This window comes from Pistacia vera, unplaced genomic scaffold (assembly GCF_008641045.1).
Source record: "Pistacia vera cultivar Batoury unplaced genomic scaffold, PisVer_v2 Contig763, whole genome shotgun sequence".
Classification (NCBI taxonomy): domain Eukaryota; kingdom Viridiplantae; phylum Streptophyta; class Magnoliopsida; order Sapindales; family Anacardiaceae; genus Pistacia; species Pistacia vera.
The window spans coordinates 137,411-209,499 of NW_022196627.1; the positions used below are offsets into that span (position 1 = coordinate 137,411).

The window sequence follows — 72,089 nt, forward strand, 5'->3', positions numbered from 1 at the left end:
ATTTGATGGCTGTGATTTAACTTGGACTAATAGACAAAAACAGCAGCGTCTTTGCTTGATGTAAACGACGTCACAGGCTTCACTTATTTAACACAGTTTAATGTGTTTCATATTTTCCACCACCGCCAACCTTGTTCATTTCTAAAGATTCGTGATGTGTCCCAATAAAGGAAAATTGGTACAAGGAAACATATAGAAAAGTCATCAGGTTTCAGCCATCAACTTTGTTTTTTATTCAAAATTTCAAGGTAGCTAGGCTATATTCTTTCCTCAATGGTCTAACCATGTGCGCCCTGATACTTTCATAGGACCCATCATTGACTTAGGTCAGACCTCACCAATTCAGCACCATCTTGATCCTTCCTCCCAACTATTGCTTTTCACGCAGATAATAAAATAAATACATAAGAATGTTTGAAAATGATTTTGCAGATTCACATATCTCAAAAGGGTGTATAAAATTCATGAATTAATTACAATACTAATGAGTAATGACATTTTGTCTTCTTCTCAACAGGTGCTCAACGATGAGAGCTTTGCGATTCTAGTCCTAATGGCACTCTTCACCACCTTCATTACAACACCAACAGTAATGGCCATCTACAAACCTGCGCGCCGCACCTCCGCTCTTACTCACCGCAAATTACGTGATTTATCCAACGCCAGTGACTCAAACTCTAAGGACGAGCTCAGAGTCCTGGCTTGCTTTCACGGCCCCGGAAATGTATCCTCGCTCATTAGCCTTGTTGAGGCAACCAGAAGCACCAAGAAACAGCTTAAACTCTTCATCATGCACCTTGTTGAGCTCACTGAACGCTCTTCTTCAATCATCATGGTCCAACGAGCCCGGAAGAATGGCTTTCCGTTCATCAATCGTTTCCGCCGCGGCGAGTGGCATGACAGAGTTGCCGGGGCGTTTCAGGCCTACGGTCAACTGGGCCGAGTTTCTGTTAGGCCCACAACAGCCATCTCCCCTTTGGCCACAATGCATGAAGATATCTGCCACGTGGCCGAGGATAAGAGGGTGACAATGATTATATTGCCTTTCCATAAACAATGGAGAGGAGAAGGTGACGAGTCAATGGAGAATTTGGGCCACGGTTGGCGAGGAGTTAATCAAAGGGTGCTAAAGCACGCTCCTTGTTCCGTGGGATTGCTTGTGGACCGTGGATTCAGTAGTGGGTCCCAAACTCCGGGGCATAATTCTACAGTCGGTCAAAAGATTTGCATCATATTTTTTGGTGGGCCCGATGATCGTGAGGCTCTAGAGTTAGGTGGCATGATGGCTGAACACTCGGCAGTTAAAGTGACCGTTGTTAGGTTCATTGAGAAAGATGGTTTGCAAAGTGACGGCGTCGTATTAAGGCGCGCGCCAACCAGGTGTAGCGAACAGAATTACAGCTTCTCTACCGCCAAAATGAACTGAGAAAAAGAAAAGGCAAGCTCCCTCCTCTAAAATATTTTCACCGTAACTATACAAAAGGATAAATTTTAGACATCTCTCCTATTTATTTAAATGAATAGTCTTAAAGTTTACTCTAAATAATCAAGTTTCATGCCTGTTCGGGGTCTTACTATGTATTCTTACTTTTGTTTTGGAACAAATGCAGGAGCTAGATGAAATTGCTGTGGGTGAATTTATGAGTAAGTGGGATGGGGTGGCAGATTGCGTTGACAAGGTGACTAGTAACATTGTTGAGGGAGTATTAACAATAGGACGGAGCGGTGAATTCGATCTTATAGTTGTTGGGAAAGGCAGATTTCCATCGAGTATGGTGGCGAAACTAGCGGACCGCCAAGCGGAGCTTGCGGAGTTGGGGCCTATTGGAGACATTTTGGCGTCATCAGGGCAAGGCGTTTTTTCTTCTGTGCTTGTGGTTCAACAGCATGATAAGGCACATGCTGAAGAGATGCCGGTGACAAAGATAGGTCACTCTGACTATGTGAAATTCAAGGGTGATGAGTTGTCAGGTGCAGCAGAGATTTCAAAGGCTGTGTGATTGGTTATTACTGGTACATGTAAATTGTGTGATTGGTTATTACTGGTACATGTAAATTGTATATGTGTGTATTTGTACCAGTGTATGTTTCCGAAATTTCAGAGTGGTGGACCGTTGTATCTCCAGAAGAAAATATAATAAGAAGTTGAATAGATCATGTATATTGGACCTTCAAGAGGCCATTTTTATCAGGTAGTGGATTATAAAATGATTCAGTTTTATTATGTGGATATAGGGTCAATGAATCAAAGGGGGGGGGGGAAAAAAAAAGGGCCAGACCAACTAATTCAATGCTCATATGCTCATAAACAAATGTCACGAAATGCAAATCAATTAAAGAAATGTTTAAGGAAATAAATCACTAATGCTAAGTTTACAACTCAATCTCACAACCCTCGACATAACAGTTCGTAATTGATTAGTTTGCAATTGTACAGGCAAGCGCTTGCTTACTATAGGTCCTGCATGTATAATTGCGAACTGACCAATTACGAGCTATCACGTCAATGATTGTGAGATTGAGTTGTGAATCTAGTATTACTCGTAACAAATTTACATAATCACATATTTCATACTCATTGTTTCATCTGCTTTTTCATAAAAGACCAAAAACCCCCTTAAAAACATTAAATATATAATTGATGATAATATTGTAACCTAGAAAAATCATAGGATTAAAGATAAAATAAAGTGGCATGACAAAATAAAACAAGGGTCTGATTAAGGACTGTATAAAATGTGGACTAAGATTGGGCTAGTAGTGTTGGTTTATCGCCCATGCCCCAAAACAAAATGAAAGTGGGACAAGATTTGTTTTTTCATGAGACGGTGATGCAAAACAAAATATGAATGTGGCCAATCCCTGCTGTCTCATCATGCAAGTTTCAACTTCCAAATTTAAGTGGCAATATAAATGAAGTGCCATTGCATAAGCCATAAAGTGATGCATTCCTTTCCTTGTTTCAAGTAGGGTTTGTTTTTGTACAGGAGTGTTCAGACTAGCTTACACATATCTCAACTAATCTCTCAGGACCCTAGAATTATTGGCAGGAAAAAAACTCCAATGGTCACCTCTATTAGTAACCGTGGAGACTCAAACTCGAAAAACCATGTTAGATTCTCTTATTATTATTTTATCTTTAAGGGGACTCGAACTTAAGAGACCATATTAGATCCTCCTCTTGGGAAATCATGTTAAATCATTTTTTTATCTTTTATCATCAAAAAAAGAAAATCAAGATCTTCTTTTATTCTTTTACCACTTGACCACCTAACTGTGATTGTTTGTTTCAAGTTTGTTGACAGAACAAATTGGGATTTAAAAAAGTAGGATATATATATATTAAACGGATAATCAAGAAATTTAGCCTAAAAAATAGACATGCATATAAAAAAGTGAAATACGCATCAACAAAAAGATTGAAATCCCCCTAAACTTAGGGGAGCATATATTCGAGAAAACATATCTATAAAGAGGCATTTAATGCTGAATCAAATAACAAAGCTGCAATTATTCTATCATCATGATTAAGACAAATCATTATCGAATATTTAATTTCCACAATCTCAGTTTTAAAAGTGCCTTTTCATTTATCGATATCGCATGCAAGGAATCTATAAACATGATTAGATTTATCTGTAAAAGCCACCTTATCATGAAGAAGCATATACTAAGTGGTTGGAGGCTTTCCGAATTTCTAAAATTGTTTTTATAAATTCTTTTTGACTAACATCATATCAAACTGATTCAGTCCATTAAAAATACTGTCCATTAATATAAGGACAGGTCATATATAAATTAAACAAATAGTTGCATAGTTTTGGGAGTCACTGTAGAATCATATGATCCTAGGCATCAATTTTCTGTTTGTTATTGGACATTTGAATATATATTTGATACCTTGCGTGAATCTACTTGCCGCTTCTTCTATGGTGGCAATTAAAGTTGCCAAATTTTTAAATTTATATAAGATTTGAGTAAAAATAATTAATTCATGTGTACATATGTAACTGGTGGAGCGAGCACTAACCCAGTGCCCTCATTGAAATTTTAAAAATCCACAAGGTTTTATAAATTTGCAATTATACCCTAATCAAATTCTATAATTTCTAAATGTTAATCTAATATTCTAACACAAAATAAGATAAATGGAATACCTAGGTTATAAATAAATAATGCTCATATTATACAAATATAATTAAATACGTTATATGTAAAATAAAATAAAATTATAAAAATCATTTTTTTTTTAAATGACATCGCAATTGTAGTATATATGAGTATTTAAGTTATTTTAGGATATCAAATTAAAATAACCGTGTTTGACCGTTAAGTCATGAGTGTCTTTTAATTATGAATTTAAAAAAAAAAAAGTGTTCTTTAATAGTCAATTTCTTAAAATAGTGTCTTCTAATTATACTTTTTTTTTTTTTTTTTAAAGTATGGATAATAATATCCCTTTAGTAAATCAGCATCTTATTTACATACTAAAGTGTATTTGGTTCTAGAAATACTAAATTATTGAGAATGTTATATTAATGGGAAGATAAGTTACTTGAAAATTATTGAAAATGTTATATTAAATGTGTTTGGTTAGATTTAATAAATTAGTAAGTATGTTATATAGATTACTAAATTATTCTTCTTTTTAAATAGTAATAATATTATTATTATTTGGATTATTTTTTTAACCCTTTACATTTTAAGATTTTGTTAAAACACACTAACCACAATAAAAAAGTTTAAATTTTAACAAAAACACTCCTATCCACCACCCAAGCCTTGCATATAATATGTTTCCCGTCCATTATCAGTTAGCCCATTACTAAACAAACGAAATTGATAATGGAAAACATATCATATGCAGGGGTTGATAATGGGCAGATTTGCTGCATATTATATTAATAAGGATTATTTTAACGAAATTGATAATGGGAAACATGTAAATATATGGAGCCCTCCACTTTAGCTGCATCGATGTGCTTCCCCTCCATTATGAGTTAAAATAGTTAAAATTATCCTTATCAATTAGCTGCCCATTATCTTGTCATTATAATATGTTTCCCATTATGAATTTCGTTTGTCTTTGGCAGGGAAGTTGAAGAGCTAGGGGTTCTTCCCGTTTAGGTGTAATTCTTTTTTCATTATAAAATTACTTTTTATATATATAAAAAAAAATCCATATATAAAGTATGTTATTGTCTAATTTGACCGATTCTAGGGGTCCTTTATTTCAAAATCTGTCGGTAATTCAAGAAGGGCGATTATCCGACATCTTGCTTGAGATTTCATTTCACCTCACACCCCAAAGATATGAACGATTAGTTGACCTCCCTCCACATTTGAAGAATTATCTATATCTCCACTCATTGGCCTTGATTAATAAATTTCTTCCTTATGGTTTATTTGATTTAATCCTATGAGATTGATTAATATCAAATCCATCCTCTTTATTCCAAAAGTATCAAAAACAGCCCTATCCTTAGAGATATGTTAGAGTTCCATTCAATTTTAAAATTAAAAGTCTATTTTATTTCTCCTATGTTATTGTTTCTATAATACAATAAAATGGTAGAATAACTTCCACATCATTTGTTATTTATTTTAATTATTTTTGAAGGAAAATATTTAACTTTACCATAGTTCATTTTTTTAATTTAATTTATTTTTATTTTTAGTTAAATGCTGTTTAAATGTGTTATACAAATGTGCAACTTTCCTTAGGAAAATACAATTATAAGTTAAAGGTTGGTTTTATGGATTTGGATATATATTGAGTGAAGGATTTAAGAAATTTGTTAAGTGATAGAAGGGTAAAATAGACTTTTAATTTAATATTGGATGAAGCCATAACAAATCATTGATAACAAGGGTGTTTTTAATACTTTTAAAACAAAGTGGATGAGCAATGTGCATGAATCTTCTAGGGGGTAAATGGAGACCAGACAAAAGATATCGGATATCCAATCAATTAAGGCCATTGAGGATAGGTATTGGTCCTATCAGGCAATTCTGAAAATGTGAAGGGAAGTAATTTTTCACACCTTTGGGACATGACCCGGATGAATAATTTGATCGATCTTTGTTGACCTTTCGCAATGAAAGGTTTCATCCGAGTTAAATTGATATTTTGTTGCATGGATGAATAATTTCATTTCATGATGATCAAAATAGTGTGGATTATATTATCAGAACTCTTTTTTTTTTTTTTTTTGGTAGAAAAGGCTACCCAGAGATGGATGATATCTTTGAATACATTTATTATTACTACAAAGTTATCAGCCACTATTTAAATTTTTAATTATAAAAATTTAATTGAAAAAATAAATGTTGTTTTAGTCGTTTTACAAAAATTACATATATAATCTATTAAAAACAAAACCATTTAAAAAAATAAATTTAATCCAAAACATTTTAACTAGGCATGGGTAATTCTTTCCCAAATAAAGACTAAAATAAATTCAATCATGTTCTGCTTATAATTGAGTCATGCAACTGGATAAAAATTATATAAAATTTATGTAAAATGATTATTCTATCATTTGTTTTTTTATTTGATTATATGACTCAATTGTAAGTATAATATTAATTAAATAAATTTGGGTGCTTTGTGAGGCATGATTATTTCAGAATTATTTGAAGTTGAATCAAATAAGTCAGGAGTAATACTACACATACATCATTTTCATACAACATTTCCCATACAACATTATGTGGTAAGATATGATTGGCTAATTTAAAGTTAAAGTTAAACTTTCACTCAATCACATCTTACCAGATAATGTTATATAACAAATATTGTATGAGAATGATATATGTATAGTATTATTTATAAGTCAGATAGTGGCCACAAAAGACAAAAAAAAAAGAGACCACTACCGTAATGGCAATCGGCAACACCACTAACCTCCGCTCTATAAAACCCTGCTTCTAGCTTATATCAAAATCCAAACAACCAGCTGCTTACGAATACAAATATTCACTTGAATATTTGATTCAACATTAACAAATAATTCAACCATGGCGCCCCTCAACGTAACCACCATCAGAACCTCATCAGATGGCGCCTGGCAAGGCGATAATCCTCTCAACTACGCATTCCCTTTACTTATTATTCAAACTATCTTAGTCCTTCTCATCAGCCGCTTCCTCGCTTTCCTCATTAAACCCCTGCGTCAACCCAAAGTCATTGCTGAAATTCTTGTACGTTTTGAATGTTTTATTTATTTATTTTTTCATCATTTTCTTTTTTCATGATTCGGAATTTTTTTTTTTCCAGGGTGGGATTTTGCTCGGACCATCTGCTCTGGGACGAAACAAAGAATTCTTGCACTTATTTTTCCCATCATGGAGCACTCCTATACTCGAATCAGTAGCGAGCGTTGGTCTTCTCTTTTTCCTTTTCCTCGTCGGCCTTGAAACTTGATTTAACTACAATTCGTAGAACGGCAGAAATGCTTTCAAGATAGCGCTAGCCGGAATTACACTCCCCTTCTCTTCGGAGCTGGAGTCTCCTTATTCTCAAAAAAAGCCGTCTATGCAGGAAAAAATGTGGGCTACGGCCAATTCCTCTTGTTCATAGGCGTGTCTCTTTCCATTACAGTTTTCCCGTACTGGCTCGCATTCTAGCAGACCTCAAACTCCTAACAACCGAAGTGGGTCAGACGCCATGGCCGCTGCAGCCTTCAATGACGTCGCTGCATGGATCCTGTTAGCCCTGGCTGTAGCCCTCGCGGGTAATGGGCCGGGTCATGATGCCAATCAAAGCTCGTTAATATCCATATGGGTTCTCATTTCAGGCATTGCCTTCGTTGCTTTCATGCTTATTGTCGTCAGTCCCTAATGAAACTGGGTTGGCCGCCAGTGCTCATCCGAAAACGACGTCGGCGATGAAGTTTATGTATGTTTAACCTTAGCCGGCGTTATGTTATCAGGATTTCTCACTGACCTCATCGGAATTATGCCATTTTTGGTGCTTTTGTGTTGTTTAACGATTCCAAAAGGAGGTGTATTTGCGGTAAGGTTGAGACGAAGATAGGATTTTGTGTCGGATTGTTGCTGCCGCTTTACTTGCGTCAAGTGGGTTAAAAACCGATGTGGCGAAGATACGAGGTGCGGAGGCGTGGGGGCTTTTGGTGTTGGTGATATCAACAGCTTGTGCGGGAAAGATATGGGAACTTTTGTGATGGCGATGATGTGTATGATTCCCGTTAGAGAATCCTTAGCGCTTGGTGCTGATGCACAAAGGAGTTAGTGGAGCTGATTGTTCTTAACATTGGCAGGGAAAAAAAGGTGAGCTAAATGATAACCTCTTTCATCATTTTTATTATCAATAAATACCATTTTATAATATAAATACAATTACTTCTTTTGTATAAAAATGTAAGAATATATTTCACCTTTCACATTTAAATTGGATTTTTTGTTTAGTTCTTAAATTTACAATATTTAAATTTGAAATTTGAAAATGTAATTAATTTTCAAACTATCATATTGGTAATTTACATGCACGAATAAGAAGATTTTGATTTAATAAATTAAAAAAATGCATTTTTTATGTATTAATATCATAAAAATTTCATTATTAATATGGTATATTAATACACATTTTTTTATTTTATTTATAAAAGAATATTTAGGTTTACAATTCAATACCACAACTTTTTATAACTCCCGATATGGTAGCTCGTCATTAATCACTCATAAAATAAGTCTATCTGTTTGTATGGGTTTTACCTATCAATTATAAACTAATCAATCACGAATTACTACGTCGTCGTGGGAGAATATTAAAGAAGTTGTCCACTAACATTATTGTTACAAAAATTCATTCAGACTTTCATTGGCAGCTTGTTAACATCAGCAACTATTCATCAAAAACAAATATTCCCCAATTGGCTTTTTATAGTGGTGCAATAAATTGTTCTTCAGTGTCCTGTCAACTTTATGACCACTATAAAATTATGATTCCCACGCCGCATTGTTTAGTATAGCGTAACAGATTGATCAAAATATTTTAACTGGGTTAATTAAAGAAATGATTTGTTTGATGAGTTAAATTTTTTTTGAAGCAATGTGTTATGGTGTTGATCAGGTTCTTAATGATGAGGTGTTCGCAATTTTGGTGCTCATGGCACTCGTACTACTCTCATGACAACTCCAACAGTTTTGGCGATTACAAACCCCTCCGCAGTGTTACTACTCAAACTCGACGACAATTGGAGCGAAAATCAGCGAATGGCGAGAAACCAGAAGACGAATTCGGATCTTGGCTTGCATACACGGTCCTGAAAGCGTTCCTTCACTCATCAATGTTATAGAGTTAATGAGGAACACCAAGATATCCCGTCTCAAACTCTACATCATGCACCTTGTTGAGCTCACTGACCGCTCGTCGTCGATTGTTATGGTCCAGAAAGCTCGAAAGAACGGCGTTCCTTTCATTAATAAAGTCCGTGGGGCATGTCAAATAATCAAATAGTCACTGCATTGAAACATTAAGCAGCAGGGAAGAGCCATTATTCGCCATTCGACAGCCATTTCATCGTTGTCTTCAATGAATGAGGACTTTTCCATGTTGCGGAGGACAAGAGGGTGACGATGATCATCGTCCTTCCACAAACAGTGGAGAGGAGGAGACGGCGCAAGGCGATGGATAGCGTTTTACCTAGTTGGAGAGAGGTCAACCGGAAGGTTTACAGAATGCACCTTGCTCGGTGGCAGTGCTCGTCGACCGTGGATTTAGTTACGAGTCTAAGACGGTGGGAGACTCAACCGCTTCCATGCCGAAAAGGGTATGCATTGCATTCGTCGGGGGCCCGATGATCGGAAATCTTTGGAACTAGGCGGCAGAATGGCAGAAACAAGCAACATTTAAGCTGACTCTAGTAAGGTTCATTGACAGCGACAATGGCTTATCAAGCAGCGAGATTAACTACGAGGGGAAAAGGTAAAATTTTCCAACATGAGTCAATGATTTTAAACAGTGATTATCTAGTGTGCTGAAATGCTATGAGCAGGAACCGGATGATGTCGCACTGGAGGGATTCAGAGGAAGTTGAACGAGTCAGTGAGACAAGAGAAGATGATGAGCAACATCAAACAGGAACTGCTAACGATTGGGCAAAGTAGGGATTACGACCTTGTATTAGTTGGGAAAGGAAGGTTCCCATCAAATATGGAGGCAAAAATTGCCGATAATCAGGCCGAGAACGTGGAGCTGGGACCGATTGGAAACATTTTGGCTTCATCACACTATTGCATTTTATCATCCGTTCTTGTGATCCAATGCCACCACAATGCTGAAGGAAATGAAACTAATGTCTCTAAAACGGTTTCTGACAAGATAATTCATGCAAGGAATATAGCTGAAGGATCCCGTGTGTGAGGATGATTAGGAAATTAATGTGCACGTGCCTTTATAGCTCCACTATTCAGATGTACAAGTATGTTTGGTGGGGAACCTGAAGTTCAGTTCTTAGAGATCAGCTACTTCAAGCTTAACTGTTAATTTGGACTTCCCTATATGTATATAAATAAGGTCTTCGGATCTTATTTACTTTTTGAGCTGTTTGGTTGCGGGTTATTCACTATTACTGGGTTAATATCATCTTATATTATTTATATTACTATGTTTGGTTAATAAGTAATATAAGATTCTGATAATTTTCTAAAACCAATAGTAATCACTGTTAATTATACAGGTGGTAATCTGAATACCACAATTTTCTTAGATATTTTGAGATTACTGAGTAATCTTATTTTTGTTACAATTGTATCCCTAACTATTACAACTTTTGGACAAAAATGCTCTTGTTTTGAAAACAATTTACAAAAATATTCATAGACTATTTTATTCTTATAAACAAAACTTTTGGACAAGAATGTCCTTATATTGAAAACAATTTACAAGAATACCAGACTTGGCCACTATCGCCCTCCGTCGGCCACCACCACTACTCGCCGATGGACGCCTTCGGAACGATGAACTATCAATTAGATCTGGCCGTCCATGCGTCGATCTGGCCGTTGTTAACGAGCAAATCTTTGGCCGTTGTTAATGACCAAATTTGTTGATCTATCTGGCCATTAACAACAGTTAGATCGGCACATGACTACCGACTGGTGGTGGTGGGATGTTTTATTAATTTTTAAACTTTTATTGTGAGGGTGTTTTAGCTAAATTCTCAAATGTAGGGGTTAAAATTAATCTAAATACTATTAAAAAATAAGGGCAATTTAGTAATTTATATAACATACCTAAGGGTGTGCAAAAAAAAAAATCATTAACCGAACCCAATTTTTTGGGTACTTGGTTCGGGTATCAGGTATATATTTTAAGAGAACCGGGTACCTGATACCCAGTATTATTAAAAAAATAAAAAACTCGTTTTTTTTAAACCTCATTTTCCTTTAACTCTTTTTTGTAAGTTAACGGATCCATTACGCAGCGGAATTTAAAAAAAAATTATTCAAGATCCCCTAACCTTTAACCCATGATCATTACGCCATTTACATTATTTAGCATAAAAGAAATCAAATCAAAGAAAATATATCATACCAACATTGGAGGCTCCTTCGATGATGTTGGATTCGCAAGCCAATTCAAAATAGAAGTGCACTCCCGGTATCCACACGAAGACAAGACTACCGTCGATGAGGGACTTCTAGGCTAGGAAGATCACTCACCTACAAGAACAAATCACAGCAGAATATTTCCTGGAAAGAAAAATTATTTTCCTCACAAAAGGGGATGACGTTTTTGAGAGAGAGAGAAGAGTGGCTAGGGTTTCAATTTAACAACTCAATCATTAAATGATTTAATTTTTAATTGCACTTAAATAGTGCACACTAAATCCTATGCTGACTTGGAATAGCCATCTATTCCAATTCGAATAGCAAACAACTTATTCCAATTTGGAATAGATTCCCCGTGCAACCAAACATGTCATTTCTAATTCAAATTTAAAAACCAAAATTTGAAATTCATATTATCAATATTAATATTAGATAACATCCATTATATTTAAATTAAATTCAATTCAAATTTAAAAACCAAATTTGAATTTCATATTATTAATATTAATATTAGATAATATCCTTTATATTTGAATTCAAATATATATATATATAATCTCACTAATTTAATTTCCATATAAAATTACATTTATTTAAGCAACAATCTCAACAAATTTAATCGCACTATGAGATTACCAAAATGCCCTTTCATCATAAATGATGAAAATATCCCTCTCACGAATTATGTTCTTATTCTGTCTTCTATGTGTGCGACCCAAAGGCTCCTCATCGTATCGATAGTAAATAGTATCGCAATTGACAATCAATCAATCATTCCACTCGACATAGACCAAGATTGGCCTCTAGCCAAGCTCATGGCCACTTGATGGATCCAGATTCAGAAAACCGCTACCTATCAATGATATGGTTACCTTGCAATTCAATATTTTCATCATCTATTATCTGATCAACGCCGAGGTATAGAAGTAGTATCAACCTCAGATATCCTTGATATGTCAGTATTCGGTTATTGGACCAATGATCGGAATAGATTGAATTGAGCTGCAATTCAATCCCACTGTGGCTATAGATTTAATGTCGTTGCCATCTATCAAATTATTAAGTGAGATAATTTCTCCCGTACCCGGGAGTGATGAATCCTCTGTTGATCCACCATAGTCTTAATACACTCCTTAATATAGCCAATCACGATCGTATTGATAGCTCTAAATATAACTACGTTGGGCTAGTGTCAAACTACATCAATCGGTGTACAAGGCGCTCAAGTGATCTTAAGTCTAAGGATCACATGTACCACCATTCGTTAGAGGATTTATTACATAGACACAAGGGTTACAATCCATATGGAATCCTGATCAATTTCCAACCAATTCATCAACACAACACACTCCAAAAATCAAGTAGAAATTCGGCCAAATTGAAAACATGAACTAAGGCACACTTACTTGCAAATCCGGACCAAGACAAGTAGAAACACTTCAAGCCTAAAGGATTACTCCACCAACTTAAATTGATTCACCACCAAATCCCATTACCAAGACTTGGATAAAGAATGCACACTCAAGAACAGACAAGGTCTCTCAAATGGATAAACCAAATTTCATATATTTCATAAGCTAATTGTTACAATGAAATAGTTGCCCTTATATAGGCAAATACAAGGATAAACAAGTAATTGACAAATACATTAAAATGAAATAAACTTAACTAATATTACAAGCTATTAATTTACAAAGCAAGGCCATGCCTATTTAATGCAAAAGAGATATGATTCCCTAATTCTAGGATCTGTCTTTAACCACCCTATTAGTTGAAATAAGCTTATTTCATTAGATCAAAACTTGATTAATAATCCTAATTAAGTCTACTAATAAGGGTGTAAAAATTTGGGCCTTGAGAATCATGCAAATGGATCCAATAAGGGTTCATGTGGATCTTTGGAATGAGACTTGGGCTGGATTGAACCTTTTCAACACTAGGACTTCTTTCTTGGTAGGCTTGAGCTTCCCTTATTGGGCTTGGACTTGGAATGGTTTGGGCTGAAATTCTTGGGCTCTCTCCTTCCTTGGAACTTGCTTAGGTTGAATTTCCTCTATTGCTTCCCACATTCCATAATCCAAGTGTTTTAAGACTTGGAGTGAGATTCTTCAATTCAATCGAATTAGCAAGTGTTTTAGGACTTGCAATTCCTTGTCCACTTATGTTTACAAGTGTTTTAGGACTTATAAACGTATCAAATCCTCTGGTGGGTCGGTTCAGTGAACTTGCCTATAAGCAAGCACCCATGTGTTGCACCAGGTTGTCACTGAACAACCTTGACAAGTAAGATATGTTAATACCTTTCGACAGGGTCGTCCAACACTATGATAGTCATACTGTATTATTAGTGCCCTTGGTCAAGATAATACTGGGGCTATGGACGTTTCTAGAATGACCACCATATGTGCTCATAGGATTTTCACTATCGAGATTTCAAACACTTGATGCCTTTATCACGGTTTTACCATCCTAAGGACATATACCATTTTCTTATATGAATATAATTAGATCATATGGCATAGATAAATGCCTTTTATTGATAATGAAATATGATTACAAAGAGTCAATACTACAGTAATTTATTGGCTTTAGGGCACCTACTCTAACACTTTCAACTTTCAAGAGGCAAAAGCCCTTGTATTTGCCCTAAAAGTCTAACCTAGTAACCCGCACATTTCTTTCCAATTCTCCATTCCAATTGCTATTTGCATCTTCTTGATTTCTTCTTCAAATCTTCCTCTCAATTTTGTCCATCACGTCAGACATTTTCTTGGCTTCTTCATGTTTGAGTCCTTTGTAATACTTTCTTTCTAGCTAGTATACTCGTAAAATAATCAGTAAAACTCATTAAAAATATATATAAGAAAATACACATATAAACGAGTAATAAAGTATGGGCCCATATTTAATTTTTTTTATATACAAATATTTACAAAATATACTCAAAATAGCAACTTGATAGTGTAGCCTAACCCTTCCACTGCGTGATGTTCCGAGCGACCACAACTCACCTATTGCCTGCAAAAACATTAAAAACAACAGAGTGAACACTAATTGCTCAGTAAGTAAACCCGCTATGCTAAACTTCTCTCTTTGTTGCTTAAATTCTGAATTTTATTTTCCTTACATCTCATTTCCTGATTATTCTCTATTCTTTCTCATTCTTTCTCTGTTTTGCTTTATGTTTTTCTCTAAATTTTCTAATTTTTCACTACTCACGATAATGAGCATGGTATTATGCATATTCATGATGCAAATGCACAAATGCATAGATTATGCATTTTCTTTTCTATTTTTCTTATTCTGTTTCTTTTTCTTTATTTATTTATTTTTTTTTTTCTAGTCTTTCTTTTCTTTCTATTCTTTCGTTTCTGTCTTTCTATTCTTTCTTTTCTTGCCGCATGGATTTGGAACCTTGGCCGTGTGAGTGAATTCTCTAATTCTGGGTACAGTCCTCATCCACACGCACTTCTAACGGACTGTACAATTCTTCTTTCTGAATTCCGAGGCCGCTCACTAAAAGCGGCGTGTATGTGGGGCTATGTCACTCACGGGCTCCCTATCGCAATAGCCTTTTTTTTTTTTTAATCTATTTACACTTCTTTAACTAAAAATTCAGATTTGAATATCTTTAATATTCTCATTTCTTTCTATTTTCTCTTTAACATATTTTAGTGCTTTCTCATACTCTTATGAATATGTATGCATGTAGATGGTTTCATGCTTATAATTCTTTCTAAATTCACATGTTTAAATGCAATTATGCATTATGGAATGCAAACATGTCATTCTCTACCATCTACAAGCTCATCCCAAAGTAACACATAATCATACTCATAAGTGCACTTCTCTTTGACATTTCATCAAACAATTCATGTGCACAAATCAACACTAATTTGGCTACACTTATATCACTCTTATAAGCCAACAAAAATTTGGAATAAAAACCACAATAAATAAAGCCAAATCTACCCAAAATACACACTCCAAAATTTCCACTTCAATTCTTCCAAATTTCAACCAAACATTCATCAAGTATCAAATACACCAACACAACTTCTCATGGATAGGTTCTAATCATCATTCAACACCAAATCCATAAACAATTCTACATATAACACATATATATATGCATAAAGAAAATTCTCTACACAACATAACTTAAATCATACTTAGGGTAGGATTTACTTACCTTTGATATGGGCAATTCAACCCTTTAAGAATCTCCTTTGATCAAACTCTCTTCCTCTTAAATCCTATGAGCACAAACTATCAAAATTCAACACTTTAAAAAATTAAAAATCACTTCTTAGTGCAAGGATCTTACCTAAAGTGCTTGGGATTGAAAATCCACTCAAAAATACAAAAAATCTATGAATTTCTTTTGAAAAAGAAGTGAAGAAATTGAGAGGATTTGGAGGAGAAGGTGGCGTGAAAATGGGTTGAAGAGTGGCTAGGGTTTCACTCTTAATCCTTGATATAACATAAAATTATATATAGTTTTCCATTTTGCCCTTGCACTTTCTTTAAAATTTCATCTATGTCCCTTAATCAATTACCATAATGCCCTCATTTTTATTGCATTCTCCATGAAATTCTATCTCTTTTTACTCCCCACAATTTCAATTAATTTTGTGTGAAAAGACCATTTTACCCTTAATGCAAGTTTAAGGCATTTTCTTCACGTTTTCTCAAAATAATTTTAGCAAAAATCAACTAAAGGTATAAGAGCATAAATTAAATTATGTACCTCCATGTGGGCGTTACATCCTTTCTCTCACTTTTTTCCATCATGTCAGACATCTTCTTTACTTCTTAGCTTCTTCATTCGTCAATCTTTGTTTCAAGGTTTGGTTTTAAACTTTTATTCATCACTATTCTTCTTATGCTATTTTAAGTTCTTAGTTATGATGTAAAGATTTTAGTCAATTTTTGTTTTATATATATATATATATTGGGTTCAGTTGATTAAATATGGACTTTGGAGAGTATTTTTGTTTATTTTCTAATTTTGTCTATAGTTGTTCATTTGATCTTTAATCGTGTTGAATTTTGAGATCTTGTTAAGTATTTAAGATATTAAATTAAAAGCTGATGTACTATATTGGAGGAATTGTATCTGCAAATTGCAATGTAAAAAATAAAAATGCAAGGAAGGTTATGCAAATTCGGGTCATAAACAAGGTAACCGAAAATCGACTCGAATATTCGGGTACCCTAAAAAGCGGTTCAGTTTTTGGGTACCCTTTTAGGGGTACCCAATTTTTCAGGCAAAACCGGTTCGGGTACCCGGTTTTGCACATCCCTAAACATACCCACTATTGTGTGTGATTTTTTTGGAAGCTTAGAGATCTCAAAAGCCCACAAAATTGTAGTTTGACCCAGAATCAGTGTGACTAGAATAAGCTTGACCCAGTAAAAGCTTGTCGTAGCGACAAATCTTGACAGCTGTTTGACAGATCAGAGGATAAGCATCAATCTCTAATATTTCAGAGAAGATAAGATTAGCATTGATTGTAGTGGGATCTCACTGCACAATTGCAGAAATCATAGGATGCATACCAAGTTTGATTGCAATCCTAGATTTATCTCTATTTCCTTTGTAAAAACCATGTATAAATACCCCTAAAAACAATTCAAAACGGATTAGACTTTGCTTGTAGAAAAAAGGCATATTTTTGTACCTCCCCAAGTAATAAAAACAATAGTGGACATAGGCTGCAGTTATAGCTTGCCAAACCATTTAAAAAATCCTCTTGTGTTCATTCATTGTTTGCATTCATATTATTATTCATTGTTGATTCCAGTGATCATGCACACATTTGTTCTAATTCTGTCAAGGTCAATTGGATCTCTCTGATTGGTGCAATTTTTTGAACCAACATTTTGGTGCTAGAAGGAGAGCCCCCAACAAGCTCTTTATTCCCAGCAGGAAAAGACAATTTCAGTGACAACCATACACTTGAAATTCCCTATGGCTCGTACAAGATCCAAGGCAATCACCAAAAACCATGATAACATGGACACAACCCATCAGGAAGTGAGTCAGACTGCTACTCATGGCCATTTGACACCAATGCCACCACCACAACCGATCACCAATCAGCTAGGGGCAAGGACCTCCAACCCAGGAAATAGTCAACTGATGGATATGATAAGTTCGTTGGTTGTACAAGTAGTGCAACAAAATATGGCAGAATTGAGAAAAGAGCAGTAGACCAACCTAAATCTTGACCAGCCACATTTCACTAAGCCTACCCCCAACAAACAAAATATGCCAGTTGGCGACCAATTTGGTTTGTCAGCAGCAAGGAGCGACTGTCATCTTGGGTAAGAAAAGGCACATTCCACTCACAAGCGCGAAGCCTTGGAACAACTTAATCCTAGAAGGCAACCAAGCAAGGAGCTCGTGGGGGAGAATGAGAATAAAGGTCGCCGGGGAGATTCTTATCCTAAACAACGAAATGTCCAGTGCTAGCGTGCCGGTTTTAACCCACGCCAAAGGCAAGCTCATACCTTTCAAGCACATGAGATCAACCATGCACCCTAACCTGACAATAACCAACATTCAGGTTCTAACCAACATCGTGGGCAAGAGCACGATAATACATACCATCCTAGCTATCATGATTTCACCTTGTACACAAGACATGATAGGTTCACAAGAAACCGATCTTAAAACTCATATTCTTGAGGTGAGATTGAATAGAGCTCGTGTACAGAACCCTCCGGATAATGCAGAGTTAGATCAAGTGCAAAGAATGCTCGATGATCTGAGAGCCCGCTAGAATAACTCTACGGAAAGGATAGTAAGTTCTCCATTCTTGGAGGAGGTTTGTTAGGCCCCACTTCCCCAAGGATATTTTAGGGTGCTATAGAATAAGTTCGATGGGAAAGGAGATCCTAGAGTCCACATAGAAATTTTTAACAATCTGATGGAATTGAATCAGGTCTCTGACTTGGCGAATTGTGAATGGTACAAAAGACTCAAGGTGAATTCGATCCAATCACAACAATAGTTTTTGTCATTGTATCTCCAACAATTCCAAACAAGGAGACAGTTCACCGTGCCTCTCAGCTACTTGAGCAATATTTATCAAGAAAAAGATGAATCTTTGACTTTGCATTTAACAAGGTTTTAGAATGAGTAATCCAAAGTTATAGATGCACAAGAGGAATCGATCCGGACCTTATTGATTGGCGGAATAAAGCCACAAACAGAACTATGGAAAGAGCTTCAAAGTGAAAATCATGTGAGTTTGGCCAAATTCTATCAAATGGCGGCCCAACATTAGTGAGTTGAGAGTTCATTGGCAGTGATAAAAGAATAAGATTGCTCAACAGATAAAAGAAGAGGCCTTGATCAAGGTGACAAGGATCAGAATAGGTTCTAAAAAAGGCAGCGAAAAAATTTTTGTCAGGAGAAAGAGCCCTTTCCTCGATTTCCAAAGTATACTCCTTTGGTGGAGGATGTGGCTCGAATTTATGAGGTCTCTTGAAAGGCTAGAAAATTGCCTTCCCTAGAGAAAATGAGGGGGGCACCAAACAGAAGGGCTCGACACAAGTATTGCAGATTCCACAAAGATATTAGGCATAACACAAATGATTGCTCAGCCCTAAAGGATGTAATTGAAAATCTAATAAGGAGAGGTCATCTGAAAGAGTTTGCGAAAGGAAACCAAACTCATGATAAGTAGAATGACCAGAACGATCAACATCAGCAATTCCATCAGCCTGACGATACCATGGTAAGAATTATCTATAGGGGACCTAACATTGTGGGAAACTCTAGACATGCTCGCGAGCAATATGCATAAGAAGCCATAACAAACTTGACTCTCCGAGTTATGAGTTTTGAAGCAAGGCTGCCAAAGCAGAAAGTGAAGTGATAGGCTTCACAAAAGAAGAGGGCGATCTATTACCTTGTCCTAACCATCATGTGATCGTAATCATTATAAGGATTTGCAATAGCTGAGCTTTCTAGATAATAGTTGACAATGGTAGTATGGTCAATATTATCTACTTAGGGGCCTTCCAAGAAATGAGGTTCACCAAGCGGGATCTGAAACCATGCCTGCCACCATTATATGGATTTATTTGGGACAATTTGGTTCTGAAAGGCACAATAACTCTGCCAGTGACTCTCAGGGAAAAACCCTAGATAATGACAATGTGGCGGAATTCTTGGCGGTTGACTGCCTGACCACGTATAATGTCGTACTAGGGAGGCAACTTTTAGATGACCTAAATGCGATCACCTCAGTTTGTTGCCAAGCAATGAAGTTTCCTACTCCTAACGGAATTGAAGTGGTAAGGGCTCTCAGACAGACTTTAAGGAATGTTACAATTAGGGGTGTGGAAATCTGGTTAACCAAACTGGATTATACACTTTTCAAACCAAACCGGTTTTCAGTTTAAAGGATAATTCAAACTGAAACCAAATTGAATTATCGGTTCCATTATCGGTTAACCGGTTTATAAACTGATTATAATAAAATTTGAAGTTAGACTCTTTAGAATAGCAAGGACACCAAATGGTGCCTCACAATTGTCAATTTCAAATACCCCAAATCACAATCCAACGCTTACATAACTAGCAAACCAACACTTGAGATGCACAAAATCAGTCTCACTTAGTCTCAGATTGAGACATCTCATAAACAAAAACACAGACGTAGAGCTTCCAAACAAACCCTAAAGCAAAAAAGCTACCAAACCATCGAAGAAGAAGAAGGTTGAAGTTCGATCATGGCGTTCTCTTCTCGCCTCTTATCCAAATCCAAACAGAAAAGTAGTGAAAGAGAAGAAATGGAGAAGAAGAACAAGAAAAAGAAATAGAAAAGTGAAAGGAGAAGAAGATGAAAAAGAAAAGGAAAAGTGAAGAAGGAGAGGAAGAAAGGAAAACGAAAAAGAAAAAGGAAATTGGTGAAGGAGAGGAAGAGAAGAAGAAAAGTTTGAAAAGAAAGAGAAAGGAGAAAAAGATGAAGGAAAAATAATTGAGTGGATAGGCATACCCAAGAAATGTGTAGGAGAAACAGGCTGCAGTCTGCAGTCTGCATACCTAATACCCAAGAAAAAGTTGGGGAAAAAAAGCAAGGATATTTTATTTTATTTTTTTCAAAATCGGTTTCGGTTAACCGGTTTAATATTGCCCTTAAACCGTTAACCGAACTGGAAATTTGGTTTGGTTATTTTTGAAAACTGAAACCGAACTAGTTAATTTGGAAAATCGATTTTTCGGTCTGGTTTTGCTCCGGTTTCCCGATTCGATTTTTTTGTTTTTTTTTTTTTTGCAACCCTAGCTACAATAGAGCATCAATTGCAGCAAAAAAGTGGCCACATTCAAAGACCATGTTATTGTGAAAACCAGGCCAAAGCTCGGGCCTTTGGAAGATACAATTGATCCTCGCATCAATAAAGAGGAACCTTTAGTTGGGCCAATAGAAGAGTTGCACGAGGTTTCTACCAATGATGAAGATCCAACTCGCATCTTGAGAACAAGAGTAACTTAATCAGCAAGTTGGCAGATAGATTGGTGGGTTTCTTGAAACAGAATCTTGATTTATTCGCCTGGGTTCATGCGAACATGGTGAGAATAAATCTCGAGGTGATGTGCCACTGACTGAACATCAATCCTGAAGCCTAGTCAATCAGGTAAAAAAAAGGTCGATGGATTCTAAGCACTCTCAACTGCTCAAAGATGAAGTTGATAAACTCATAAACATCAACTTCATAAAAGAAGTGAAGTATTCGGATTAGCTCGCCAACCTGGTTTTGAGGAAGAAATCAAATGGCAAGTGGCGGACTTGTGACGATTTTACTGATCTCAACAAAGTGTGTCCCAAAGACAACTTTTTGCTACCTCAGACCAGTTAGCTAGTTGAAGCGACAACTAGAAACGCACTACTCAACTTTATTGATGCATACTTGGGATACAATCAAATCCCGATGTATTAGCCTGACGAAGAAAACACCTCCTTTATTACTGACTGGGGTATTTATTGTTACAGGGTTATTTCATTCGGACTGAAGAACGTTGGAGCAACCTATCAGCGTTTAGTTAACAAAATGTTTGCTGAACAAATTGGCAAACCCAAGTTGCAAAAAGTCAAGAGTAGATGCTCTAGAGCCAATTAATTATTGTAGAATTGACTCTTTGTAATAATGTTCATTGATCAATAAAAGACATTTTATTCTATATCGCGTAAATCATCATTGTATGTATTGATATATGTCCTTAGAATAGTAGAACCATGATGAGGGTATCAAGTGTTTCAAATCTTGATAGTGAGAACCCTATAAGCACATATGGTGGCCATTCTAGAAATATCCGTAGCCCCAGTATTGTTCTGAAGTAAGGGCACTGACAATACGGTAAGGCTATCATAGTGTTGAACGACTTTGTCGAAAGACAGTGACTGATCTTGCTTGTCAAGTTTGTTTGATGACAACTTGGTGCAACACATAGGTGCTTGCAGTAGGCAAGTTCACTAGACTGACTCACCAGAGGATTCCATATGGATGGTAACCCCAATGTCTATAGAACAAATCCTCTAATGAATGTTGGTGCATGTGATCCTTAGACTGGAGATCACCAGAGCGCCTTGTGCACCGATTGTTGCAATTTGACATTAGCCCAACACAGTTCTATCCAGAGCTGTCAATACGGTAGTGATTGGCTGCATCAAGGATTGTATCAAGACTATGGTGGATCGATAAAGGATTCATCACTCCCGGGTACGGGAGAAGTTATCTCATGACATAATTCAGTAAATGGAAATGACACTAAAACTTTGGCCATAGTGGGATTGAGTTGTTGCTCTATCCAGTTTATAATTCAGGTCATTGGTCCAGTAACTGAATACATAATATCGAGAGTAACTGAGGTTGACAATATTTCTATGCCTCGGTCTCGTCGAAATAACGTATGATGAAAGGATTGGATTGTACGGTAACCATATCGTTGACAGATAGCTGTTTCGCTGAATCCGAATCTATCGGGTGGCCATGATACCTTGCTAGGGGCCAATCTTGGTTTGTGTGTAGTGAGACGATTAATTTGTATAAATTGCGATACTACACACTGCCGGTATGATAAGAAGCCTACGGGTCACACACATAGAAGATAATTTAAGAACCAGTTTGTAAGAAGGGCGTTTTCGTCTTTTTAAGCGAAAGAGTATTTTGATAATTTCACAGTGCAATTAAATTTGCTGAGGTCATAGCCTTTATTTAATTTGTTAATTAAATTAAATAAGTGATATTATATTTAAATATGTGTACGCATATATTTGAATGAATTATTGTTTTTGTTAAATGTTTATATATTAATTGAATTTAATTGAAATAACAATAATAATTAAAATTAAAATATCTTAAAGGGGCTTTTTGGATACAAGGGGTGTTTGAGTTAGAGCCCAAGCCTATTCGATGATGGAATAGGGCAAAGTGTACACTATATAAGTGCAATACTTAGTGAATTATTAATTAATTCATTCATTCATTGAAAGCAAAATATTCTAGCCCCTTTTTCTTCTCTCTCACGCTAGATTTCTTTTGGTTGAAGAAAATATTTCATTTTTTTTTTCATCTTGGTTCTTAAAGGCTAAAGAGGATCTAGCAAATCCCTCTTTAGTTGCTTGAGGTTTTCTTCGTGTGGACTACATTGGTTCGATCTTACACTTGGGTCGGTAGCGAAACCCATTCCTTGACAAATTGGAGGAGCCTCCAAATGTGGGTATGGTTTCTTAACCTTGAGCTGTTTTACTGCAGATTTTGATATGTTGTATAAATTGTAAATTTGTGCCCTAATCTTGGTTCAAAGGAACGATCTATAATGTTTAAATAATTTTTATTTCCGCTGCCATGTATGATCGTTTCCTAACATCACATGGGTGAGATGTTCAATATCCTTAGAAAATACCGTGTGTGATTGAACCCCTTGAAGTGTGCTTTTAGAGTAAGCTTTGGAAAATTCTTGGGATTCTTAGTGAATCAGCGAGGTATTGAGACCAATCCAGAAAAAATCTAAGCCTTACTAAACATGAGCCCGAAAAAAATAAAGCAAGTTCATAGCCTGATAGGGTAAGTGGTTGCACTATGCAGGTTTGTTTCCCGAGCAATTGATAGATGCTTACCATTTTTTAAGACCTTGAAAGGCAATAAGGGTTTCTATTGGATAGAGGAATGCAAGAAAGCTTTCCAAGAACTGAAAAGGTGCCTAGGAAATCTTCCACTGTTGTCAAAACTTGTCCCACGTGAGCGCCTTCTATTGTATTTATTGGTTTCTCAGTTTGCAATCAGCGCTACCCTGATGCACAAGAAATGAGGAGTTCAATGGCCCATCTATTACCTAAGCAAGCAGTTACTCGATGCTTAAACGAGGTACTTGAAGATGGACAAGCTCGCTTTAGCACTCCTTGTGGCAGCTAAGAAGTTACGGCCATACTTCCAGGCACATAATGTGTATGTGCTAACAAACTTTCCACTCAAGAAACTGATGTAAAAGCTCGAGGCTTCGGTACAATTAATTCAATAGGTAATAGAACTGAGCCAACATGACATCAAGTACTTCCCAGAAACAGCGATCAAAGGGCAAGCACTGACAGACTTTATTTCAGAGTTTTTCTATCAACCCAAAAAGGAATTGAGCTCGTCTGAAGTGAACACTTTTAATGAAAGCAGTTCAGTAGAGGAAAAAGCTTGAAAGTCTATGGCAATGAACCTTATATGTGGATGGTTCCTTCAATGAAAAAGGAGTGAGAGCAGGGCTCCTGCTTGAAGATCCCAAGGGGGATCCAATTCAGGCTATAATTAGATTCGGTTCTGTCGCCTCCAACAATGAAGCAAACTATGAGGTCATGCTCTCAAGAATTTGTTTAGCCAAGGAAATGGGGGCAGAATTGATTAAGATTTACAGTGATTCTCAACTCGTTGTGCATTAGATCTCCAAGGAATACCAAGCTAAAGAAGAAAGAATGACATCTTATCTCCGAAAGGTAAATTCTGAGCTTGAGTCCTCTAAGAGCTACACAGTGCAACAAATCCTCAGAGAACATAATTCAGTGGTTGATGCTTTAGCTCACCTTGCTTCGACATTAAGTAAAGAAGCTATGAGCTCAATTTCGATTAAACTTTTGCTAAGCCCTAACATTCTCGCATCAGGAGAAGAAATAATGGAAATGGGGAAGAGATGTAGCTAGATGAATCCTATAACAGCCTATTTAAAAGATGGAATAGTTCTTGGGGATAGAAATGAAGCCATAACCATCCGTGCAAAGTCAGCTCGCTTCACCCTTATAAATGAAAAGCTCTGCAAGCGGGGATACAACACCCTGCTATTGTGATGTGTTGACCATAAAAAGGTGGACAACATTCTGAAGGAAATCAACCAAGGAATCTGTGGAAATCATGTCAGGGGATGATTTTGGCATACAAGATACTCTGATAGATATACTATTGGCTGACTGTTTATGATGACGTAACTAACTTTGTTTGAATGTGCGACAAGTGTCAAAGATTTGCCAACATTTCTCGAACTCCACCCCAAGAGCTCACAACTCTAACAAGTCCATGGCCATTCGTAATTTGGGGGATTGATTTAATAGGCTTGCTACCTTAGGGAAAATGAGGAGTAAAGTTTGCAGTAGTCGTAGTCGACTACTTCACCAAGCGGGCAAAAGTTGAACCTTTGGTGACAATAATAGCAAACAAATTAAAGGACTTCGTCTACAAAAACATAATCTGCAGGTTTGGAATCCCACATACTATCATCACTGATAATGGGAAACAAGTTGATTGTGAGGATTTCAAGACGTTTTGTGAAAAGCTCGATATAAGGAAAAGTTTTTCAACTATCTATTGACCTCAAGCTAATGGACAAGTCGAAGCAGTAAACAAAGTAATTAAGTACACTATGACAAAAAAAGCTTGATTCTCTCAAAGAAAGATGGACATATGAGCTACTCGAAGTATTGTGATCATATAGAACCATGGCCAAAAGCTCGACTGGAAAGTCCCATTCTCTCTCACTTATGGATGTGAAGCAATGGCTGCAATGGAAGTTGGAGTTGGCTCGTTTCGGCGATCAGTCTTCGACAAATATATCAATGAAGAGTTGTTGTGCTTAAAATTGGATTTAATGGAAGAACACCCATCTAAATCCCAATTAAGAATAGCCTTGTATCAACAATAGGCAAAGAAATACTTCAACTCAAAAGTAAAGAATCGTGATTTCGAGGTAAGGGATTTAGTCCTAAAGAAAATTGTCCTCGGGGCAAAAGACGCCCCCACTTGGGCCCAAATAGGAAGGTCCTTTCAAGATTTTAGTAAAGCTCACACTAGAAACTTTTCACCTAGAATATTTAAATGACCCAGCAATTTTGCGAGCATGGAATGCTGAGCACATCAGAAGTATTATCAGTAACTGGCTTGGGTTCAGTTTTTGTTTCTTATTTTATGTTCTTTATTATTATAAGTTGTAAGGCCACTTATGGTCAACATTTCATTAATATAAAACAAGCAAATATTATTCTACAACCAAATTTTGTTTTTAAAAGTCTATTGAGATCTCAATCTAAGCAAACATTACAAAAGAAACTCGAAGTCAGAAGCTCAAAAAGGCAGCCTAGCTCTATAGTCATGCCATAGTGCAAGCTTAACAAGGGTGTACCCCACGACCCGACAAAAAGCAACTTGGAAGATCATCGAGAAAAGCACGTTGAGGAGGAATCACTTAAAAACTCGGTGAATAAGACTCGAGACGGGTAACTAACCCAAACTTGACATCGTCACGAGAAAAAGATCCTCTTACCTGTTTGTGAAAAGTTCTTGAGAAAGCTGACAAAAGCACAACTCAAGAGCAAATTTGAGCTCAATATTTATTAAGTTCGCTACCTAAGTTACTTTGACTTCGAAGAAAAACAATAGGCAACAATAAAGAATTAAGTAAAAACGCTTAAACCATTCCTATTCATAATATTTTCATTAAAGAATTGTTCAAAAAAGGAAGTACAAATGAAAATCTAAGTTGGAGGGAGATCTTTGGCCGAAGTATCCGAGGTGGTGCCATCCTTAGTAACCTTGGAAGTATCAGTTGGAACTTTTGAGGTGACCCTTTCCTTAGCCACCCTGGGGTGTTCTTCGTTGACTTTCTCCCTAGGAGCTGCCTCAACAGTAGGCGAGCTAACATTCTTGATCACAAGTTTCTCTTCCTTGATCTCAACCTCACCATCCGAACCTTTATCAAACTTAGAGTTGTTTAAGTAAACAAACTTCAACCATGCAACCTCAGCCCTCGTCCTCTCGACCTTAGTATGATACTCAGAGATGAGGAAGGAAAAGTCAAGTGAGGGATTACTCTCCCACATGAGCTTGACCAAATTTACCAACGTCTCCCAAGCATGCTCTTCGTCGACGGATTTTACTCTGTCGTCCTCATCAATCAGAAAGGCGACGTTTGCTGAGACCTCTTTACAATCTTGCTGAGCCTACAATAGCTCGCAATCTCGATCTATTAGTTGGCTCTTGAAATCCCCAATCTTGGCTTGAGCAGTTGTAAGCTTAGAGGTTAGTTTGTTGTTGAGACCTCGTCGAATGGTCTTGATCTTAGGTCAATGAGCCCTTGGAAGCCTTGACATGAGAAAGCTTATCAATAAACTCTCTTTCCTTGAGAGCCAGGACTTTGGCTTGCTCTACTTTATGTTGATTAAGCTCATCTCTCAACTCCTTGTTCTCTTCCTCTTGTTTCCAAGTCTTCTTGAACGCTTCTTCTCTAAGCTTCATCATGTCTTCTTGAACTATGGTTGCATTTTCTAGTGTATCAAAGTTGTCATGATAGAGAATGTTCAACATCCAAGCTTGAAAGGAAGAAAAAGAAGGTTGAATAATTCTACAAAAGAAAAGAATCAAAAAGAGGAGAAACAAGCTAATTTACCCTCATGATTGTGCCCGTGGCATGAGAAAGTTGCTCATGTGGGAGCAGCGCCTTATAATCATTATAAAGCCTTGTGGACACTGTGCTCCTTACGATGGAGGCCCCCGCAGTGGTATGTTTAGGCTGTTCATCTATTTTGGCCTTGAGCTTGTCGGTTTCTTCTTTGTCGCCATGCCCTCACGAAGAAGCTTTTTGGCTGCTTATTGGCCCAGTAGCCTTAGCCATCGAAATGCTTTTTTTCTTGGCCAAGTCCTTTGCCAAAATACGAGACTTTGCTACCGTCTTTTCGAGCCTTCTTTAAGCTTGCTAACATTTTTCTTCGATCTCTTCTAGAGCTCGGAGTGGTTTTCTTTGCAACTTCCTTGGGGTCAGTTGCAAGCTTCTTCGAGCTTGAAGCCTCTTTAAGCTCACCCCCAGTCCTATTTGATAGCGGGCTGAGAGGTCAACTTTGGCTCAACCTCGCTCGGCTGAGTAGAAGCTATGGCTTGCTTCTTCACAATAGCACTATCCGAGATCTTCCGGTTGTGGCTCTTGGGCCTCTTAGTGTACTTTGAATCTGTGAGAATAATAGTAAATCGCATATAAATGGAAAAAGGAAAATGTTTTTATAAGGCAAGCCAAGTCACACAAACCTTTCTTCATCTTCTTGGGTTTTGCTTCGAAGATGGTGGTAAAGATTGCCGAAGATCAGCAAAACTCGAATGCAATCAAGTGCGCGCACATGATAAGTGAAGTCACATTGTGATCACTCCAAAAAAGAGTACTAAATGCTTGTAGTCGCAAAAGCGAGCTCGTCGACACGTAGTTCTGCTCGCGATTTCCTACAAAAGAGACAGAATAAGTCATTTTAAGCCCGACCGACAAACACCTAATTGCAAAGTGAATACAAGAAAACCTACAAGATTCGTTCCCAAAGCCATCAACATCCCCACTATACTAAAAGAAGTGGTATGAGTCCTAATTTTCGGTCTTCTTTGGCACCCCGACTAATCCTTTAAGGTATTTCCTCTTCGCCTTAGAAAGATAGTACTTGTCATCTTGACTTTTCTTCAAGCTATAAAAATGAACGAGCTCCTCAACAGATAGCTCGTGCAAGCTAGCAAATTTGAATGCTATGTACATCCCTATGATTATTATATACAAGTTCCCCATCAATTGAAGGGGAGCGAGGTTAAAGTGTTCAAAAACTTTGGCAATAAAGGGGTGAGCATAGGATTGACATTCCACAACTCAAAAGGGTTTCGGAGATCGCCACCCAATCGGTGAGGGGATCCTTCCATGAGTATTCACCCGGTAGGAAAATAGCACAGTCGATCGCATATTCCTCTTTTATGCAATATGTATCATCGACAATAATCAACGAGGTCGACTCTTTACTATGTCTAGTCAACTGTCGAAGTCTCGTTGTGACTGGTTCCTCGCTTGTGCTCCACAAGCCCTCGACTCCAGTATCCTGACTACTCTCTAATACCTCGGCTGTGAGTTCTTCTTGAACTCTCTCCTTGGACTCAACCAAAAATGTCAAGGAGCCTTCTTCGAAGAGTTTATCAATACTCTGGTTGATGGATGTCATCTTAGGTAGCTCGCACCTGAAACACGGAAAAATAAGTGTTACTACCTATCCACACTTGCATTCGATTCAAGCACCCAGGAAGCTTGCAAACGAGCACCCTACGACGACTCCTAACAACCAAACCAAAATCCCAACGAAGGATTTTGGCGACCGCTCATCTAAATGCTCCTAAAACCCAACTTAGTGGGTTTAAACCCTAGAACTAACTAGGCCACGACAATGGTCATCCTAACAATAAAATGCAAGTGCAAAATAAAAAGAAAACTGGAAAAGTAAATTTGGAATACTTACTTACAAATCGAAGTTGAAGAATGTTGCCAGAAAGCCGCTGTGAAAGGAATGAATGATGAGTGCTTGAAGAAAAGGATTTTTGGGTCATGGCATGAGTGAACATGCTGTACTAAAATGGGTGTAACTTTAGCTACACAACTCTAATTTACTTGATTCTTATGGCGTTTGAAATCTAAGAGATATTTATATAATTTTTTTGTTTTGGCTGTGATCCTAGAATATGGTTAAAAATTAATCTGAAAGTTACGTCAGTGCATCAAAGACAAGCAAACTCAGGTTCTGAAACATGTGTCGGTGTTGCTACGATAACTTGAGCTAAAGACTCAGATTGGGATGATTCTTGGACCATTGGAAATTTGATTCAAAAATCTGAAATTAATATTTTTTATTTCTTTGTCATATTCAGAAGTTTTTATGCTAAAAAGTAGAAGTCTTTCAGTGCACAATTTTCCAGCAGCAGTTGTTAAGGAGAAATGGACAAAAAAGGGGAACTTCACGAAGCTACCATAAATTCCTCAGCATGAACTGGACGCTGTTCCACATATTTTTGTAAGGCTTTGGAAGTCTAGTTTATGTAGAATTTCACGGTTTGTTATTCCGAGTTTTCTAGAGAAAGATATTCTAGTTTTAGTACCGAAGGGTCAGCACAGAAATCCTAATTCGACAAGGACTCAACTTAAGATTAATCCAAATTTTATTTTCCTATTTTGTGTAGGATTTTTCCCATTACTTTCCCACAAACCTAGCACTATAAAAGGATTTCTTTAGGTATCTTTTGGGGGACTAAAACTTTGAAAGAGGCAATGAGAAGAGACTTCAACTTTGAGAGAAGCAAGGGAGGAGATCTTACCTAGGGTTTTCATCTTTTCTCTTGTACTTTATGTTTTTGAAGGGTTTGAGGTTTGATTTCTCTATATTTATGTGTAACTAATTTCTTTTCTAGGGATCCGATGTAACCTAACATGACGGTTTTATGCTTTGATTAATTTTATTGTTCTATTAATCCAATATATTTATAGTTTCATTCATTGCACTTAATTCAATCTTGATGTTTTGTATGAAATAAGAATGGTAAACATCATATGCTAACTTTGAAATACAAAACAATTGATTGTTTGAGACATTTTAAGGTAAACATCATATACAAACCTGAATAGGATTTTTGAATGATTGGATTGTGTAGAGGCAAAGATCTGGCTAGATACAATTTGGTTCATATTTTGAGTACTTCTTGTTCTTAATGGGTTCTTTATTTTTAGGCTATACTAAACATCCTAGTGAGTTTAATGGTTAAGAATACTTGGTTAAACCCAAACAACAAACGGTAATATCATGATGATGGAAGATTGAACTCCAGGAATTGGATTGAGACAACAATAAATTAGTTATTAGTAGAGAATCGAATTGTTATGGTGAAATCAAATACCTAGGTTTTACGTGCTTTGGCTTTCAGTTAATTTTTAATTGTGTTATTTAATTCAGTTGGTTAAGAACTTATTTTGCTTCCTTAGTAATCAATTTAATTTCTTTTGTTTAAAATTTTGTTTATTTTATTTGTTTAATTAACGCACAATATATTAGGATTAATTGAGTGCTTACAAATCTCTATGGGATCGACCCTTGCTTATGCACACTATATTGTGATATCTGCTCGTGCACTTACGAGGAATTAAAATTGTTCATCAATGAACAAGTGCTTGCAAAGTTGGTCAGAGTAAATAGCAAAGCAAAAATAGGTTGAAAACAAGTTTTCTCACAAATAAGGGCAAGACAGCCCATTTTATAGTGTTGGAAATCAGATGGGAAGCAATATGGGCCATTCATTTTGTGACGAATCTTAGCCTTCCATTTAGTGAGCTATTTGGACCATTCAACAGTGACACATGGCAACGATCTATGATGGGCGATCAACCGTCGAACCTAGTAGTCATAACCGTTGACGCACGTCACCTCAACTCAATGAGTGGCAAACACACGTCGATTCAACTCCGTACATGGCCAGCTATCACAATGCACGTGCAGCAAAAATAACTACAAAAGCCAGCCGCATTTAATGCATGACATGCTGTAACAACTTCTTTCTACTATCATATTCATAAAATATATCAATAAAAAGACAAGTATATTTATCGAAAAGGTTGGGTTCAAAAATTTTCTTTACTTAATAAATACATTCTTTACATAGTACAACATCATTTGTACAAAAGACTCTCAAAAAGATAGTGGACAGTGCAGCCAAGTCTCCCCGCTTGCCAGCGTCCATCCGACCAGATCCTCACCTATGTCCTGTACAACAAAGAAAAACAACGGAGTGAGCACAAAGATGCTCAGTAAGTAAATCTTCTACGATATAATCCCTGTGCATTACTCATCAATTCTTTTCATACTCTTGTCACTTTCTCTAATTCTAGTTCTCGCTATTCTTTTCTTTCTTCCTATTCTCATCACCCATGGAGAATATCATAACCAAGCATGGACGAGATATTAAAGCATAACAATGCATTTTCTTTCTATTCTTTTCTTATTCTTATTCTTATTCTTTGCCGGTCTTGGTTGATGCATGGATTCGGAACCCTTGGTCATGTGAGTGTACTCTCTCTCATGTATAGCCCTCATCCGCATGTATTCTCACGGCTATACAAATTCTGTTTCTCATTCTCATTCCGCTCTCTCATGGCAGAGACCGCTCTCTCTCATGGCGGTTTACATGCGGGTAACTCTACACTCACGGGTTCCCCATCGCACGACCTATTTTCTTTTCTTTTCTGTAGCACTTAATAATCATTTTATTCTCTAGTGCTAGTTCTTTCTTTCTCTTTATTCTAAGAGAATTAGTTCTTTTCTTTATCTCTATTCATAGAGTGTTTCTTTCTCATTTTTCATATTTCTTTCTCATGTGATTACTCAATTAAACATATGCATATGGATGGCTCATGCCTAAAATCTTTCTTATATGCATTCATGACATGCAAATATGCTATGTTGCATAAAGTAAGGTTCTCTACTTCTACTCAAGCTTCTTTTAGACATTTCATCAAACAATATGTGTGCATATATAAGCTCTATTCTAATTTTTAATGATACTTCTTTCTTAATCATCCAAAATAGGAGTTCAACTCCTTTAAATCATCACACATCCTGCAAAGAAAACACACTTCAAATATTCCTTTCAAATTCTTCAAATTCTCTCCATACTTCTACCAAAACTTATCACACAATCCACCCTACTCATGGTGGAAATTCTTTCAGACAACAACATTGAACTCATTCATGAATTCATCAACTCATTTCAAACATAGAAATTCAAGCATTAAGCATATATAAAATCTCTACACATCATTCAATCATACAAATCACAACTTAGGTGGATTTACTTACCTTAAGCTCAAGGAGAAACCACTTAAGCTCTCTACTCTTGAAGGCTTGATACTTCCTCTTAAACCTTCAATACAAACTCAATAAGGATCCTACTCTTTCAATAATAAAACTTACATCTAGAGTAAGGATTCTCACATTTTAGTGCTTAGGATCAGCTTGTAACAATTTCTAGTCAAAAGCTCTTCAAAGATCCTTGGAAAATTGAATGAAAATTTGAGAGAATTGAAGGATGAAAGAGGCGGTGGTGAAGAAGCAAATGAAAGGGTTTCTAAAGCTAAACCCTTAATATCTCATATTTTCTCCACTCTTTCCCAATATACCCTTGCTCCTTCTTTAAAATTCCACCTAAGACCTTTCATTCTTTGCAAAAACAACCCATTCAAACTATTCTCCATGCAATTTCTTTGCATTTCACTCACCATTTTTCCTGCTAATTAGGGGTAGAATGGTCATTGAGTCCCAAAAGGAAGAATTCTCTAAATCTCAAGGGACAAATTCATCCGAGTCTTCGCCGCGACGAAGCTATTTCTTCGCCTCGATGAAAACTCATAGCAGCTACACGGGATGTAGCACTTCATCGCCGTGGCGAAGCTTCTTCTTCGCCCCAGCGAGGACTGTAACATCAAGATTTCGTCAAGTCTTACAAATTTTCAGGCCAATCACTCAACCAAACCAATACACCCTTTCAACTAAGGGTAAACCAAGCAATAATAATAACATACAGACTCAAATGAGGATAAATTAACAAACATTCAAGCCATTCATCAAATCTTAACTACACGAACCTCAGGTGGGGCGTTACACATGCTAGCTTGGAAATTACCCTTATGTCCTCCATTTCAAAACTCGAATTTGACATCATTGTATGAGAAGCTAAGTCTCGGTCACATCGGGTGAAATTAAGGTTGCACGATAAAGCTCGAGTTAAGTCGACGAAGGAATTCATTATAAGCGGCAAATTGAACAACTTCAATTTTCGAAGCTCGACATAATCTCCAAACACTAGGGGCAAGTGTTGTGTGTGATTTTTCCAGAAGCTCAAAGATCTCAGAAGCCCAAAGAATTGTAGTTTGACCTGGAATCAATGTAACCCAAAATAAGCCCGACCCAGCAGAAGCTCGTCAAAGCTACCAATGTTGACAGCTGTTTGATGGATCAAAGGATAAGCATTAATCTCTGATATTTCAGAGAAGATAAGACCAGCATTGATTGCAGCGCGATCTCAGAGCACAATCGTAGAAATCACAAGATGCATACCAAGTTTGATCACAATCCTAGATTTATCTCTCTTTCTTTTGTAAAAACCATGTATAAATACTCTCAAAAACAATGCAAAAGGGGTTAGACTTTGATTGTAGACAAAAGACATATTTTTGTACCTCCCTAAGCAATAAAAACAACAGTGGACGTAGGTTGCAGTTATAACTCGCCGAACCACTTTAAAAATCTTCTTGTGTTCATTCATTGTTTGCATTCATATTATTATTCATGGCTGATTCCAGTGATCACTCACACATTTGTTCCGATTCCGTCAAGTCAATCAGATCTCTCTGGCTGGTGAGATTTTTCGTATCAACAATTTGACACTAAAAGGAGAGTCCCCGACAAGCTCTCCTATTCCCAGCAAGAAAAGACAATTTTAGTGACAACCGTTCACCTGAAATTCCCTATGGCTCGTACAAGATCCAAGGTAGTCACTGGAAACCAGGATAACGTGGACACAACCCACCAGGAAGTGAGTCAAACTGTTGCTCATGGCTATCTACCACCACCACAACAAGGCGGGGACCTCCAACCCAAAAAATGGTCAGTTGATGGACATGATAAAGTCACTGGTTGTACAAGTAGTGCAACAAAATGTGGCAGAATTGAGAAAAGAGCAACAGACCAACGTGAATCTCAACCAACCACATTTCTGATTATTCCCTTTCAAGTTTAGACTTCTTCGTTATAAAGTAACTTTTACTGATAAATCTAATCGTGTTTATTTATAGATTCCTTATATGAGATATTGATAAATAAAAAGCATTTTTGAAATTGAGATTCTATATTACAAGTATTCAATGATCATGATTACGAAAATTTAGTTTCATGGGTATTTTTTTTAAGCAAATGCTATACCTTTTACATTAACGAAAGCTTTAGTATGTTTTAAAAAACTCATTATTTTCTATTTGCTTTAAGTTTGTGGTTAATGTTAAGGATTCTCATAACATGGGCTTCGCTTTTTATGTGATATATTTTGGCAAAGCCTTTTATGCATAAGTGGTAATTAGATAGGAAAATTGCAGGCAGTCAGGGTAGGATGATGTGAAAGATGGTATTTATTTATGACAATTTCTTCCGGAGTACAGCTGATAAGAATGTTGTCTGTAACAAATTGGATCTAAAATGGATGTGGGGATTCTTTTGTTAATGTTACTATGCATTGTATTGGTAGAGGAAACTATCATAACATACTTATGACTAGTGGAGTTGAGTATAGGGATTTCAATGCCAAGATGGCAATGCTCAATCGTCTCATTTCGACCTCTTTTACCATAAAAGCTAACTGCAAAGTCGAGAGTCAAATTTTCAATTTGCATTGGTGCTTGATACATTTATTAACAAAATAAGAGAGTTTTAACACTGTGGTGTAGCTGATTTCTAAGAAATGAACTTCGGGTTCCCCACCAATCATACTTGTACATCTGAATAGTGGAGCTATAAAGACCTGCACATTAATTTCTTAATCATCCTCACACACAGATTCTTCAGCTATATCCTTGCATGATTATCTTGTCAGAAACCGTTTTAGAGACTTAGTTTCATTTCCTTCGGCATTGTGCTGGCATTGGATCACTAGTACGGATGATAAATGCAATAGCGTGATGAACCAAAATGTTCCAATCGATCCCAGGTCCACGTTCTGCTGATTATCGGCAATTTTTGCCTCCATATTTGATGGGAACCTTCCTTTCCCCACCAATACAAGGTCGTAACCCCCACTTTGCCCTATCGTTAGCAGTTCCTGTTTAATGTTGCTCTCATCTTGTCTTGGTACTCACTGACCGTTCAACTTCCTCTTGAATCCCTCCAGTACGGCCTTATCCAGCCCTGCTCATAGCATTTAGAGCGCACTAGATAATCACTGTTTAAAATCATTGACTCTTGTTGGAGAATTTACCTTTTCCCCCTCGTAGTTAATCTCGTTGCTTGATAACCATTGTCTTTCTCAATGAACCTTACCAGAGTCAGCTTAAATGTGTCTTGTTCTGCCATTCTCCCGCTTAGTTCCAAGATTTCCGATCATCGGAGCCCCCGACGAATACAATGCTACCCTTTTCGGCATGGAAGCGGTGGAATCTCCCACCGTCTTAGACTCGTAAATAAATCCACGGTCACGAGCACTGCCACCGAGCAAGGTGCATTCTGTAAAACCTTCCGTTGACCTATCTCCACCTGGGTAAACGCTATCCTCGCCTCGGCGCCGTCTCCTCTCCACTGTTTGTGGAAGGGCAAGATGATCATCGTCACCCTCTTGTCCTCCGCAACATGGAAAATGTCCTCATTCATTGAAGACACGTGAATGGCTGTCGAATGGCGAATAATGGCTCTTCCCAGTTGGCTACAAGTTTCAAAGGCAGCGACTATTTGATCATTTGACATGCCTCGACGGACTCTATTAATAAAGGAACGCTATTCTTTCGAGCTTTCTGAACCATAGCAATCGACGACACGATCGCGGAGCTCTACAAGGTGCATGACGTAGAGTTTAGACGGGATATCTTGTGTTCCTCATTAACTCTATAACATTGATGAGTGAAGGAACATTTTCAGGACCGTGTATGCAAGCCATGATCCGAAACCCGTCTTCTGATTTTTTTGCCATTCGCTGATTTTCGCTCCAATTGTCGTCGAGTTTGAGTAGTAACACGGCGGAGGGTTGTAAATAGCCATAACAGTTGGAGTTGTCATGAAAGTAGTAACGAGTGCCATGAACACCAAAATTGCGAACATCTCATCATTAAGACTGTTGATCAACACCATAACCTACCACAAATTATATGTTGTCCAAATAATTTTAATTAATCAAACAAATCATTCTTTAATTAACCCAGTAAATAAATTATGCCACATTAAAATGCATTTTTTTTAATTACTGTGTTTTTATATAATTTTACCGTGTACCTCAAACTGTGTGCGTCAAAATCCCTCCTCAAAAAATAGATCCAAATTAAAGCAATTAAATTTAATTACATTTACCATATGAGTTTCCTATTCAACAATTATTCTATTTGTAGGATAATTGATCGGCTCAAATTGCTTTGAATTTTTCTAGAACAATGATAATATTACCCTTATAAAGAATCTAACAAATTTTAATACAAAGTGATATAGTAAAAAAAAATGAAATAGTAATATAATGAGTTTGATTTTTTGTTTCACTCTTCCATTTATATCACTTCGTATGAAAATCTTTGTAAGATTTTTTTGTAAGTGTATTAGTATTACTTCTAAATTGAAACCTTCTTATATTGTGCATGTAATTACCAATATACTAGTTTGAAAATTAATATATTTTTCAAATTTCAAATTTAAAAATTAAACTAAAAAATCCAATATAAATTGAAGAGGAAATATATTCTTATATTTTTTATACAAAGAAGTAATGGTTTTATTAATAATAAAATGATGAATACGAGGTTATAATTTGGCTCACCTTCTTTTCCCTGCCAATGTTGAAACAATCAGCTCTACTAGCCCCTTTGTGTTCTCATCACACCAAGCGCTAAGGATTCTCTAACGGGAATCATGCACATCGTCGCCATCACAAAAGTTCCCAATATCTTTCCCGCACACGCGCTGATATCACCAACACCAAAAGCCCCACGCCTCCGCACCTCGTATCTTCGCCACATCGGTTTTTAACCCACTGACGCAAAGTAAAGCGGCAGCAGCAATCCCGACACAAAATCCTGAATCTCGTCATCAATCTCGCCGAAAATTCACTTCCTTTTAGAATCGTTAAATCAAACACAAAAGCACCAAAAATGGCTGAATTCCGATAAGGTCAGTGAGAAATCCTGATGACATAACGCCAGCTAAGGTTAAACAACATAAACTTCATCACGACTGTCTGTTCGCATGAGCACTGGCGTGCAACCCAGTTCATAATTGGACGGCAGCAATAAACATGAAAGCAACAAATGCCACACCTGAAATGAAACCCATATAGATACTAATGGCTTTTTTGGGTCTCATGACCCGATTCGTTACCTGCGAGGGCTACAGCTAGAGCTAAAGACCCATCAGCAACGTCATTAAACGCAGCGGCCACGCGATCTGACCAACTTGGGTTGTTAGGAGTTTGAGGTCACTAGAATGCGAGCCAGTACAGAAAGCTGTAATGGAAAGAGACACGCCTATAAACAGGAATAGCGAATTGACAGCACCTCTCCTCCGCTCTATAACTCCTTAGAGAACATCTTTGCATCAGGGTCCACATACAGCATCATATTGCTTCAATTCCTATATCCTAAAATCATCGTACACGTCTCGCAAGTGGTATTCCACCAGGCTTTACTCATTTAAACATTGGACTAATTTCATTCACGCGAGTTGGTTTCCAGTTTGTCAAACGTGGCTGATGAGTGTGGAGTGAATAGGTAATAATGTTTATCGACGCTATTTTGATCATTACGAAATTATCTGTCTTACAAAATCGTAACGTTACCATAGTGTGAAATGCTTTAGTGGGAATGTTAAAAATGTTAATAAATCGTGAAATTTAATGGTAGTATAATAATCATAACGGTGAAGACATTGTTGTAGTGCACCCACTATATCTTTCCATATATATACATATATAATGTTTTAAAAATCGATAGAGTCAGACTCAGGCAAGTGCTGAGTCCCGGAATGTAGAAATCAAGAAGAAAGCTTAAAGAACTGAAACGAAAAATGCAGAACTGAACCAAAATGCAGAGAAAAACAGAGAGCTGTTACAACAAACTTTACTTTTGGTGAAGGTGTTTTTCCTTAACTGTTTGAAAGTACGCGTGTTACACTTATAAGCATGGTGTACACTGAAACGCACCGTTCACAACTCTTCAGAATTTACAAAATAACCCAAACATCTTTACAGACTTACAACTACATCCCAGGTTCTACAGAATTAACAAAACAGAACTGCAGAGCATAGACTAAACTGCAAAACAGAGACTCTTTTATATGACATATTCACCTTCAAACGTAACTACTGCTACTTCACCACTTCATCACAATATTTCCCTTCAAGTAAACTACTGTAACAATGTCAACTTCACCACTGCATCACATTCTCTATTCACCATTTCATCACAATATTACCCCTCAAACTAAGCTACTGTAACAATGTTCAACTTCACCACTACATCACATTCTCTACTTCACCACTTCATCACAATATTTCCCCTCAAACCAAAAAAAAAAAAAACTCTCAGAAACTACCAAAAACTGACCAATATTTCTCTGCAACAACATCACACCACTGCTGCAGTAATAGTTCTCAACAAATCATCTCAAAGTACTATAACTGCAGTAACACTACTCTTGACATTAACACAATATTTCCCTCAAACTAAAACACTTCTATAAACACAACTTCTCAACAAATTTTTCTCAACATTTACACTTCACCTCTCAACAAATTTTTCTCAACATCTACGCTTCACCACTGCATAGTCTTTATTCAGTAGTAACAATGCACAAACAATCTTTCAACCTACTGCAACTAACACCTGCCATAGTATTACTTCGGCATATCACAAACAACATTCAGTTGATGGAAATTTTTCTCAACCATCTACACTGCATCACATTCTCTACTTCCACCACTGCAATGCTTTATTCAGCAGTAACAATGCACAACAATCTTCTCAACCTATTGCAACTAAAACACTGCAGTAGTATTATTTTGGCAGATCACAAACAACATTCAGTTGATGGAAATTTTTCTCAACCATCTACACTTCACCACTTCTATATTACTCTGGCAAATCACAAACAACATTCAATTGAGTGCGCAGCATACCAAAACGATTACCAGGAAGAGATTTGGTTAAAACATCAGCTTTTTGAAACTCTGAAGCTACATACTATACATTCAGCTGTTTTCGAGCTACTAATTCTCTCACGTAATGAACATCGATTTCGATGTGTTTAGTTCTGGCGTGAAAAACAGGATTTGCGGAAAGTGCACCAGCACTCATATTATCACACCATATAACTGGTACATTTTTAACTTCAATCCCAAGTTCTTTGAAAAGATGTTGAGTCCATACAAATTCAGTGGCTGCTTGGCTTAAAGCCCTATATTCAGCTTCAGTGGACGAAAGTGAGACAACTTTCTGTTTCCGGGAACTCCATTGAACTAAATTACCCGCAAGAAAAACAGCATATCCACTTGTGGATCTCCTATCATTCACATCACTAGCCCAATCCGCATCAGCATATGCTTCAATATTAAACTCTTTGTTTCTCTTAAAGATAAGACCATAATTCAGAGTACCTTTTATATATCGTAAGACCCTCTTACAAGCAGTCCAATGAGCTTCAGTTGGATTTTGGAGAAATTGGCTTAATTTGTTAACCGTAAAAGCCAAATCTGGTCGGGATAGAGTTAGGTACTGAAGACCACCAATTATGCTTCTAACAGTGTAGGATTGTCAAACAAATTTCCAGCATCTCTCACTAATTTGGAATTTGTGGCCATCGGTGTGATACATGGCTTAGAATCTTCCATTCGAGCCTTTTCTAACAGTTCCTGCGCATATTTACTCTGAGTAAGCAGTAAACCCGACTGATTTCTTTGAACCTCAAACCCAAGAAAGTAATGTACAGCTCCCATTGTCTTAAGAGCAAACTGATTATTAAGATCCTTCACAACTTGATCAATAAGATGAATATTATTCCCTGTTATCAATATATCGTCCACATAAACTAACAAATAAAGCACATGAGAATCCTGTTTGTAGTAGAACAAACTTACATCAGAGGTAGAGTTAACAAAACCCCAAGTCAGTAAGGCACCTTTCAACTTATCAAACCATGCCCTTGGGGCTTGTTTTAAGCCATATAGCGCCTTATGAAGACGACAAACTTGCTGTGATTGAGAGGAATCAGAAAACCCAACAAGTGGAACCATGAAAACCTTTTCTGTCAACTTTTCATTGAGAAACGCATTATTAATATCAATTTGTTGAATTCCCCAATCATAATAAACTGCNTGTAACAAATTGGATCTAAAATGGATGTGGGGATTCTTTTGTTAATGTTACTATGCATTGTATTGTGTAGATGGGAAAACTATCTAACATACTTATGACTAGTGGAGTTGAGTATAGGGATTTCAATGCCAAGAATGGCAATGCTCAATCGTCTCATTTCGACTCTTTTACCATAAAAAGCTAACTGCAAAGATCGAGAGTCAAATTTTCAATTTGCATTGGATGCTTGATACATTTATTAACAAAATAAAAGAGAGTTTTAACACTGTGGTGTAGCTGATTTCTAAGAAATGAACTTCGGGTTCCCCACCAATCATACTTGTACATCTGAATAGTGGAGCTATAAAGACCTGCACATTAATTTCTTAATCATCCTCACACACAGGATTCTTCAGCTATATTCCTTGCATGAATTATCTTGTCAGAAACCGTTTTAGAGACATTAGTTTCATTTCCTTCGGCATTGTGCTGGCATTGGATCACTAGTACGGATGATAAAATGCAATAGCGTGATGAAGCCAAAATGTTTCCAATCGATCCCAGGTCCACGTTCTCGGCCTGATTATCGGCAATTTTTGCCTCCATATTTGATGGGAACCTTCCTTTCCCCACCAATACAAGGTCGTAACCCCCACTTTGCCCTATCGTTAGCAGTTCCTGTTTAATGTTGCTCATCATCTTGTCTTGGTACTCCACTGACTCGTTCAACTTCCTCTTGAATCCCTCCAGTACGGCCTTATCCAGGCCCTGCTCATAGCATTTCAGCGCACTAGATAATCACTGTTTAAAATCATTGACTCTTGTTGGAGAATTTTACCTTTTCCCCCTCGTAGTTAATCTCGTTGCTTGATAAGCCATTGTCGTTCTCAATGAACCTTACCAGAGTCAGCTTAAATGTTGCTTGTTCTGCCATTCTCCCGCTTAGTTCCAAGATTTCCGATCATCGGAGCCCCCGACGAATACAATGCATACCCTTTTCGGCATGGAAGCGGTGGAATCTCCCACCGTCTTAGACTCGTAAATAAATCCACGGTCGACGAGCACTGCCACCGAGCAAGGTGCATTCTGTAAAACCTTCCGGTTGACCTATCTCCACCTGGGTAAAACGCTATCCATCGCCTCTGCGCCGTCTCCTCTCCACTGTTTGTGGAAGGGCAAGATGATCATCGTCACCCTCTTGTCCTCCGCAACATGGAAAATGTCCTCATTCATTGAAGACAACGATGAAATGGCTGTCGAATGGCGAATAATGGCTCTTCCCAGTTGGCTACAAGTTTCAAAGGCAGCGACTATTTGATCATTTGACATGCCTCGACGGACTCTATTAATGAAAGGAACGCTATTCTTTCGAGCTTTCTGAACCATAGCAATCGACGACGAGCGATCCGTGAGCTCTACAAGGTGCATGACGTAGAGTTTGAGACGGGATAACTTGGTGTTCCTCATTAACTCTATAACATTGATGAGTGAAGGAACATTTTCAGGACCGTGTATGCAAGCCATGATCCGAAACCCGTCTTCTGATTTTTTTGCCATTCGCTGATTTTCGCTCCAATTGTCGTCGAGTTTGAGTAGTAACACGGCGGAGGGGTTTGTAAATAGCCATAACAGTTGGAGTTGTCATGAAAGTAGTAACGAGTGCCATGAACACCAAAATTGCGAACATCTCATCATTAAGAACCTGTTGATCAACACCATAACACATTACCACAAATTATATGTTGTCCAAATAATTTTTAATTAATCAAACAAATCATTTCTTTAATTAACCCAGTTAAATAAATTATGCCACATTAAAAATGCATTTTTTTTAATTTACTGTGTTTTTATATAATTTTACCGTGTACCTCAAACGTGTGCGTCAAAATCCCTCCTCAAAAAATAGATCCAAATTAAAGCAATTAAATTTAATTACATTTACCATATGAGTTTACCTATTCAACAATTATTCTATTTGTAGGATAATTGATCGGCTCAAATTGCTTTTGAATTTTTCTAGAACAATGATAATATTACTCTTATAAAGAATCTAACAAAGATTTTAATACAAAGTGATATAGTAAAAAAAAAATGAAATAGTGAATATAATGAGTTTGATTTTTTGTTTCACTCTTCCATTTATATCACTTCGTATGAAAATCTTTGTAAGATTTTTTTGTAAGTGTATTAGTATTACTTCTAAATTGAAACCTTCTTATATTGTGCATGTAAATTACCAATATACTAGTTTGAAAATTAATAATATTTTTCAAATTTCAAATTTAAAAATTAAACTAAAAAATCCAATATAAATGTGAAAGATGAAATATATTCTTATATTTTTTATACAAAGAAGTAATGGTATTTATTAATAATAAAAATGATGAATACGAGGTTATAATTTGGCTCACCTTCTTTTCCCTGCCAATGTTGAGAACAATCAGCTCTACTAGCCCCTTTGTGTTCATCAGCACACCAAGCGCTAAGGATTCTCTAACGGGAATCATGCACATCGTCGCCATCACAAAAGTTCCCAATATCTTTCCCGCACAAGCTGCTGATATCACCAACACCAAAAGCCCCCACGCCTCCGCACCTCGTATCTTCGCCACATCGGTTTTTAACCCACTTGACGCAAAGTAAAGCGGCAGCAGCAATCCCGACACAAAATCCTGAATCTTCGTCATCAATCTCGCCGAAAATTCACTTCCTTTTAGAATCGTTAAATCAAACACAAAAGCACCAAAAATGGCATGAATTCCGATAAGGTCAGTGAGAAATCCTGATGACATAACGCCAGCTAAGGTTAAACAAACATAAACTTCATCAACGACGTCGTGTTCGCATGAGCACTGGCGTGCAACCCAGTTCATAATTGGACGGACAGCAATAAACATGAAAGCAACAAATGCAACACCTGAAATGAGAACCCATATAGATACTAATGAGCTTTTTTGGGTCTCATGACCCGATTCGTTACCTGCGAGGGCTACAGCTAGAGCTAAAAGGACCCATGCAGCAACGTCATTAAAAGCGGCAGCGGCCACGGCGATCTGACCAACTTGGGTTGTTAGGAGTTTGAGGTCAGCTAGAATGCGAGCCAGTACAGGGAAAGCTGTAATGGAAAGAGACACGCCTATAAACAAGAGGAATAGCGAATTGACAGCACCTCTTACCTCCGCTCTATAAACTCCTTAGAGAACATCTTTGCATCAGGGTCCACATACTAGCATCAATTATATGCTTCAATTCCTATATATATCCTAAAATCATCGTACACGTCTCGCAAGTGGGTATTCCACCAGGCTTTACTCATTTAAACATTGGACTAATTTCATTCACGCGGGAGTTGGTTTCAAGTTTGTCAAACGTGGCTGATGAGTGTGGAGTGAATAGGTAATAATGTTTATCGACGCTATTTTGATCATTACGAAATTATCTGTCTTAACAAAATCGATACGTTGACCATAGTGTGAAATGCTTTAGTGGGAAATGTTAAAGAAAAATGTTAATAAATCGTGAAATTTAATGGTTAGTACTTAGTATAATAATCATAACGGTGAAGACATTTTTGTAGTGCAGCCACTATATCTTTCCACACACACACACACATATATATATATATATATATATATATAAGGCTCTGTTTAGTTCACAATTTTGTATTTTAAAAAAATTTAAAAAAAATTGAATTGGACAGGTATTACGATGTAGGATCTATAAATTTAAAATACCCTCTATGTTTATTTTTTTATAAAATACCCCTTATAATAAAACATTAAAAATTAACAAAAATACCCCTAACCCACTCTCAAATACGGACAGCCGGCCACCACTACCGGAGGGTGGCTAGAGTCGCCGTATCGACGCATGACCGGCTGGATCTTACCGGTCGTGCGTCGATATAACATTTTCTGACCAGATCTATGGTGGATCTGACCGACAAAGGCCAGATCTACGGCTAGATCTGGCCGTATTTGCAGGTCAATGACGGCCAACAAACGGTCGTCGTTGATGGCGACCGTTTGTTGGCCGTCGTTACCGATTGGTTACGGCCAAAGATTTAGTCGTCAACGGCCAGATCTTTGGCCTTAGATCTGGTATTTTCTGATCAGATCCACCGTAGATCTGACCAAAAAAGACTAGATCGGTATACTGTCGATCAGATTCAGCTGATAGTACGTCATCCTACCAGATTTTGACAATTTTTTGATAATAATGGTCGAAATCTGGTAAATATGAATTATTAGGGTATTTGTATAATTTTTAAAAAAATATTTAATTAAATTAATAAATTTAAGGAATTTAAAAAAAATTAAATAATATTATAAATTTTTTGATATTTTATTGTTTAACTCTTTTAGAAACTTCAGAAGTAATATTCTCAAAATGCAACCAAAGGAAGCTTAAATATTTTAAAAATGGATCAGGTCAGTGACTCAGGTAAGTGACTGAGACCCGGAATAATCAGTTAAACCGATTTGACCGGTGGATCAGACCAGTACCATCATCTTCTTGATCCTATCTCATTAGGTCATGAATCCCTAACCTTTCATATAATCAAAACGTGTCCACCAACAAACAACTTTTTATTTGTTTTTTATTAAATACAATACAGTACACTCTTCATCTTTTTCAAGAACATTTAATATTTGTTTTTTATTTTCAATAAAAGTTCATTAAATGCAATATAAGTACATCTTTTTTATTTATTAAATTAAATTATTTATTTTTAATCTCTTCCACCTTAAGTTTGCATGAAGGAAGAAGAGTACAGTAGAGTTAGAAAGCTTCAACAACTTCTTTCTCCAACTCTCTTTGTTGTTCTTTGCTCTTTCATTTCTTTTATTTTAATTTTTAAAGCTCTTCCGATTCTTCAGCTTTCCTCTAATCATATATTCCCACAGATATAGAGATTCCTTTAAATACAGATTATACAAAAGGTATAGTTTATGAAGAAGAGAATACTATGATCGTTTATGCAGGTTCAGAGGGGACAATTACAGGTAGTAGTGAATTAGCTCATCTTTTTACGGATGGATCAGAGTTACGCATAGGGTATTTATTTGACAACAAAGAGGAAGTGGTGAGGAAGCTAAAACTTGTTACAATGAAAGGTAATTTTGAATTCATCACCAAAAAGTCAAATTCATTAGATGTGAAGGTTGCATATAGTGACCGAAAATGCAAGTGGCGGGTTTATTGTAGAAGGTTGGCGGAGTCGGAAAAATTTATTCTTAGCACATATACCCGTGAGCACACATGTGGTTTGGGACATATTTCAGGTGAGCATCGACAAGCATCCGCTGATGTTATTGGACAATTTATCAAAAGTCAGTTCGTTGAAGGGAAAGGTCCATCTCCTAAAGAAATTCAGAGACTTGTGTGCACAGAGTTGGGATGTGCTGTTAGTTACTGGAAATGCTGGAAAGGGAGACAACATGCACAAGATTTTGTGAGGGGCACGCCGGAGCACGGGTACGTAGTATTAGAAGCATACTGTTATATGCTTGAGTTGACAAACCAAGGTAGCAAGACGGCTTTGAAGTGGGACAGGAATATGATGTTTAAATATTTTTTTGTTGCTTACGGTTCTGCTATAAGGGGTTTTGTAAAAATGAGAAAGGTGTTGGCTGTTGATGGTTGCTTTTTGACAGGAAAGTATAGATGTACATTGTTGGTGGCCACTGCATAGGACAAAGAGAATCACACATATCCTGTTACATGGTGTGTGGTTGACTCTGAGAATGACAAGTCATGGACTTGGTTTTTTCAGCAATTACATACGATAGTGCCTGACAGTGACGAGTTATGCATAATATCCGATAGGCACAACTATATAAGGAAGGGGATTGCCACTATTTATCATCAAGCACATCACAAATTCTGTATGAGGCACCTTAGTGAGAACCTAAAACAAAAGTTTAAGTGTGTTGGCCTCCTTCAGACATACTATATGGCAGCAAAAGCTTATCGGATTGATGAGTTCGAGGAGCACTTCCAGTAAATCTAAATCAAGGATGATAGAGTTGCTAAGTATCTTGAGCATGATGTTGGTTTCGAGCGATAGAGTAGAGTTTACTTTCCTGGAAGAAGGTTTGATGTCATGACCATGAACATAGCCGAGTCCATAAATTCGAAGTTGTTAACAGAAAGAGAGTTTTCAATAGTTACACTTTTTGATGCAATCCAGAGGACATTGTCACGGTGGTTCCATGAGCGTTGTACGAAGTTAGATAATTTTACTACAACCCTTGTTCCGTTAGCTGAAAAATTATTGCGAGAATGTATGAAACTGTCAAATACACTGTTTGCCTATCCTCTTAATGCTCAAGAGTTCACTATGCACGGCTATGGTCCAGATGCCCTAGTTAACCTTGTTAGTAAAACTTGCAGCTGTAAAGTGCTTGACATTCAACGTTTACCTTATCCTTATGCACTAGCAGCACTGAAACACCAACAGAAGCCAGATTTTGGTTCAAGAATTTACATGGAACTTTGCTTCCCTCTCTATATGGAAAATCACTACATGCTAGCTTATTCAGAAACGATATATCCAGTTCCTTCAGAAGAGCAGTGGGTAGTGCCACCAGAGTTGGCTGACATTATTATCCATCCACCATTCAAGAAGACAGCAAAGGGGAGAAAAAGATTTAAGCGTATTCCATCAGCCTCTGAGGTTCCCCGGAAGATGAAAAAGTGCTCAATTTGCAAGCAACCTGGCCACAAGAGAAGCAATTGCCAGAAGTAATCACATGCAGATCCAGAAAATTAGGTTCGAAGAAGGATGAAATTAAGGGAGTTGAAAAGGCCAACCATAAATGAGTTATTGTTTTCAATTATTGATGTTTTAAATTTTATTGTTACCTTGAATAAATCATTCTTTATATTTAGTATTCTTGTTACATGGCCTAAATATTTGTTGGTGATTTTAGTTTGGAATTAGGTTGTTAAATTAAGGAGAAAATATGGAATTAATATGTGTTGGTAATTTTAGTTTGTCAAAATTCAGGAGAAAAGATGGAAAAGTGTGTATTGCCTATGATCGCTTAAGCGACTAAGTATATCACTTAAGCGACAAAGGGTTTTTCATAAAGGATCGCTTAAGCGATATCATAGATCGTTTAGGCGATCGTGCACCTGGGCAGATATTGATTCTGCCCATCACATGATCGATCGCTTAATCGACCAAGTGAAAAAGAGAAGAATCGCTTAAGCGATCATGCACCTGGCCAAATATTGATTCTGCCTCGGACTTGATCGCTTAAGCAACACTTTGTAAAAGCAAAGAATCGCTTAAGCGATCGTGCATCTGGCAGATTTATTCTACGTCAGACTTGATCGCTTAAGCGATAGAAATCGCTTAAGTGACCCTGTGTAAACGAAGTTCCTTTGACTACTGAACAGATTGTTTGTGCAAATGGTTTTGCAGAGTTACAACTCTGTACATAAAATTAAATTATCTACACTAGAGGTGGAAAAGCGACCCGACCCGACCCGACCCGCGACGGGTTGCTTTTAGTGGCGGGTCGGTCCTAACCCGCCCGATAACATTGGTAGGCCGGGTTAGGCCCGCCAATGTTAGGGAATTGGCTGGCCCAACCCGGACCGCCAACCCTAACCCGCCGGGTTAGGCCGCGGGTTGGACCGGGTTAACCCTCTTTTTGATTTTTTTTCTTTTTTTTTTAATTTTGTTTTGTTTAAGTTTAAATGTTTAATATATTAACTTTTCAAATGAATAATTAACAATTTATAAATGAATAAATGTAATTTTTTTTAGTTAATTGTTAATTTCTTTTCAAATATCAATAATTAAATTAAATTATTTTTTTTTTTGTTAACATTCCAAATATTAATTCAATTTTAATACATTAAAATTGTAATATAAGAATAATTAAATTTATTCATTTATTAAAAAATAAAATAAGAAATTACAATAATTATTGCCTCGTTAAAAACCCCGCCAAGAAAAACCCAATAGGACAAAAACTTGGTAAGGAAAAAAGAGTGCAATAATTAACAATTAATTTACAAGTTACAATTTACAATTTACAAAACAACTAATTTTGGGGTTTACTAGGACCTTCTTCATCCGTACCATCTATATTACAAAATTGAAATGATTCTATTAAAGTATTGTCGACAACCTCGTATTGACCTTGATGGCGTGACCGTTCCCAATCTCGAAGACATGTGAGAACTTCAGTCATTTTTTGTGAAAGTTTAGTCCTCCTTTCATTTAAAATTTTTCCACTTGCACTAAATGTTTGTTCGGATGAGACGGTTGAGATAGGAACAGCGAAAACATCAAAGACAAGTCTTGATAATACCGAAAAAATACATTTTCTAGCTCTCCAATAGTCTAAGAGATCAACGTTGGCTCTCTGTTGTGGATCTACTGGTAACATTTCAGGGGTTGCCAAATATTGTTGAAGCTCATTACTCTGCGACTGCATGGAAGACAATACATTAGTTGTTGTTGTTGGTGGAGCTTCTGAAGAGGAGGCTGTGCTTCGGATTCGGGTCCTCTTCGGCCTATTCAGTGCACCCCAAGAGTAGAAGTCTTCATTTGTTTCTTCTGATGCAGCTTCCCTGGATGTTTCGCCTCTTTCCGGGTTCCCATACCTGTTTTCATATTGGAAATATACTTCGAAAAGTGTATTTTTTACCTCTCCTATTTGATGGGCATATACTTCGGTTTGTAAATTTTCACATAAATTGTCAAAACCATTTTCTAAACTTGCTAATTTAATTCTAGGATTAAATATAGCACCTAAACAATAAAGAAAATGAATGGGTTCCCGATATTTTAAAAAAAAAAAACCTCCATTGCCTTTATTAGTGCATTTAAAATTACATTGTCTTTGTTTTTTATAAATAACTCGGAAATTTTTATAATTGTATGTATTACCAATGGACTAGTAGGATAATACACACCAGAAAGTTGTAAAGTGGATTGGTAAAAAGTTTTAAGAAAAGAATGAAATACTTTAGCTATTTGCCAATCATTTTCTACCAAATAATAAAGACCTCTATTATTTGCTACAAAATAACTAATTATATTAGCATAAGCTAAACATGAATCAAACATTAAATAAGTACTATTCCATCTAACAGGCATGTCTAATGCAAAAGTTCTAGGAGACATATTTGATTTTATACAGGCGTCTTGAAATTCAACATTTCTTTTATTACTACTAGTAATCCAAGCTAAACAATCTCTAATTCTATTAATATTTTCTTTAATTGTTTTCATACCACTTTTCACAATTAAATTAATAACATGACATGCACAACGTTGGTGAAAAAACTTCAAATTATTATATAAAAGATAATTATTTTGAAAAAATTCTATAGCTTTACTATTAGAACTTGCATTATCTAAAGTTAAACTTATCACTTTATCAATAATATCATAATCTTCTAAAACTTCAATAATTTTATTATAGATTTCTAAACCACTATGATCCACATCCATTAATCTAAATCCTAATAAAGATTTATTTAATTTAAATTCATTATCAAAATAATGACTAGTCACACAAATATAATCTTGTTTAGCTCTACCACTCCAAATATCAGCAGTTAAAGCCACACTAATATGACAAGTATGAAATTTATTTTTTAATTCTAATTTCATTTTTTTAAACAATTTTATTAAATCATTTCTAGTTGCAGTTTTAGAATAACTTTTAAATCCTGGAAAAAATGAATTTTGAACAAATCTTTCAAAATATTTATCTTCTGCCATATTAATAGGTTGATCAGATGCAGCAATATATAAAGCTAACTGTTCCCTATATACATCAGAATTATAACGCCAAGTAGTACCCATATTAGTTATTTGAGTTTGATTGCTTTCTCTATTTCCATGTTGATTAATATGTTTATTAGCATGCCTTTTTAAAGTACTAGTACCATTACCTGAATCAGCTTTATAAATATTTCCACAGTATTTGCATCTCGCTTTCTTGACTTGAACGCCATTTTCTGTCTCGTAAAACTTGTCGAAATGCGCCCAAACGTCTGATGTGTGTCTGTCTTCGCTTTCGACGGCAGTTGATGATCCCGCCTCAGCTTGAGATGAAGTTGGACGAGCACGACGATTACGAGGACGACTTCTAGAACCACCGGGAGCTGTTGGAATCGGGGGCATATTTTGAGGTGTATCGGATTCTGAGAATGGGAAAGCGGGACTATTTGAATCTCCTCCTGCATTTATGTTAGTAAAATCAGCGGGACTAGGACTAGGATAGTAGTTTCCTTCATCATTGTAATTGAAAAAAAAAATTTGATGTAGAAGAAATAAAAATTAAAGAAAGAGAATTGGAATATGGAATTTGGAATTTGGAAAATTGGAAATATGAATTAAAAATTGCAAAAACTAATAAAAATTAAAATACGAGCAAATTGATAACAAAGAGATTAAGAGAATAAATGAATAATTGAGAGATTAGAGATTAGAGATTAGAGAATATGAGAGAATGAGAGAATTTGAGTTGTGAGAAAAATGTGAGAGTTTAGGGCCAATTTATAGAAAAAAAATGGGAAAGAAAAATGACGAAAAAGACCCCTCCAACGGCTATATTTCAAGGGTAAAGGGGTAATTTGAAAAAAAAATTAAATTTTATATTTTTTTTCGGCCAACCCACTGGGTTGACAACAGCCAACCCGGCGAGTTGGCGGGTCTCTTTTAAAAGAGACAAAACAGCAACACGCTGGGTTGCGGGTTGCCATTTTGCAACCCAGCCCACCCAGGGGTTGCTGCCGGGTTCCACCCGCTTCATTGCGGGCCGGGTTAAGGTTGACCCGCCTAACACGGCCCATTTGTTCCACCTTTAATCTACACTTATTATATTACTGTTGTTAGTCCTTTTTTATTTAATATTTATTATGATTAATTATTTTTTTCATTTCAATAGAATGTGAAAATAACACTTCAGTATTTGTCGATCAGCACCGTACATAAAACTGAAAGATCTATTGTTATTCTATTATTTTTGTTAGTTGTTGGCAATAAAGTATTCTTTATTGAACGAATCGTAGGGAGCTGTAACTGTGCAAAACCATATGCACAAACAATCTGTTGATTAGTCATTCAAACTTCGTTTACTCCTGACCGAGAAGAATCTCAAAAGATTGTAATATTTATCAATGCTCTAAAAATTTCACCGTCTTCTTCTTTATCCATATCTTAACTTTGAAGCCATTTTCTTACTCAAACTCTTAACATATAGGGTGTACGATTCGTTCAGTTGACCATGACCGTTATTATATTTTTATTAAACATATAGTTCTTGTTCGTCTATATCAAACATATATGGTGTAGAATGTTTACGTCTATACCAACCGTGATGAGGGAGAAATTCCCCAGGCGCAAGAGGACACTTCTTCCGAAGTGCCCCCAGTCCCGCAAGCTCTCATAGGGGATATTCCTTCAAGCTCACGGCTTGACCCAACCGTCATGAGCTACCTGGAGAGGTTCAACAATACTCTCCAAACTGTTAACCAAATGTTGGACCGTTTGGATCGGGTTGCACCATCCGAATCAAATGAGGCAGTACCACCGCCTAAAACTCCTGCAGGTCGCATGAATGCACGAAAAAGGGCAATAACCCGTGCCACGTGCACTACAGCGCGTCAAAGGAAGGGAAAACAGCTGCAAACAGCGGACCTAAAGGACCCGAGGAACCAACGAACACCAACCGCACCCCGGGTAGAATACCCATGGCACAAAGACTCGGTGACAGGTCACATCCCAAGTTGTCCCATGCCACATCGCACGAGCACTCCCACAAAAGTACGAGGCAGGGCGATTCTCATCACCGCCAGAATGACGACCCTGATCGTCATCGCGTGGGAAATTCCTACCATCCGTAGGTCGGTTCGTACCACCGCGAAGGTCGGGAAGGTTCCCCGGACCATTCATCGCTATCACACGGCTTTAGCTAGTATGTATCGAGAGCGACCGGAATTGCCGACCGAGGCGAGGAGGAATCTGACCTCCGAAATTTCCTCAACCGCAATCGCGAGGCTCGAACTCACATGGGGGAAAGCAATCCCCAGATGGCTTTGTTGCCTCAGATTGAAGAGCTACAGCGAGCTCTGGATCAGCTAAAAGCTCAACGAAATGAGCAAGGGCAGGTCGCAGAAGTGCCTCCCTTTTCTCTGGCTGTATTAGCCGCCCCTCTCCCGTCCAGATTCAGAATACCCGATATGCTGGCGTTCGATGAAAATTCTGATCCGCAGGATCATTTATGCGAATTCAACGACCTGATGGAACTTTATCAAGTTTCTGATTTGGCAAAATGTCGATGCTTGGCAATGACTCTTACGTCTCATGCCAAGCGATGGTTCAGGTCGCTCCCGACGGGATCAATCAGCTTGTGGAATCAGATGAACTCGACATTCTTGAGACACTTCCAAGCAAACAGGAAGTTCTCAATGCCTTTGAGCTACCTCAGCAACATAAGGTAAGAGAGGGATGAATCTCTCCAATCTTACATCGATAGGTTCCACAGAGAGCTCCATAAAGTAGCTCACACTTCCAAAGAGTCCGTTCGGACTCTCATCATAACGGGAGTTCGTCCACAGACAGACCTATGGAAGGAGCTGCAATCAGAGGACAATGTTTCCCTCACTCGCTTTTACAACCTTACGGAGATATACCTCCGTATTGAGAGCTTCGTGGCGGCGCTCCACCGCCACGACTCTGGCACTTCTGGCAATGCACCAAGTCAGGGGAAAAATAGGAGAGTTGATTGCAGATGGGCTAATGACGATCAACGAAAAGGAAAGAAACCTCGGTTCAAGCCCAAGAAGTCTTATGCTTCAGTTCCTCGTCGCGATCACGACAGGACTCAGTATACCCCTTTGAATGCATCTGTTTCGGCCATTCTTGATAAATCAGAAAAGGTCGGTCTGCTCGGAGAGCCTGAGCCCATGAAAGGTCCCTCCTCATCCAGAAATAGTAAAAAATAATGTCGTTATCATAGGGACAATAGGCATCACACCGATGAGTGTCGAGCTTTCAAGTAGGCAATTGAAAATCTTATCAAGCAGGGGCATTTCAAATAGTATGTTGATGACTCTGCTCCCGTAAGAGAGAAAAATCAAGAGGAACCGAGTAAGAAGCGTCGTGATCGCAAGGGTGTCTATAGCGTAGGAATAATCTTTGGAGGACCACACCTCAGAGGAAACTCGCGAGGTGCCCAAGAAAGATATGCTCGTGCAGCCCATCATGACCCCATCAGTGTGATGAACACGACGCAACGACCACCAAAGGTTCGCAAGGAGGAGGAAATCACCTTCTTCAAAAAAGACGCAGTCCAATTGCATCCTCCCCATGATGATGCTCTCGTCGTCAAGCCCCAAATAGGGTGCTTTGACGTCCACAGAATGTTGGTGGACAACAGAAGCGTTGTGAACATCCTGTTCCAGCCAGTTTTCGAGAGAATAAAATTAGACGAGGCCGACCTGAAGCCCGCCTCGATCCCCCTATATGGTTTTACAAGAGATCATCTGATCTCAAAAGGAACGATCTCACTTCCGGTCACGTTGGGTGACTCTGACGAGGTGACCAAAATAACTAAATTCTTAGTAGTGGATTGCCCATCCGCTTTCAATGGCATTCTAGGGCGACCTCTACTGAGGAACTTCAAAGCAGTCACTTCGATCCACCATCTCAAGATGAAATTCCCCACCCCGACAAGGATGGGAGAAGTAAGTGGATCTCAGTGCGCATCTCGCGATTGTTATGTGAAGGCAGTGCAGAAGGCGTGCAAGAGGAAAGCCATCTCGCGTGGCATTCCCAAACAGGCAATGGCGATCAGTCGAATCGAACCACAGCCTGGCCCAACCGAGGATAATATCGATCCTCATATCCAGGAATGCCCTGCCAGTGGGCCAGTTGAGGATCTAACGGAAGTGTCAGTCGACCAGAGCGAGCCGAGTGAAGTGTTGAGGATTGGAAGCAATCTCAACCCCCAGCTCGCTAACGACCTGATCAACTTCCTCAGAGAAAGTATTGATGTGTTCGCATGGACACGTGCTGATATGGTCGGGATCAGGCCGAACATCATTTGCCATGCTTTGAACATTGATAGTAAGGCCAAACCGATCTGCCAAAAAAGAAAGGAGATAGATCCAGAGCGGTATGCTACCTTGAAAATCAAGGTAGATAGCCTCCTTCAGAATGGGTCCATCCGAGAAACGCTTTACCCGAGCTGGGTTGCCAACCCAGTTCTAGTAAAGAAGCCCAATAGCAAGTGGCAGACCTGTGTTGACTTCACCGACCTCAACAAAGTCTGCCCAAATGACAGTTTTCCCCTACCAAGGATCGACCAGCTCATGGATGCCACCTCTGGGCATGAGCTGCTGAGTTTTATGGATGCATACTCGGGATACAATCAAATTCTGATGTATGCGCCAGACGAAGAGCATATCTCATTTGTAACAGATCAGGGGTTGTGTTGCAATAGGGTTATGCCTTTCGGCCTAAAGAATGTTGGTGCAACTTACCAGCGGTTTGTTAACTGAATGTTTTCTGAGCAGATCGGGAAGTCAATAGAAGTCTATGTTTATGACATGCTAGTCAAGTCACATGTGGCTTCTGATCACATAGCACATCTCGCTGAGATGTTCGACATCCTCCGGAAATACAGAATGAAGCTCAATCCTTTCAAATGCTCATTCGGAGTATCCTCAGGAAAATTCCTAGGGTACATGGTTAACCAGCGGGGAATAGAGATCAACCCCAAGAAAATCCAAGCTCTCCTCGACATGAAAAGCCCGACCAACTGAAAACATGTTCAAATTCTCAATGGGCGAATAGCGGCACTTAGTCGCTTCATATCGAGGGCAACAGATCGCTGCTTGCCATTCTTCAACATTCTCAGGGCCAATAAGAAGTTTGAGTGGACTCCCGAGTGCGAACAAGCATTTCAGAGCATTAAAGAGCACCTCGGAAAATCACATCTTCTATCCAAGCCTCTCTCGCAAGAAATTTTTCTCCTGTATTTGTCCGTCTCGCGGTCAGTGCAGCATTAGTTCGGGATGAGAGCAAGGTTCAATGGCCAGTGTATTACGCGAGCAAGCGTTTGCTGGATGCCGAGATGCGGTATCCAAAAATGGAGCGATTAGCTTATGCCCTGCTGATCGCTTCCTGAAAGTTGCGACCTTACTGTCACGCCCATACAATCCATGTAATGACAAGTTACCCACTCAAGCATGTCCTCCAGAAACCGAAGGCATTGGATAAATTGCTCAAATGGGCCATAGAACTAAGTCAGTTCGATCTGCAATATAGACCGAAAGCAACTATCAAAGGGCAAGTTGTTGCTGATTTCATTTCAAAATTCTCATATCATCCGACCGAGGAATCCGAGCAACAAGCCAGCGAAGTCAACCAGGAAACTATTCAGAATTTGTTGACCTGGAGCCTATACATCGACGGATCATTGAACAGGAAAAGGGTCGGGGCAAGTCTTCTCCTCTTAAGTCCCGAGGGAACTTGTATTCATGGCATCCTCCGGTTGGGGTTCAAAGCGACCAATAATGAGGCTGAGTATGAAGCTCTGCTCACTAGGTTACGGTTGGCCAGAGAAATGGCGTCAACTGCGATTAGAATCCACAGCGACTCCATGCTAGTTGTCAACCAGATTTTGGGGGAATACCAGGCCAAGGAAGAAAACATGATCAGCTATCTGCAGAAAGCTAAGGTCACACTCGTGCCGTTCAAGCACTTCACGATCACACAGATTCCTAAAGAAAGCAATTCTGTGGCAGATGCCTTGGCAAAGATAGCCTCATTGCTAGACTCAGATGCACTAGAAAATATTCTTGTTCGGTTCATAGAGGCTCCCAGTGTCAGCTCGACCGAACAGGCCGTGAATACAGCAGAATCAATTTCCTGGATGACCCCTATCATTCAGTATCTCCGAGATGGGATCTTGCCCAACGACCAGGTCGAAGCAAGGACCCTGCGAACAAGAGCTGCTCGTTACACGCTAATAGGAGACCAACTTTATAGGCGAGGGTTTAGCGCCCCCCTTCTCCAATGTGTAACCGACGAAGAAGCATACTACATCATGCGAGAGATACATGAAGGGATCTGCGGTAATCACACGGTTGCATGATCTCTCGCCAACAAAGTTGTTCGTCAAGGATATTACTGGCCCCTGATCCAGAAAGACACCTATAACTTTGTCAAAAAGTGTGACAAATGTCAACGATTCGCGAACATACTGCGAGCTTTTTCCCACCAGCTGATAACCATGACCAGCCCCTGGCCATTCTCCATGTGGGGAATCGATCTCATTGGTCCTATGCCAGTTGGTAAAAGGGGAGTCAAGTATGCGGTGGTTGTGGTAGACTACTTCACTAAGTGGGTCGAAGCAGAGCCATTGGCCGCAATCACCACCAAAAAGCTCAAGGACTTCGTCTTCAAAAATATTGTGTGCCGCTATAGGATTCCTCATACCCTCATATCTAATAATAGGAAGCAGTTCGATAACGAGGAATTCAAGCAGTTTTGCGACGAGTTGGGTATCTACAAAAAGTTTGCCTCAGTCGCAAGACCGCAAGCAAATGGTCAAGTTGAAGCTGTCAACAAAACCATCAAGCACACCCTGAAGGCCAAGCTTGGAGCAGCCAAGGGAAATTATGCCAACGACCTTCCTGAAGTCCTGTGGGCATACAGGACAACTCCGAGAACCTCTACCTCAGAAACCCCTTTTTCGCTAGCATATGGTTGCGAAGCGATGATCCCTAGGGAGGTAGGAACCGATTCACTTCGGAGGGACCTGTTTAGAAAAGCCGATAATGAAGCGCTCATGTGCGCAAGTCTGGATCTAGTTGACGAACATCACAGCAAGGCTCAGCTAAGAATAGCAGCCTATCAGCAACGCATGAAAAGGTTCTTCGACTCTAAGGTCAGAAGAAAAGACTTCCAGGTCGACAACCTCATTTTAAAGGAAGTCTTTCTCGGTACTAGAGAACCAATTGTGAGAGTTTTGGGACCAAACTGGGAGGGCCCATACCGCATCGCCAAAGCAATAAGACCGGGGACTTATCATCTCAAAAGGTTGAATGGTTCTGAAGTACCGCGAGCTTGGAATACTGAACATCTTCGACCGTATTATCAGTAATTCCGAACTCAATTGTTTCCTTGTAAAGATTTTACTTTTCTTAATCTTTGTAAATAGCAAGTGTACGATTCTGTTCTTTTGTAATCATTTTCCCATGTATACAATTCTGTTCGCATAAACTTATACCAATGTATTGTAAATAGTTAGAATGCGATCTCATATGTAAGAATACGAAAATTGTAAGTACTCATGAAAGATTGTGAAAAGCGACATCTTTATTCATAATAAAAAAGGGAAAGTACATGGGCAGATAAGAAAAAGACTACAAAAGGAGATCACTGATCCTCGTCCCCAGGCTGGTCGTTGACTGCCTGTTCGGGGGCAGGCTCCTCTGGAACGAACTCCGGATGCTCCTCTTCCAGGTCGAGTCCCCAAGCCGCTTCCTCAGCCTCGATCTGCGCCGTGGAAGCAAGTTTGTTTCGATAGTCGTTAGGGAGGTTGGATATGTCCATCTTAGGGTTCTTCGGCCAGAGGGCAAAGATGGACTGAATCGTCCATTCTACAGCCCTACTTTCAATCTCCGCCTCCTACTACTGCATCTCTGCAATTAGCAAAGTGACGCGACCTCAAGTAAAGTGGAGCTCGGCCTCAAGCACTGATCGTTGCTTCTCAGTAGTCTCCCACATATCGCCCCTTTCCCTCTCTGCTCGTAAGGCCTGCTCGGGGGTCGTTTGCAGTGCCTAGTATTTCTTGCCAACCTCCCTGTTAAGTCTGGCCATGGTCTTCTGGAGCTCCTTTACCTTATCACTGCGCTTCTCTAGTTCAAACTTCTGAAAGTCCACCGCACGAAGTGCAGCATCCCTTTCGGACAAATGCTGCTCCGCCTGAACTATGGACGAGTCTCTATCTGCTCGCGCAGCCTCTAGTTCCCGCTTGAGCCACACATTCTCTATTCTTATCTCGACCAGTCCCTCAGCAGCCCCCAGCTAGACCTTCTGCAGGGACAGGTACAGGTACATGGAGAGCAGGCCTACATAACGAAGAGAATAAAGTTAGTCCTTTATATTACAAAAACAATTGTCCTCGCCGAGGGCAGCTCGTTTACCTTGCTCAAGTGCTGGAAGGACATGGTCATCAGGTCAACAGTGCCGGAGGCTACGAACTGCTCAAAAGCCTCCGCAAACCCGCATTCCAGCAAAGCAAAGACTACCGGCTGCAGATGTCCGATAGCTGACCCGTTGACTCTAGCATAGGGGTGTATGTGCCCATAACAGGTAGAGTTCCGTCTACCGGCTCCTTTCCCAACCTTTTCCCGGGGATTGCGGTCGCCTGTTGTCTTGCCTACGGACCCTCAGGAGCGATGGAGATGTTGGTCGTGCCCCTAGGTGGCCCTCCCGAGCGGACAGCTTGATAAGGTTGCGACCTCTCTGGCTGAACGCCCAAACCCTCTGGTTTGGACTCCGATTCCTCGGTCCGAATTTGCCACCTCTTCTTAGGCCTTTGGGCCGTGGTTTTCTGCTTCGGGCGAACAGCCAAAGTTTGGGGAGTTCCCGCAGGTCAGGCCGAATCAGCTGCCGACGTCCCTCAAACGGGAGGACCGTTGGGAGCCACTCCAATTGGTCCGGTGGCACCCCTTCGGGGAAAGGCAAATTGTCGTGGTCACGGTGATTTGAGCACCTTGGGAGGCATGGTCGCTGCACGTGAACATCGTTAGTAAACAGTTCGCTACATGTGAAATCAAAAAGGCTAAGGTCAACAAGCTTACTCGGTGTGGTCTCTAAGGTCGCTTATGAGTTGAAGAAACCGTACTTCCATAAATTTACAGTTGTCACGAGCAATCTTGCGTCGCGACTCTCTTCGAGCAGAAAGCTGAAGGTAGCAATCCTGTCCGGATCCTTGAGGAGCTCTAACCTGGTCGTTTTGTTAATTGCAAAGAAACAAAGAGTTCGTTAGTAAAGAACGAAAGAAAGCTCACGAACTCAAAATAAATAAAGACCTACTTGGATCCTGAAAATGGAAAATGTCATCATGATGAAAGAAAAAGAATTTCGTCTCGTACACCCCTACATTGCTAGGGTAATTGTGTATTCCAGCTTCAATGGTAGTTCTCCTGGAAAGGTAGTAGGAATCCTTGTCCTTACTCTTTTTCAGCATGTACGAGCAACCGAGCTCTAGCGCGGTTAGCTCGCGGACCGACCTAACAAAGGGGTGGAAAGGGATCAACCCCCCACCCTTGAAAATGTCCTCGGAGATCGTGGCCAACCCTCGTGGTGGATTCCGAACTATGTGTGTCCTGTCTCGGAAGACCTCCACGCTAATAGCGTATTGGTCTACCACCCTTTGAAGCTCTTCGTTTGTAAGTATCAACAAGATCTCTCAAAGGGAACCCGCAGGAGCATTCTGCATAGGCGAGCTGGTCCCTTCCTCGACTCTGGTCATTGGGGGGTCTATTCTACTGCGGTCTGCAAAAGCGACATGCAGGGAATCACTCAGTCTTCGTACACAGTTTCATACGCTGACGTGGAGGAAACAGAAAATACTTCCTCCGTTAAACCCTAGAAAAACCCTAACAGAATACTTTTAGAGCCACCATCAATGGCTCAATCCCAAAGAGAATGTTTCATCTCCGATCAACTTCCAACAGACTGTCATTGCACGGCAACTATTAAAAACAAGAAAAAATAGTAAAGGTGGCAGAAGGATCATCCTTACCTCTTGAAATGAGAAGATTAGTCCTCCTGCTCCGAATATTAAGCGTGCACCAATTTGATAAACAAAGAATCAAAGCTCACGAAAATCTCTTGCTCTCTCTCTTTGAGAAGATGAATACTGTGACATTGCCTGAAGTGAACTTGGGATTTTATAGTGAAGGAAATGGCGCTTTGGTTTCCCGAAGTCAAACGACGTTTGGGTGGAAAACGCATCTCACCGTTGATCGCGACCACGTGACCGTCACGCTTCGAGAAACCAAATCGTCATTCTCTTCCATTGAAACACTCAAGCGACGACACGTTTTCCCTCTTCCACATTAAATGCGCTCACATCCGCATTTAATGCTCTGATAGGGAATGTCGTTTCAGTATGGCTCGCATTTAATGCACATGGCTGGCACTTATTGTGCACAAGACACGTCTGTCAGAGCAAAAGATATTTCATTAAATGCATCAGCTATAAAAGTGCAACGGATAACATCTGAAGAGGTCGTTACATACAACACTTTTCAGCTCATGTCTCATCGCGAAGCGATGCGACTCCTCAGTCTTGTCTCATATCTCACCGCGAAGCAACGTGGCTCTTCGACTTGGATGTATACCGATCGCGAGGCCATATGATCTCTTGCCTTACGCAAAAAATTCCACAAAGTGCAATCAGGTCGTGAGCATCGGGCGAAGATCGAAGTCATCGTCGTGGCACTGGATATGGTCTAATACAAGTCACTGACCCTTAAAGTAAAGGCCATTGCAAGTCGCCTGTATGAAAATGTTTCTTCGACCTCTCTGCATTCAGGTCGGTCAACCGATGTTCAAACGCATCAAATCAAGGCATGACATGTAGTTTCCAAGGTTCGATTCTCAAATCTTAAAAACTAGGGGACTTCTGTTATGCCTGGAAAAGTAGGACTAACGCAAAACCCTGTCAGCGCAAGTGATCAGAGCTTAGGTAAGTTCAGGTGTCGTTTAGGTGCAGCCACGTCGTGCCCTGACGCAAGAGGCGTGCTCCTGCCAGAGCAGCAGGTGCGCGTCAGGCTGGTGAAACCATGAAAGGCTAGAGGTGATCCACGTATCCAACCCCTGCAAGAATCGAGTAAATCACTTGGGCAAGTGAATAACGGGGCGCAATGAATGATTTGGACGGAAAATCTGACCCACTTCCTGATTTAGTAATCATTCCCTCAATTCATCCCACTATAAATAGAGGGCTCCTCTCCAGTTTGTGGGATTAGCTAATTTCTCTCTATAATAGCATACTTATTTTCTCTTTATAATCACTTGTAAGTCAGCTCGCTGAACACGACCTGACCTTAGTATATTAATACAATATCAGTGGACGTAGGAGTCGCTTGTTTAAGCATCCAAACCACTTTAAACATCGTTCTCCATCATTTATGCATTCTCATAACCCCCATTTGCGTGTGTTCTCTGGGTCAACTCAGCATTTCACACGTGCGTTTAGCTGGTGTCAAAATCACGCATCAACACTCATAATTGTGAATCAACCTCAATCATAGCCAAGATTAGTTAAGATCCTAGAATAGTTGTATGTAAGCTATATATATTTACTAAACGAAATATACCGAAAAAATAATTCCAAAATACCTATGTTTGGCAGGAGTCAGTGGTGTACCAAGAGAAGTTGATGAAAGTAGGGATTATGAACTTGTTTTAGTAGGGAAAGGTAGGTTCCCATCAAATATGGAGGCAAAACTTGTCGACAATGAGGTCGAGAACGTGGAGCTAGGACCGATTGGAAAAATTTTGGCTTCATCAGACTATTGCATTTTATCATCGGTACGCATGATCCAACAACAACAAAAGGCTGACGGAAATCAAACTAATGTCTCCAAAATGATTTCGGACAAGACCATTCATGCAAGGATAATCCTATGAGTGAGTTTTAGAGTTGAGTATGATTGCGGGGAACCAAGAAGTTCATTTCTTGGAGCATAGCAATTATGGTTTGAAAACCCAATTCAACCTGGCCGGTTGAACCAGTTCCACCGCAATCTGGCTTTTGAGCCAGGCCAGGCAAGCATAAAAAACGGAGAGATAGTTTCACCCAGGGTTGGACCGATGATACTATAGAATCGGGTCAAACATTAAACCCTCCCTTTTATTTGGTAAACCGATTTTTCAACCGGTTTTTCCCTATTTTTCTTTCCATCGACATCAAGCCCAAAGTTTGATTGAGGATAGATTAAAGATCATTGGATGAAGAAGACCATTTTTTTGCTAAAATCTGTATTAAATTATTAATTACTATGTGATTTCCTTATGAATTCTGTTATTTTGAACCATAAATCAGTTGTAACAGTGATTATATTGATGTTTGATGATGCTTTGTTAAAGAATTTCTTTCAAGAAATTTTAATCTGGATCTTGGAATTTTTTATGTTGATGTCATCATGCTGACATCAGCATAATAACATCACGATTGACCCGACCAGTTGAATTGGTTCAACCAGCCGACCAGGGACCCAACCAAATTGCCAAGTTTTGCCCCAAGTCAGTTTTTAAAACATTGGTAGTAATATCCTCTATTTTGTTAATAAATGTATCAAGCATCCAACGCCAAATGAAAATTTGACAAATCTTTTGGAATTAGGGTTTTTATGGTACAAGGATCTTTAATGATGCTCGGAATCATTATGAAACGAGCATGGCCATTTCTGGGATTGAAGTCACTAGAACTGACACAGTGGACATACACTAAACTCCACTGGCAATCAGTCCGGAAATTAGTCTCAACTCCATAAGTACATCATTAATCGCTAAAAATGTAATTTTACAAGCAACATAATACAATGATCGGATCAAAAATCTGACCCAAAAGAATGAGATTATTGTGGGAAAATCAATGTTAAGCACGGAACAAACATGAATGAAAAATAATTCACTAGCCATTACAGATCCAAAACAACTTTGAATTTTCAAAGTCACAAATAATGTTACACTCACAAACAGCGGTCCTCTTTTGATATGGGGCAATCAAACCCACGATCATAGTTGTACATATATGAACTACTTCCAAAACAGAACTTCATGTAAATTCTGAAACAAGAGAATAGAGAAAAGAAAAGAGTAGCTATAAAAATATACTAAACTTACCAAAAGCATCCCCACATCCATTTTAGATCCATTTTGTTACTGAAAACATTCAGCTGTACCTGGAAGAAATTGTCATAAACACCATCTTTCACATCATCCTAGCTCGCCTGCCAGCAATTTTCATAACTAATTACCAATTCTGCATAAAGGGCTTTGCCAAAATGATTTGACCTGGCAGACCAATCATAAAATTTATTAACACTATGTCAGACAGATGATCATGATAAGGCCAATATGCAAAACAGGCATCTCAGGATCATTTAAAAGAAACAAAAAACAAATCACACTAACCCTAGAGAAAGCCTCCTCCTGTCCATGTACCATCTGATTTCCCATTGTGACCCACAGCTTTCTTATCAGATGCACTTTGATAGAAATTATCATATCCATCATCTTTTGCATCATCCCAGCCAGCCCAACCATCATTGTTATTCTTAGCCACATCTTCCTTCTTGCTGTCTTTTTGGTCCCAATCATCCCAAGAACTTGAGCTATAAGAATTCTGGTGCCCACCAGATGAGGACTGCCCTCCTCCAGCAGGAGAATTCCATCCTTTGTTATCCCTGTTAAACTCCTGATAAAATCCATTTTTGTCACTTTCATTTCGTTGCCAGTTATCATTATTCCAATTCATGCCATCTTTAGTGTACTCCTCAACCTTCTGCGAAGCCATTGCCATGACCCCCTTCATAATTCCCCATGTCCTCTGTCCAATCTCGGTTGTCTTTGCAGTGACAACAGTGACAGTTTCATTGACTTTGTGATCATAGCCACCGTCCTTCACCTACAACAAATATTTTAATTCGAACACCTTATCTGATTTCAAGTGAAGCAATTCTTACAAAAAACTAGCACACAGATAGCACGTTTAAATGATAGCTATAGCTACAACAGTACAAATATGCTGTTAATGAAGTGCAGAAAATTAAGCAACATAGACAGGAAAGATTATGTCCAATAATGCAATCAATTGTAGGTCTTCTAGGTATTAATTCTCAAGAGAATAAAGTGAAGTTTTAGGCAAAAAAAAATTAGTGTACTGTTGCATGTTGGCCCTCGAACTACCTGGGTTCTTCTAAAGTGACCTGTTGGAATTCTAGTACGGTAGTAAGAAGGTTTTCAGAGGATGGTTGGGTGGAGAACTTCTTGTATGCAAAATGTTTCTATGTCTCTATAGATAGTTCAGTACACATTTTGTATCTATTGAAAATAAAGTGGTTGATTCTCTATATTATATGGTTTCAGATTGGAATTTTAAATTTTACAGAAATTTTCATATTTGGTAGACAGATGAATTATCTTGAATTCTTGAAAATGTTTCTCTAAATAGATTGAAAGATTTTAAGAATGTGGAAGCTTGAGTCTTTGGTGGATTTTCCAGTAAATCTTTCTTCAATTAGCTTATTGATGATCTTTCTTATCATCAATTCCTTCCAGCCTCCATGATTTGAAAAGCTAAGCTCTACAGGGAAGGACTAACACTTGTTTCTATTAAGTTCTATGTTTCCTATCAAAAAAAAAAAAAAAAAAAAAAAAGGAAAGAAACTAAAAGCTACAAATAACCATAAAGATATAAGGTCTACCGCATGTGAGGGAAGCTTTCACAAACTAATAAAAAAATTATTTAAGACAGAACAACCTAGAAACTTAAATAATTCCTAAAAGATGAAGGTTGTAAACTATTAACAGCAATTGCATAAGTCATATCTTAAAAAAGCATGACTGTATCGTTCACAAAAATATAACAGCCCCAAAAGTGAATTTCTACCACAGATATACTCCTTTGCAGCTGGCGTATCATAAAAGCTGAAATTTTAAGTTCACAATAACTCTGAAAGTTCCCTTCATGAACAGAAGAGAAAGAGCGCTCAAAAATTTACACCGCCATTTCATAGTCATAGTCAGATTGAAATCCCCTTCCCTTTTCATTAATGTCTATTATGTGCTCAAATGACCCCTATAATGAATACTGATGACACTCCAACACTAAGATATACAATATAATGGAGGCTACAGCTAATGTCTGACTTTAATTACACAAGACAAAAGTTCTAAAACACAAATAGATCTAGATCATAGGGAATAAACTACGCACAGAAAAACAAAGTTTATCACAAGTAAAATCTATCAAATCTGAACTTGAGACAATGAGGGAGAAATGGAAAGTTGTGCTGCCATATAAGCCACACACAACTAGATACAAATTTGTACAATGAGCTACCATGGTGTCAGAAAACTAAGCTTCAGTTACAATAATGACAGCTTATTTTCTCAATACAACCGGGGTTCTCCCTGGCCCCAGCCAACCGTCAACTGGCTTTTTTTTTCAATAATGTAATTTAAAACCATAGATTCTATGCAAATAAACCAAAATCAAAATTCCAACTTTCTAAAGACTATTTTACGGGAGAGTACCAGATGGTTGTCAGCTTATATCGAAATCATCACTAGGCTATCAACAAAAATTATTCAGAAAGGCAGTAATATTGTCAGATCATTATATCTGCACTACGCAAACAGCATAATAATATTATAAAAATTCCTCCTACAATAAGAATATTAATAACTACAGAGTTCAACAACCTGTCATTGCATTAGGGCACCAAAAGATATACAATGCAAAGTTCATCAACCTATTTATTTGCCCATGTGCATGATATAACAAGAAATGCACATCATAATTTTCGACACAACAATCAAAACAAAGACAATACCAAAGAGATAATATCACAGGTTTCAGGAAATCAGGAATAGCTACACCAAATTTTTTAACATTCAAAATCAATATCCAAATTACCTTCGAACTAAGCTCCTTCGTTCCTGCCTGAACAACATTAGCAGCCGACTGGGCAGCAGAGGCTGCGACCAAAGATAACCTACCAAACCCCTGTCAATCCCAAATACAAACACAAAGAAACAACCAATCAATTTAAGTCAAACCAAAAATAAAACTACGTGATAAATATCACTAATCCCAATCAAATCACCTGAGAAAAAGTAGAGAGAACATCCCCCTGTGAATTGTTATTCCTCTGTGGAGGCGCCGGGCTGGATCCGAACCCGACATACTTCCCTCCTTGCGAAGGCGGAATCCCCTCGGGTCGGGACTCATTCTCGGCCAATTTTCGCGAGAAAAAGCCTTCCTTGTTAGCTGCAGACGCCTCCAACTGCGCACGTGTGTAAATATCTTGAGTTGATTTGGACCTCACGGGCACGCCACCCGTTCCTCCATTTCCACCTCTAAAATCCGAAACGGATTGGTTTCTCCTCATATCAGTCGAAGATTTAAAATCATCGTTGTCCCAATTATCCCACCCTCCATTATTGCCAAAACTACCATTACTACCACCACCACCGGCGCTTTGCGCCAGCGGAGGTTTCTTACTTCCACCTTTGAGGGTCTCCTTGACCACGGGTGGGTCCCGCCATGAGCGCCCCTCAGCTAGAGCTTGAATTTTGTCACGATAAATGCTAGCCGCATTGGTATTGTACTTAGTTACAATATCGGTTTCTTTAGGGATCCCGTACTGTGCGAGAAACGCGTTGAGCCGTTCGTTGCCTCCAGATTCCATCTTCTTGATCTGGATCTCGGACCACGAGTCCATAGTAACGGATCGGACGAAGGAGATGTGGACACCTAAGCCACGGTGCTTGCCGGAGCACTCTAAGCACATGAACACGCCGTACGAAACCGACGCCCATTGCGGATTCTTTTGGGAGCAATCCACGCAGATCTTGTTGCCTGGCTGCGATTGAAGGTCTCGCAATCGTCTCGATGCCGCCATTTTAGGGTCCGATCCGATCGATCTGAATCGGATTATGCGAAAATCGGATTGACGGAAAACTTACAACGTCAGAGATCGGGAAAAGAAATTAAAAGAAGAAAACAAATAAAAATACAAAAAATAAAATAAAAGGAAAAGGAAAAAACGGAAAAAAGAGAGGGAAAATTAGGGGATTTTTTGTTTTATTTTTGCAGAGAAGAATGTGGGGATGAATAATGAATTTATAAAATGGGGACACCGACACCGTTTCGTAACAAATATAGTCTAGACTCTAGAGGTGGAAATTCGATGAATGCTGAGTGCTGAATGGTCGTGGCTCTGGTGGGTGGTGTGGTGTAGTTAAAAAGGCAAAAACGGTGTCGGTATGGGCTGTTGTTTTCCCTTCCCATTTTGACAATTGACAACATTAGATTGCTAATGGTGTGGCACGTGCCAAACAACATCCCGAACCAATTTCGTTTTATGCTTGGTAATTTCTGAGTCAATTGTCCACGTAAATGAGGTTTTTTTCTTTTTTGTGTGAAATTGATTAAAAATAGTTATCTAATTTAACTTCCTCAGATGATCGCTTTTAACTAATATTATTTGATTTTGAAATCAAAAATATATTTTCACAACGGATTTGTATGTTAACAAATTCATCTAATTAATAAATTGATGTAATTTACCAAAAAAAAACTTAACTAAACTATAATTTATTTTAAATAATCAAAAACATGACTTACCATATACTGATTAAGTGAAGTAAATAAAAATATTGAAAACTTATATAGTAATTATTTTAGCATCTTCTGTCCATCAAAAGCAATAACGCTACGGACACCGAAAAAATTACACCGAAATCTGTACGGCCTACGTGTAACACGCGTCTGAATATTTTCATAATTTTTTTATAGTGAACGGTCGTCCATCAAATTGGACGGTGGTTCACTCACATGGACGCCCGTCCATATTATATGGACGGGCGTCCATATACAAGGGACGGGCGTCCCCATTTAAAGGACGCCCGTCCATAAATAAAATACAATAAAAAAATTTGTAAAACATTATGGACGGCCGTTCATAGGTGTGGAACGGCCGTCCCTTAATTTTGGACGGGCGTTCACAAATACGGGACGCCGTCCAAACTAATTTGTTTTAAAAAATAAAATAAAAAATTTGGACGCCCGCCATAAATTATGGACGGGCGTCCTTATTTGGACGGGCGTCCATTCCAATGGACGCCGTCCATACTTTTAATAAAAAAAAAAAAATTTAACAAAAACCGTTTTCTGTTGCAAAACATCTTCGTTCATTCCATCTCCTCTCTTTTCCTTGTGTTAAACTGATTTATGGCGTGGCATCTTTTGGCTTAACAAACCTCTCTCTTATTCCTCCTACTTCTGCTTCGACTTCCTATCCTTTCAAAGGTCCACACAAGAAAGGAGGGTTTTCTTGTGCGTTTGAAGAATAGGTTTGGTTCTCCAAGGGTGTCTAGAGCGACCCGCTTTTGATCAGTCTCAGTTTGACCCATTTACACAAGTGTTAGAAGGTATTTTTTCATCTGAATTCGCTTCTCTATCTCAATAAATGCAATAGAGTGTTTTATTTATTACTTACGAATAATTTGAGGACTAAGAGGTTTAATGTGTCCAGTTGCAGTTACTTGTCTATTAGCATAATCATTGGTGGGAACGCTGATGCAATTAGACAGATTTTGGTTGACACCATGGATTTCATTATCAAAGTTCAAGTTTTATATTTTGGGAACATATGGGTTTTGTCAACAATTCATCAAATGCACTGGAGGTTAGGTTTTAACTGATTAAGGATTGTTTTCAAAGCTGATCTTATAAACCTAAGGTCATGAGAAGATTGAAATGATATGAGGTAAACTCGGAAGTTTTGGGAGAAAAACCAACCCAATTTTGACTTGGTGTTACTGGTGCATGTATATCTAGATGGAGAGAGAATGGACTGCACCCTGGCAATGAAGATGAAGAAAAAGAGAGACACCACAGTCATTATTTGAGGCAATGAAATGGACTGCACAATTGGCAATGAAGACAGAAGAAAAAGAGAGGAGATGGGGAATGAAGACGAAGATGTTTTGCAACAGAAAACGAGTTTTTGTTAAAATTTTTTTTTTTTTTAGTAAAAGTATGGACGGGCGTCCATTGGAATGGACGCTCGTCCAAATTAAGGGACGCCCGTCCATAATTTATGGACGGGCGTCCAAATTTTTTATTTTATTTTTTAAAACAAATTAAGTTTGGACGGACGTCCCGTATTTGTGGACGCCTGTCCAAAATTAAGGGACGGCCGTCCACAACCTATGAACGGCCGTCCATAATATTTTACAAATTTTTTTATTATATTTTATTTATGGACGGGCGTCCTTTAAATGGGGACGCCCGTCCCTTGTATATGGACGCCCGTCCCTTGTATATGGACGCCCGTCCATATAATATGGACGACGGGCGTCCATGTGAGTGAACGGCCGTCCAAATTTGATGGACGACCGTTCACTATAAAAAAATTATGAAAAAATTCAGACGCGCGTTACACGTAGGCCGGTACAAAATTTCGGTGTAATTTTTTCGGTGTCCGTAGTGTTATTGCCATCAAAAGGGCGGATCCAACCCTTTGAGGATAGGTTTTAAAATAAAATTACTAATATATTAACCCACAAAAAATTATTACAGTATTAATATATATATCGAGACTCACTTTCAAATCGTTAAAAAATGAGAACTAATATACATATATTTAAGTCCACAAAAAACTTGTTATTAATATATATATTTCAAGCTCACATTATATTAAAAATTTAAAATTGTTTCTACTCTTTTTCTCCACGACCCCATCTACTTTTTATGAGTTTATTCCCGAAATTATTTACTCTCTCATTCTTTTTCTCATGCTATTAGCTTTTAAAATTTTTGAAAATTAAAATTATTGAAGCTTTCACTATTCAAGGTATCATAATTAGCTTCATATTCTCCTTTATCGATTTTAGGTATGTATATTGCTTATTTCAATTTAGTTTATTTTATGATTGAATCATGTTTTTTTTTTTAAGGTTTTTTATTCTAATTTGAGAGAGAAAGACATAAATCTTATAAGTTTATTTTGTGTTTTGTATCTAAGAATGAACCTGCTTTCTCAAATTAAAACTTTAAATATATTTTAAAGAACGTTATTATTCACCCTTCACCCATCACTTTCTTACATTTCAAACGTCACTGATCAGCAGCTCAAAATTATTAATGAAATTTGAGTTACTAACTATATTTATATCAAGGAAATTCCTTTTTTTTTTTTTATAAATTTATATTAAAAGTCAACGTAACAATGACTTAACTTAAGTTTTGGTTGACTTTAACTTAGGTTAAGTCTAATCAAAGTTATGAAAAATTTATATTATAATCTTTGGAAGCCAAAATTTAAAATTAAAAGAAGGTTTTGCTCAAAGTTTACTCAACACATTTACTCAAAAAAATTCTTCTTATAGATTTATTCAAATAGGGATTATTGTATTATTGCATTCTTTTCTCTCATATTCTTGATATAGTATTATTTTCTTTGTTTTAGGTTTGATTTTTTTTTTTTTTTTTTTAAGTTTTAACTAGTTGTTTGGCAAATAATGATAAAACCGTCGAAGCCCCGCTCAACAAAATCATGGATCCGCCAGTAACCATGATTCATAACAAAAATATTAATATTTTATAACCTAGCTTCACTGCTTCAGTATACCTTATTATTAACATTCATTAATAGTTTATTTTATGAAAATAAAAAAATTATAATCATAAGTGGTACTAAATTTAAAAGGTCCCACCTTCTATTTTAAGTAAGAATATAATTATCATAAAAAAATAAATTATTCTTCTTCCTTATACATATATTTATTTCAAAGTTTTATATTTACAATTACAAAAAAGTGAAAAACATTAAAAGAAAGTTAACTCAATTAGAATACATAATTTTATAAGTAAATAAAATTGATGATAATTATCAAAATTACTTATTGTTTCTCAACTTGAAAAATTTTCATATCTCATATCCTTCTGTACCTCAAACAAACACAAATACCATTTGATCTTTTTTTGGAGGGTTCTTTATTAGTTTCTTTCTTTTTTTTTTAAATTTTATTTTCTAAGTTTTATATTTTGGAAATCTATTACAAATTATATCATTTAAATGAAAAAATTGATCATAAAATAGAANTCCAAGTACTGTGGCAGTTGCAAATTTACGCCTGCCAAGTTTTTTGAGTGTCTTGGTCTCATGCAACATGGGTATGAAGTAACCTCTTACCTCTATGCTTCAGGTAACATCAATCTTCCAGACCTTTTCCAGAGATCAGTATGTCCTGAAGCATGGAGTCAAACAGCGAATTGGATTGGCTATGTTGCAGTATCAAATGATA

The 72,089-nt window shown here is 38.0% G+C and overlaps 3 protein-coding genes and 3 pseudogenes across 4 annotated transcripts; 3 read left to right on the forward strand and 3 right to left on the reverse strand.

The window, feature by feature from the left end:
* Window positions 1-208: 208 nt before the first annotated feature.
* On the forward strand, window positions 209-2,196 carry LOC116116172 (cation/H(+) antiporter 20-like). Its single transcript, XM_031402266.1, is given in 2 exon segments — window positions 209-1,438; window positions 1,611-2,196. Coding segments are annotated over 2 exon segments (1,344 nt in total). The 5' UTR covers window positions 209-484; the 3' UTR covers window positions 2,001-2,196.
* Window positions 2,197-6,963: 4,767 nt separating this feature from the next.
* LOC116116171 lies at window positions 6,964-10,595 on the forward strand (annotated as a pseudogene).
* Window positions 10,596-27,930: 17,335 nt separating this feature from the next.
* On the reverse strand, window positions 27,931-39,521 carry LOC116116168 (annotated as a pseudogene).
* A 350-nt stretch (window positions 39,522-39,871) lies between these two features.
* On the reverse strand, window positions 39,872-52,910 carry LOC116116169 (cation/H(+) antiporter 20-like). The gene is given in 9 exon segments (XM_031402264.1): window positions 39,872-40,380; window positions 40,500-40,688; window positions 40,806-40,997; window positions 41,386-41,749; window positions 41,820-41,932; window positions 41,935-42,535; window positions 42,537-42,683; window positions 43,393-44,174; window positions 52,688-52,910. Coding segments are annotated over 9 exon segments (3,120 nt in total).
* Window positions 52,911-63,659: 10,749 nt separating this feature from the next.
* Window positions 63,660-67,977, reverse strand: LOC116116163 (probable ADP-ribosylation factor GTPase-activating protein AGD6). Of its 2 annotated transcripts, none has more exons than XM_031402258.1 (4): window positions 66,881-67,977; window positions 66,691-66,780; window positions 64,185-64,677; window positions 63,660-64,000 (listed from the first exon to the last, which is right to left on the reverse strand). In XM_031402258.1, the coding sequence occupies exons 1-3, from the start codon at window positions 67,676-67,678 to the stop codon at window positions 64,186-64,188; spliced, it is 1,380 nt and encodes a 459-aa protein (XP_031258118.1). In that variant the 5' UTR covers window positions 67,679-67,977; the 3' UTR covers window positions 63,660-64,000; window position 64,185. The 2 variants fall into 2 exon arrangements, with proteins under 2 accessions (XP_031258118.1, XP_031258117.1); XM_031402257.1 differs by having other exon boundaries at window positions 63,660-64,064.
* Window positions 67,978-69,698: 1,721 nt separating this feature from the next.
* Window positions 69,699-72,089, forward strand: part of LOC116116170 — a 4,243-nt pseudogene continuing 1,852 nt past the window's right edge.

Excerpts from the sequence above, each read along its gene's own strand:
- LOC116116163 (XM_031402258.1), bottom strand. The coding sequence starts at position 67,678 with ATGGCGGCATCGAGACGATTGCGAGACCTTCAATCGCAGCCAGGCAAC. Across the intron at positions 66,781-66,880 it reads TTCTCTCTACTTTTTCTCAG|GGGTTTGGTAGGTTATCTTT; the intron begins GTGATTTGATTG and ends TGGGATTGACAG. Across the intron at positions 64,678-66,690 it reads CGAAGGAGCTTAGTTCGAAG|GTGAAGGACGGTGGCTATGA; the intron begins GTAATTTGGATA and ends TATTTGTTGTAG.